The sequence below is a fragment of the Dermacentor variabilis genome, chromosome 2, assembly GCF_050947875.1.
Source record: "Dermacentor variabilis isolate Ectoservices chromosome 2, ASM5094787v1, whole genome shotgun sequence".
Taxonomy (NCBI): Eukaryota; Metazoa; Arthropoda; class Arachnida; order Ixodida; family Ixodidae; genus Dermacentor; species Dermacentor variabilis.
The window spans coordinates 153564261-153628385 of record NC_134569.1 but is presented as its reverse complement, the minus strand read 5'-3'; the positions used below and the strand labels follow the sequence as shown (position 1 = coordinate 153628385).

Here is a 64125-nt window from a genome sequence, read left to right as displayed (position 1 = left end):
GGAAACTTTCTCAGAGCATTTATATTTAAATATAACAAGCTGATGTCGGTTTTGGAGGTAGGCTGAGATCTAATTAGTTAACTATATGTTTTAAAGCGAGATCTCTAGTCTGAAAATTAACTTTTTGCGCGACACCTTATCGAATTCTTTAGAAAAATTCATAAAGATTGCATCTGTCTGAACTCATTGTTAATTGCCAATGTGAAACAGTGAACAGTCTCTACTGATTGTATACTCGTCGAATGGCCTTTTCTGAATCTGTGCTGACCCTCAGATAGGGCATTATGGGCAATTAAAAATTCAGAAATGTGATTATGAATTACATACTCGAGTAGTTTACAAACCGTTGATGTTAGTGATAGTGGCCGATAGTGATTGCATCTTTCTTCCCCTTGTTGTGTAGCAGCTTCACTCTGGCTGTCCTCCAGTCAATCGGCACTTGTCCTTCATTCGACGATTTGGAAAACAGAATGTGCAAGTATTTAGAAACCCATTCAGCATATTGTTTGAGAAAGGCAATGGGCATTTCATCAGCCCCACCGGATTTTTTCACATCGAGTTTTTAGAGCATATTGAAGATTTCCTGCTCACCTATGACAATGTCAGATATTGGTGGTAATGGTGACACAAAAGTTGGCAAGTTGCCATCGTCGTTAGTAAAAAAGGACTAATTTGGTTTATTAAATGCATTCGCGATCCTTGTGCCATCGGAAACCTGAACACCATCTATCATAAAAGCGTCTACATCGGTAGAAGTTGGGGAACGTGATCGGTAGAACATCATTGAGGCTAAGGAAAACGGCCGGATTATCAGGAATTCCTGGAGTCATTTGACACGTAATACTGTCAGTAACAGTTCCGGCTACGAAAGAAGGATCGAGAAGAGATTTACTATTTTCTTGAATTCTCGTGAAACCCTCAACAATTTGGGTGAGGTCAAACGTGAAAGCAATATCCAACATTGCCTCTCCTGCCTTACCATCGTGATTCTTTAGGGACATTGTTAACCAATGAACATTAGGCAAATTAAAATCTTCAGATAAGCTTATTCGATCATCAGGTTTAACTTGTTCACATAAATACTTCTTCAATCCATTCATAGTACTGACAGTAGAGTTAGGAGGCCTATACACGCCTTCTATAGTATACTTAACATTACAACTATAAGCTTTACAGAAGGTACACTCAGTGCCGGGTACATCAGGCATCAGGAACACATTAAGAGCACTGTTGTAGATTATACAGACCCCGCTACCGGGGTCTTTCCTCTAAGAACTGTATCCTGCAGGAACGAATTCACCGTTGTAGACCTCATAACTCAACCATGTCTCTGTCAATATGACAAATCAGAATCGTTAACAATAACGAGTCCCTCTAGGTCAGTTCCTTTGTTGACCACGCTCCGGCAGTTAATATTTAGAAGTTTCAGGGATTGATGCTTACTATTCACCTGTCAATTTTGTCGAGCACTTCTCAGCCTGTTCGTAATGTAGAAATGCATAGACGTGAAACTAGTAGTATATGATACGAATATACAAGCAAATCACACACAAAAACATGGTAAACATAGAAAGAAATGATGCTCAGTGCAGTGCCTTTATTGTTATATTTCTCTTATTAACCTTTTAAATCGTGTGACCAACCTCTCCTCAAGCCCTTTCTATCCATTTGTACCGCCTCCTCCTCCTCCTCCGCAGTCGCACGTAGGCGAGTCTACGTAGCCAAACAGCTTGCTCTCCAATAAATACTTTTTTATATCTCCCTTTATACTACGAAGACGCCGAATTTCATCCATATTTGCAACACACGCTGGGACATGTTACGAATTTTTATGTCATGCTCTGGCTTGTTTGTGTTTTCACGTGCCATTCGGATAAAGCACGGCTAGGACGCTTATCGTATATAGGTCTACGCTCAGCAATTCCAGGCATGACTTTAGACGCAATAATTACGCGGGAATATGCGCAGTACTTGCGTATAGTCAACTTCACGACGCAAGCGACCATGTGCATGATGTCACAACGTTGTTTTATTGTGATAGCAATTATACGGACACTCCAGCGCGCATTTCTGCCGTCGCCGTGAAGATCCGTATGAGTGAAAGTGTGTGCGGGTGAGCCGGCGAACGCGGTTCTCTCGCAAGTGCCCTCCTGTGCGGCTGCTACGGTGCCCCGATGTCCTCCTCGCCCGCCGCTCCGTACAGAGCGGAGACAACCACAGCATGCCACAGCGTCTTCTACGGCGTTGGCCACGCGAATCGCGGATGCCGTAGTAGACGCCTACGGCGGACGCCGTAGGGACGCGTTGCCGGTGCTCGTGCGTCTTGAAAGCGGTCTGCGACGCGGCGGAAGCGCGCGCCCGCGCGGGCCTCATCTTCAAAGCGCTCTGCGATGTTTGCAGAGAGCGCGTAGTGCGGGCAGCTTCGTGTGCGCTGTCATTTCGACGTTTTGTACGCCTTGAAGCGACAGATGCACGGAGCCCAATTGGCTAGCGACTGCTGCCGTGATTCCTAACTCCATCTTCACAGACAGTATGCGCTGTCATCGAGCGATGTGCGTTTATGTTTACCTGTACGCGCGTGTGCTGGTTAATTTACTTAAGGCACGCTGACAGGCTAGTTGGTTTGAATCCATGAGATAATGTGTAAGCGCGACTTAAGGACGTAGAAAGAAGCAGACACACAAGGAAAGCGCTGTATCCGTGTGTCTGTTTCTTTCTACGTCTCGTTGAGTCGCGCTTACATATTCTTTGATTGTTAAAATTAGTAAGCGAATGTTAGGAAGTTTACGCGGCCGATAAATGTGCTATCCTTACTTCGTACAGCTATGCACTAATTTGCTATCGCAGTTGGTGCTTCGCCTGTCGAGCGGAACTGCGAGTTTTTTTTTTCTTTCTTTCTTTAGGAAGTGAATGCAGCACTTGGTTTCGAGCGCTTGGCAAAGATGCGTAGTCCGGTATTTTACAATGTCCAAAGGGGGGGGGGGGGGAGGTTCGATAGGGTTTTCCAGGGAGCGGGAGGGAAGGTTTCTTGCGAAGAACGGTGAAGACGACGAGGCTTTACTAAAGGATAAACTGCATTTATTCACCGTCAACAAAGCCGGTGTAAGAGCTCTGAGAGGAGGATGGACTTGCACTCCTATATGTCCTTTACAATGGTGGTTAGCCGGAGAAGGAATCGGTAACTAGTTAAAGAGAAATGGAGCGTAAACTTTGCTCGTGACCTCGTAAACTTTGTTGAGCGTGTGTCCGTGGCTTGGAGGGAGGCTCGCCGTCGGCTCCCGCCTCGAGAGCATCGCGTTCGCCTACCTAGTTCTTGGACAGGTAAACCCACATCACTTGGTGGCTTCAGGGAAGAGACGATGAAACAGAAACGCGACGGATACACAGATGGCCCAGGAATAAAGTCGGGTTGCGTCACTCGTCCATCCGTACGATGTTCACCACTTGGGTCCGTGGCTCGGAGGACGGCTCGCCGTCGGCTCCCGCCTTGACGGCACCGTTGCCGCCGTCCGTATGCAGAACCTCGCTATAGAGCCGGTTGACCTTGTCGATTCGGTTATAGCACAGTTTGCAGCGACACGTCTTGCAGCTGACGCGGGCCGCGTAGCAAGAGCACCGCTGCCCCAGGCACACCGGCCGGAGCGGGTACATGCTCGCCGAGCCACACCGACAGCCTTGGCGTGCCGCAGACGTCACTGGCTGCTCGTAACGCCGCACAGCGATTGGCAACGGGAGCTCCTTCGCAGAAGGGTTGCTGCATTCCGACGTCGAACCCGAGGCGGGCCGCCTGATCACCAGCACTGCGAAAGAGTAGAGCAGCGTTAATAAACTGCCAAAGAAAAATCTAAAGTCGGAGGGTATAACCCTCCGAGGGCGCCTTCGACGGTGCAATCATTTCGCTCGAAGTTCGAACCGAACCTTTATCATCCACTGTGAACGATGGGCGCATCTTAACGGTAAGCAGAGTGCCTCGACAGTACCGTTTCTCGACGTTTAGGGGGTCGACGCGTTTGTCATTGCATGTGGTACAACTGCCGCATAGCCGAGCCCTCGCGGGTCATCGGAAGTGGTTGGAATTAGCTCCACTTTACCCCTCCAAGAGTGCAACTCTAGCTGGTATAGCAACTGCTTTCTTGCTCTCCGAATTTAATTTCTTGGCTAAAATATTTAGTAATATCGTGATTTCCCATACCATTTGCAAAGATGTTTAAGTTTCATCCCAAAACCAGTGAAACAAAGAGAAACGTCGAGCAGTATCTGGGCATAGCCTCCTATATAGGCTATGATCTGGGTCGCCATTGGGATACAAAGGGGCCCGCGAGGCTGCCTGGGGGGTGTCGCCACGCTCAACGGCGTCTCTGCTTGCTCCGCCGACAAAGAGTTACTGCGGTGGCTCCCTTTAGGGAACCCCTACAGTAACTCTAGCGGCAAAGTAGGCGGAGCACCGATCTTCGGACTACGGATGAAGTACGAAAGGAAAAATAATTGTATACAGAATGAACCACTACGTTATCCCCGGCCATGCAGTTTCTGACAGGAACTTCAGAAGTAAACTATTATCCCGCCCAAATACTACTACTACTACTACTACTAATAATAATAATAATATTATACTCATGATATAATAATAATATTATACTAGGCCTTCTGTATTTCGTGCATAGGCAGGCTGACAGCGTTACCCGACTGGGGGTTATCGGTTAACGTATGAATGGGACAAGGAAGTTTCTAATTTAATTTCTAATTAAACATCGCAGTTACGATTTAAAAGAGCACGCAGAACAGAACAATATTTAAAGGAAGGTGTTTGCAAAATGGGCATGGTGGCAGAAGCAATGCCTCCGAATTGTACTCCTGCATCTCAAGGGGGCAGGCAGTGCATGCTTTTAAGAAAAAGTAAACACATTTGCATCATCATCTTCTTCCACATCGACTGAGCTACAATGTAATGAAAGGCGCGCAAGCCTTTCAGGAATCTCAACAGAAGTGCTTCGATGGGGGCAAAATAAAACAAAAAAATTCGAAACAAGACAAAAAAAAAAAAACCGCCCGTGTACCGTGCAGTGGGTGCACGTTAAAGAACCCCAGGCCAAATTGATCATGAGTCCCTGACTACATTGCGCCTCATAATAATATCGTCTGCTCTGCATGATAGCGTCTGTACGAGTTTGATACGCTTGATATGTCAAAATGTAAGCAAAGAGTAGCAAAAATGGTTATGACACAAAGGGAGCAATGTAACACAAGCGTGCGACCAGCGGCGCCAGAGGTTTAGACGAAACGCACGACCAATCACTTGAAGCATCGCGCGCTATTCGCAGAGCACAGCCCTATACGCGAAGGCGCTGCGCATCTGAGTGTCGCATCGTGAGAGCAATTTACTAAGCCTCGTTCGAAACACACGTACAGCTTGTACTGCTTAATCGATACGCGCGACATGGCGTTTAATGCGCTCAAGCGAGACTACGCAAACGTACACCAAGGCGTGGACACAGTCAACGCGCCTGAAACGTCGCTCTCTTTTCCATAGGGAGCTCTCTGCCGAGTGTTGCGACCATGCGCCGCAGGACGGCGCGCGCCACCGTACCGGTCCCCATGACAACCACAGCCGCCGCCGCCGAAAGCTCACGACGCGCCAGCCGCTTGGCTGCCGACGTCGCTCCCGGTAGCGTGTTTCGATTTACGCCCAAGCCCAGCGCTCGATCGCTGCGCCGCCATGCGCCGCCCGCACGTACTACATCTCTAGGTACTTTTTCGCCGAAGCGCCATGATACGCGCCCTAGATGTATTGGGTTTTGCGTCCCTGGCTGTGCCAGGGCGCGCAGTGTGTTCGGGCCAGCCCGCATTCGCAGAGTTTAGGCGGCGTAGGTAAATTTTAATTCTGAATGCTTAAGCAATTGTATGCTTACCCAAAGAGAAAACCGTCCCTTCGTCCGTCCCGTGATAAGACGACCGCTTTCGATATAGCGCCCGCAGTAGCGAACGAATTTGCCTTTGCGCTGCCTTCCGCTTCAACGGAAATGAAGCGGCGAAAACACAGGGCTGGCGTTGCTCTCAGTTAACGCCTCATTCTGCAACTTTCGCAGATCGCTTTGAAGTTAAGCGGACCCGCGTCTCTTCAAGACTATGTAAGCGGCAAGAACACAGCGCGCGAAGCTATGAGCTGTTGGCACTGTTTTGTGGGTATCGCAGATCGCTTTCAAGCTGCGTCCCACGCGGCATTGACGTAAGCCGCCGCCTTAGTACATTCATGGCTCAATAATAAAGAATTTTAGGGCGTCCCGTATTCCGTCAAGCGCGGGCGGTTTGCCAGGTGAACGGGGGCGTAAACGTCAGCAGGCCAGATTGGTGGCGCCAGCTGTTGGCGCAAAGCTCAACCACACAAACACGGAGCCAATTGCTATATTCTGCTTATCTGCTGGTGTAAATTTTGCACAGCAGCGTAATCGTGTGGACAATTATGCCACTGCCAAAAATTTGCACCGGCACCGAAGCAGAATATAGTAGCTTACTGCAATTTTAGCTCTGTGTTTGTCTGGTTGAGCTCTACGTCACCAAGGCGGCTGCATCGCGCCGGCCGCTCACGTTGCTCCCGCCCATCCGGCAATCCGCCCAAACCACCCTGGTGTCACCAATCCAATGGTGTCACGCGGATGAATAATCCGCTAAAGAGCGATAACGGCTTATAAAATGATCGGAACGGTCATCAGCGCACCTCGGGCCTCCACCTGCAGTACTTTAATTGCTTGCGTCATCAATGCTCCTTGCGCCGCCGTCGGCACTAGTTCGTGTCGCCACTGAGCTGTCGTTAGTAATGGCCTAATCAAGTTACATAACATTGGTAATGACACCGGGCTGCGCGGAGGTGAGCTAGTGGCACAATGCTTACGCATAGTCTAACTCCCAGAGGAGTTTCTGCGAGATTTTTTGTTGTTGTTGTTGTTCCTGGTCGTTTAATGTGCGTCGTGCATGGCGCCAGCGCACTGCTATTGTTTCTGCTGGAAGAGCGATAGTGATATCAATAAGGAAGCTTGAGCGCAGCGATGATGTGACTCGTGGTGCGAGAAACCCTCCATGCCCCACGATTATTCCAGCTTTTGTAGATCGAAGCGCTTCGCACACCACAACCAACTTCTTATCACATCCCTTTATCCGCTTATCCAAACTGAGCGTCCGCACGCAACTCTTATTTCGAAGCAGCCTATAGGCGGCTTGTTTTGAAACACCTATTTTCTCTTAGCGACAGCTGGGTGAGCAGATTGTGCGCCCAGGCACAACATCTCCCTAGGCCCACCAAGTACCTACAAGGATCTAGGGCGCTCGCCGTGAAGCTTTGGGGAAGAAGTACCTAGAAACGTGGTACACGCGAGCAGCGCATGGCGGCGCAGCGATCGAGCGCTGGGCTTGGGCGTAAATAGAAACACGCCTCCCGGTAGCTGCGCCACCAGCGTGTTTACAAGGGCTGTGCGCGAGAGGCGCTCGCCACCGTACCAAAAGGAGGAGAGTACAGACGAGGGAAGGGCAGCGCGTTTGCGGCTCACGTTCCAGGCATGTATATTATAGGAGGCGTTGACACAGTAAATGAACACTGCGCACGAGACGCGACATAAACGCCGGCCACCATCACACGGCGCTAAAATAGCAAAGGAAGGTTAACGTCGACGCCACACATGCGCTACTCACCACTCAGGGAATGCAAAATGCAGCGAAATGCAAACGAAAGGAAAAAAAAAACGACAGCGTATATAAAAAAAAAGAAAGCACCCAATACACAGAGCCACAAACACATTCCGGTATTGAAAAGCTAACGCATTGCCATAACAGTAAGCACATGATGACAAGAAAAAAAGCTGTAGCGATTATAAAATGCAACATATGAACACGGGGGAAAGGGAGGAAAGGAGACGAACACACAGTGCATATCAAGAATAGCACGTAATAGGCACAGTCACAATCACATTCCGGTCTTGCAAACTAACGCACTACCGAAACACAACGAATCTGCAAGCGGATACACAGTCAGTCTCCGTTGGCTCTTGAGTCATTTCGCACGTCTTCGGTCTTCGTCGGCTAGACGAGCAAACGCAGCGTATACGCACACGCGAAAGCTGCGCACGAGCGGTAACTGCCGAAGTTCTTTGTTCGCCTCTTGGGCGCTCGTAATCTCGTCGTGTCCCCGTAATTCGTTCGCGTCATGGAGCGAAAGGCTTATTTCTCGACTCGTGCCCTCCGTGGGAGATCGTTAGGCCACCTTCCAGACTGACTTTCTTCAAATTAATCCGAGCACCTCAAACAACGGCCGCGGCGCGGCTCGTCATTGGCTCGAGTAGTCTGTCACGAGATTTTGAGAGAGGGTAACGATCTTCACTAATCCAACCGCTACTTTCTCTCTCGCAAAGCTACCATGGCAACGAAACTTCAAGAAAAAAAAGATAAATAAAAAGGAGATTTCGTCGGTTAGGTTTTTTTTCCCCCCCCGATGTTTTTCTTGCTCTCTCTCTTCGGCTACTGGAAATTGAAAAGCGACGCAGACCACTATAATCTTTGTGTTTTTGTTTGCCATTCAGTTTTCTTGAGACCTACCTGAGTGAGCCGAGCCGTTGATGCATGCTGGTATAACGGCTTTTTCAATGAATTCTGCTGAACGGACATTGAACAAAAGTGCTTTTGGGGTGTTGCATACGCGTGCGATGTTAATAAGTTACCAGTAGGCTTAGTTTTCGCCAGAAGCGCGCTCCTACGTTCTTTTTATTATTATTGTTACTTGCGTTATTCTTTTTTTTTTTTTCAATTGGCGTTGATACTTTTGAAAGCGGTAAAAGAGCGGATACGTGGGCAAGTTGGTATACAAACATTTCAGAACAAGCAGAATGATTACGCAACGGACGCATATATCTACAAGCAGCAGAGAGCGCCTTCCTCCATGAGAGCGCCCTTTTGAATTTCTTGCGGGCAAGCAAGCTTGTTGAGGCGCTTGGCGCGTTACAATTTGTGCACCTCGACAGGTTGAGCCGCTGCAATTCCTAGCGATTGTGCGTGTTCGCAGAGTGTTCTGCTCTTAGAAAAGTATATATCGCATTGATATCTAGGACACTGAAGAGATATTAAATGTAATAGACAAAGCCACACGAATGTCTGAATCTACAAGTACGAAGATCACGCAAATCCATGTACATGGTCCTGAATATTTGCTACGCACGTTCCAAAAAGCCGAGCTACGAGCCGAGTTTGAAGCTTTTAAGCGCATGGCAAACAACAGCACATTACAGCAACCCATACAAATTGCGGACCACACTTCCAAATCACCACCGCAGACATCACTACAACAAAGTACCGCCTCCAGCGCTCAAACGGTAACGCTGGAACAGTTAGCACAAAACATGCAACTAATGTTCGCAGAGCTACAGCTACACAAACTCAAGCGAATGGTAGAGGATGCGCAAACAAAAGCCGCAGCCATCCCCCGAAAGAGGGTCAGTCAAAGTCCGGGAGCTCCTACCGGGACACCGAAAGCTATAGAGCACAGTGATAGTGACAGTAATGCCCATGGATAATATGGCAAACAACACAAAGACCGGACACATAGAAGTCTGGCAATGAAATTGCTGCACGCTACGCACTAAATTGGCTAATTTCACGCACTACATAGAATCGGCGCCAATCCCTCCTGACGTTATCTGTATCTAGGAAATAGGAAAACAAAATCAAAAACTCAAAGGATACGAGCTTTATGTTCACCCAGATTACCCTCAAGTAGCCACCTTTGCCAAGAAGGATGTCGCGATTAGCGTAAATTATTTTTTGGGGGGAACCTATTCAGCACCACATAACCACGATTTGGCCGCAGACAAGGGGCAAACCTAAAACAATTATTGTCAACGTTTATAGTTCTCCCAGAGAAAAACAGGCGGATTTCGAAAACGTGGTGGCCACCGCGGTGCGACTCGCTCAAGGTAGGGACACATTAATATTGTTAGGCGACTTAAACACATAACACTCAAACTGGGGCTACAGTAGAGACAATCCTAAGGGCATCTTGTTAGCAGACGTTGTAGAGTGCTACGGACTTTTCCAGCTAACTCAACCGGATCTCCCAACGCGAATCGGTAACAGCGTGCCCAAGGACACTTCCCCCGACCTCACGTTCACCAACAACGAAAGTGAGACGCGATGGACGAACCTAGGTGAAAACCTAGGAAGCGATCACTACATCTTAAGCATATCGGTTAATGCAGCCAGGATTCGAAGAGCTATTGGCAAGAAAAGGCTATCCGACTGGACCAAATTTCGTGAAAAACAGAAAACAATCGGCAACATAACAGACGTAGAAGAATGGGCCGAGCAGATCAGAGTTATTCACTCTGGGGTCACAAAAACAATTGAAACGACAACGGAGGCTCCAGCCGTGGATCTTCACCTCTTGCATCTCTGGGAAGCCCGGAGAGGCCTCACAAAAAGATGGAAAAGGCAGAAGCTTAATCGCAAACTCAGGATACGGATAGCTCAGCTAGCGCAGGAAGCTAACGAATACACACAAAAGTTAAGTGACAGGAATTGGCGTCAGTTCAGCGACTCGCTTCGGGTCACGTTGACTACAAAGAAAACATGGCGCATTCTTCGAAGTATGATTGACCCGGGAGGAACAAAAACAGTCGCGAATCGCACACTCAAGCTGCTTGAAAACGAGTTTGAAGGTCGGGAAGCTGACATGATAGACAAAATTAAACAGATATACGTAGGAACTGTTCCTACTGGGCAATCCACCAAACCCGTTTACGAAGGTCAGGACCAACCGGAACTAGACGCCCTCATAACATTTGAAGAGGTTTATGCAGCGGCACACTCCTTCAGGAAAAACACGACCCCAGGGGTAGATCAGGTCACGAACGCAATGATTCTCAATCTAAGTGACGACACGCTAAAGAGCTTGACCAAATTCTTTAACGACCCGGTCTGGACAGAGGACAGCGTCCTTCCAAAAGAATGGAAGGAAGCAAAAATTATTTTCATTCCTAAACCAGGTAAGCCTCGTAACATAACCTTCGACCCATCTCCCTAACGTCGTGCGCGGGGAAACTCTTTGAAAAGGTTGTGCAGGTCCGGCTCTCGAACCACATAGAGCTAAACAACATGTTCCCCTCCAACATGTTCGGCTTCCGACCCCACGTGTCGGCGCAGGACGTTTTTCTACTACTAAAGCACGAAGTCCTGCACCCCAACAAAGGGTCGGACGATACATTTGTACTGGCATTGGACATCAAAAAGGCCTTCGACAACATCTCCCACCACACTATTCTGGAGGGACTGGAAGCGGTGAACTGCGGAATGCGAATTTATAACTACGTGCGCTCGTTCCTCAGCGACCGCACGGCCACAATCGGATTAGGCTCCACGAGGTCCGACACCTTCAACTGTCCCGACAGAGGTACCCCTCAGGGAGCTATACTCTCTCCACTGCTATTTAATGTAGGGATGAGAAAGCTAGCCCTGAAGCTAGATAAACACCCGAATCTCGGCTGTGCGATATATGCCGATGACCTCACGTTCTGGGCTCACCAAGGGTCCTACGGGGACAAGCAAGAAACTCTTCAAAAGGCCATAGACGCAGTCGTGGAATACGCGAGGGCGGCGGACATGGCATGCGCACCCGAAAAATCGGAATTCATTCGGGTGCGTGAGAAATACGCAAGAAAGAAGGACTGGGTGCCATTCACTCTGACTCGCGACGGGGCGCAAATTCTTGAAGTGGAGACAATCAGAATATTGGGGATGTGGATACAGCAGAACGCTGGAACATCCCACACCCTTCAAAAACTAAATGCGGTCATAGGAAACGTGGCCATAGAATGATACGGAGAGTGGCAAGAAGCAGGGACAGCCTAACTGAGGGAGAGACCACCAGCCTGGTTCACGCATTCGTAATTAGCCGAATCACATACGCCCTTCCGTATCAGGCCTTGACAAACCAAGAAAATATACAGGCAAACACAATAATAAGAAAAACCTTCCAAGCCGCCCTTGGTCTTCCCGAATGCGCTAGCACAGAGAGATTCGAGGGACTGGGTCAGCACAATACTTTTGACGAGTACGCAGTCGCGACGTTATACGCTCAGAAAGAACAACTTTGTTCTTCAACTCAGGGCAGGGAAGTATTGGCGAGGTTGGGCTTTCCCCTGATACCCCAGTATTGCGGAGAGGAAACGGCACAGGTAGACCGCAACGTTCGATCGCACATCGCGGTGGCCCCAATTCCCAAAAACATGCACTCCAAGTACCATCCCGGACTACGCAGAGCAAGGGTAAAGACTCTTCACAAACGTTTTGGCATGGGACCGGGGGTGTATTATACGGATGCCAGTCGAGCCAGCTCAAACACTTTCTCCATAGTCTCTACATGCAACAACAACATAACAACGGCATCCTTCAAAACCGCCTCGGCATGCGTGGCAGAGGCCGCAGCCATCGCCTTGGCCATTCAGGACGCCGAGCGCCAAACCAATTCGGCTGTCATGCTATCCGACTCACAAGCGGCTTGCCGCCTGTTTTTACATGTAATGGCACCCAAATCAATAATCAAAATTTTAGACACTCAACTAGAGGGGCACCACGCTATCGTATGGTGTCCTGCACACGAGCGACTGGAAGGAAACGCGAGGGCAGACCGTATTGCTCGACGATTAAACGTCCGAGCATGGCCTAGCGACACTCTTCCACCGAATTCTCGTGACATCCTCCTACAGCAAAGGCAGGAGCGGAGACGTTTTGGACATCCTCACTCCGATTTAAACAGTCAACAGGAGAGGGACTGGCGTCGTATTCAGACGAATACATACCCCAACCTTCACCACCTACACAGAATACACTCCACGAGGTTCACTGACGAGTGCCCGTGGTGCACAGACACACCCACACTAAAACACATCACATAGGAGTGCCCCAGGAGGCCTCCGCACATAGACAGCCCCATATTACACCAACATCAACTAATGAGGAATAGGCAGTGGGAGGCATGGCTTGCGGACGAGGGTCGTTAGAGCCAGTTGGCTCTTCTGGTACAGGCCCAGCGAGCCGCTCGTGCTAGTGGGGCCCTGGAATAGGGGCTCCAACCATCGTGCCTTATTTTATTTATATTGAATAAAGCTTTTTTCACTCTCTCTCTCTGTCTACCGCTGCACTGTTCTCGCTGAAATTTTGCAGAACGATGGCCTTTTGGCGTCGAGTTCGTTCAGTATAACACTTGGTACAGTTAATTGCCTGGTTTTAAAGAAAGAAAATGCAAATTTGCCTGCGCTCATGGGGATGCAAACTGCTTGCCGCGACGGCGCAAGCATAAACTTGTGTCTCCCTCAGCTGCAAAAAGCAGTGTTTCAGGGAGGGCTGCTGTGTGTTGCCTGCCCCTGGGATACAGTGGCTAGCATAGAGTTTCTAAATAAATACCCTAGAGAGAAATGTGGCGCTGGTGTCTACGAGGGTTCTCCTTAGCGTTGCCTCAACCTGCATGGGTATGATGCATAGAGTTTCTCACTATATTACCTATGAGAAATCTGGCGCTGCTGCGCTGTGGTTTGCATGGGAACGCTGGTATATTGTGACTTCGGATTGGCGTCGTTCTTGGAGAGCCAGGACACCTTGCAGAAGCGCCTGGCAAGCACTGTTCCGTCTGTCACAATGATTAATTTTCTACTGAAACAGCACGTAGAAAGCTATTTTAGCTTTATTATTACACAAAAGCATGTTTTGTTTAATTATGATAACTTGTTATTGCATGTACAATTATATGAAACGTAAAAAGTATCAGCGGGTCGCCAAAGTTGGAGGACAGACGACAAGATTTGCGCTCGCTTTAGAACAGTTTGTCATCTGTTCCTGCTTTTCTTCGCTTGGTTATGTATTGTAGGTGAGTAAACTTCACTGGAAGATGTAATATGCGTGAATGGAAACATTTTATGAAGATATTACTTTAAGAACGCGTTATTTGTGTTGCCATATCCACGTTTTAGACGAAGCCTCTTACAACACCAGCCAACACAAGCCTCGCAGACACATGTACCATCATTCAGAAGCACAAGTGATGCCTGAGGTCACTTTTAGTGCGCCTGGTATTCGAAAATTGTTAGAAAGTGTCAGACCGGCTAAAGCGTGTGGCCCAGATGATATTCCAGCAACGATAATAAGGAACTGTTCGGCAAAGTTATCTTTGTACTTTCACTGTTTATTTCGGAAGTGCTTAGTTGAGAAAGCACTACCTCGTGATTGGAAATTAGCACGTGTTACACCTGTTCATGAGAATGGACCAACAAATGACGTTGAGAACTACAAGCCGATGTCTTTAACTAGTATAACATGTAAAATATTTGAACATGTCCTTTATAGCTGTATAACGACACATTTCGTTAAACATAATATTCTGCATCCTAGTCAACACACATTTCGGCAAGGTATTTCTTGCTCAACGCAGCTTGTTGATTTCACGGATGATTTGGCTCTAGCAATAGGTAAGCGTAAAGTAGTTGACTATTTACTTGGAGTTCAAAAAATCATTCGATGTTGTTCCTCATGACCTTCTTGTTAGTAAATTACGGGGCTATAAACTGAATGAATCTGTTATTGCATGAACAGCCGAGTATCTCTCTCTCTAAGACAGCAGTCGTTCGTTCTCAACGGTTGTTCTTCCGGATATGTTCCCATAACCTCAGGAGTTCTCCAGAGCTCAGTTCTGGGCCTTCTTTTGTTTCTCTTGTATATAAATATTACTATTGCCCTCATATCATGGTTCAGAATGTTCGCGGATGACTGTGTAGTTTACAAGAGTATGGATAATGAACGTGATTCCGAATACCTGCATCATGATTTGAATGTAACAGCATCCTCGGTGTGCCCATTCAGAAATGTCGTTCATTATTAAAAAGTGTGTTCACGTCACCTTTGCAAGGAAACGTTCATACCTGTTGAATACGTATACCGCAAATAACGCTGCTTTAAACACGACCAGGGAATATAAATATCTAGGAGTTTATTTAACGAGTGATTTGAGGTGGACTAGGCACGTTCACCACACAAAAGTTAAGGCTGCACGTGTTTTGGCTTTTCTAAGACGAAATTTCAGGGAACTTCTATCTAACTTAACAGAACAACTGTATTTCACACATATGCGCTCATTGTTAGAGTATGCATATGTTTGCTGGGATCCGTATATGAAAGAGCTGGCCGATACGCTTGAAAAAAATACAGAATAGGGCAGTGCGATTCGTTTTAGGTAATTAGGATCGTCAACTTGGTATGAGAGAAAGCAAAAGTAAACTTAAATGGCAAGACTTGAAAGATCGTAGACGAAACCGCAGGTTGAAATTTTTTCATAATATCTACCATTCCAAAACTCGAATCGATAAGGAGAAGTACATCCAAGCGCCGTGCTACATATCCCACAGAAGGGACCACAGTCTCAAAGTAAACGAATTTTCCTTTAAAGGTGACGTCTTGCGCTATTCATTTTTTGTTAGTTCTATACGAGAGGGGAATGATCTTCCGCCTACATTTGGTATCCATTGTCCCTAAGGATGATTTTTGCCGCGCTTTGTGTAATTAGTTTCCTTGTTATTGGTCACAAATATTATGCTTATTTTTATGTATCCTCCTGCTGTAATGCCTGCAAAGGCGAAGCAGGTATCAAATAAATAAAATAAATAAATAAATAAAATTTCCATGACGGCCACAGCGCCCCTTAGGAAACTACCATAGACGGTGGCGCCAGATTTCCCTCTAGGTGTTATAGTGAGAAACTCTATGGAAGGATGGGAAGTACAGGCTTTGGATTGACTTCGATATTTAGGCTAGTGGCGTTTGCTTGCAGAACAATAAAGGAAGCTATACTAAAAGTTTTCGCATATAATATAATTTTATTTCTGCAGTATCCTATATAATGCCCTATACATTACATAAACTTTGTATGACTGAGATCGAAGCATGGTTTACCACTGGGGCCAACCAGAGTATGCATTATTCTGCAATTCTGTTCCCGTTTTAGCCTCACTGAATATTTATTATTTATTTTTACAACAGCAACAACAACCTTGCATGTACATATGCATGTACTGTTTAGTGCGCTGCGCATGCGATGTGATTTGAGCTTGTGCAGTAGACAACTTGGTGCAACAAGCCTCAAACCGCAAACTTATTTTTTTGACACCGAGAAATTGACCCCGCGAAGTGTTGATGGCGCTGCCGTGCCTCCAAAAGCCGCCAGTGCAGGACGTATGGGCTTCTATGGCCCAGCTTCGTTACCATGCGTACCTTGGCCACTATGCATGCTGCTGCCATTGCGGCAGCTTTATAGTCTTTGTAAGCATGTACGAAGTAAAAAAACTGAGGCATGGTGTACTGAGTAGAGGCCAGGAGAGGCCCTGCCTACTCCGCGCACTAGCAGGTACGTGAGGAGGAAGTCGCGTGGTATTTTGCGCTGTAGCTTCCGTCTGGCCATGACACAATGACGGTTTTGTTACGGCACTCTAAAAAAAGTTTACGCCCTTTGGGTTTTATTTTTCTCCTCAAACGATAATCGTCATCTGTCTTGCCCACATTTCCTTTCTTTAACGCCGCGAGCCCAGTACTTCCAGCCAGCGCCTCGATGACCTGCTGGACGGCCCAGAGTTCGCGTTTTGATTGTCGCTCCCTGCGGCTGCTTCGAGTCGCGCCGGGATCCTCCCAGACATGGCTTCTTCTTGGTACTTGGTGCAATTCCACAGCATGTGTACGAAGCCGGCCGTCTGCCTTCAGTAGAATCTGCACTTGCCTGTCGGGTGCGTCTCGGGATACATTCTGTGCATCAGCGGCGGGCTGGGGAGTGAGCCCGTCTGCAGCTGTCTGATTAATACAGCTTGCTCTCGAATCAGCCCCGAGCAAGAGGGTGGGAGAATCCTGCGAGCCAGGCCTTGGTTATCGCGTTGTACTCGGTCATTCTGTCCTCGGTGCTGAATCACAGCGGCCAGTCTACCGAGGCGCGGTCCGTTAGCGCGCGCGCCTCGGCGTGTGCAGTCTCGTTGTGGTTGGCGTTGCGGTCCGACGCCTCGCCCGCGTGCGCCGGGAACCACTTGATTCTCACTTGTCGTTTGCTGCCGTCGTCGATCTTGGATGCCTGCAGTATGCGCACCGCTTCCTTCGCTATCCTGCCTTTGGCGTAATTTCGCCCCGCCTGCCCCGAGTCGCACAGCACCGCGTGGCAGTCGCGGTCGGCGATGGCCACCTCCTCCGCTTGCTCTGCCTTGGTGCATCTCTCGTGCTGGCTGTCGTGCGAATGGTGCCGGTCGCGTCGACGAAGACCGTCGTGAAGCCGTGTAGCTTGGCGTCCACGCAGCCGCGTCCACATAGCGTGCGTGTCCGTCGGCCGCGTGCTGGTCTATCAACGCCTTGGCTCTCGCCGCTCTCCTCCCTTTGTTATATCCCGGGTGCATGTTCCTCGGTATCGAGTCCACTCTGATGTTGCGCCTGATCTCATCGGGGAAGGGGAGCTGCATCTGCTCCCTGCCTTGGAATCGCATTCCCAGGTCGTCCAGGATTTTCCGGCCGGCCTCGGTCGTAGCAGTCTTTCGAGTTGAGCGGCGCGTTGGGCCTCCACTATCTCCTCTAGCGTGATGTGCAACCCCAGCTGCAGGAGGCAGTTGGTGCTCGTTGTTTCGAACAGCCCCAGTGCCGTCTTGTAGGCTCTGCAGATGAGTATATCTACGTTGTTTCTCTCGCTCTTCACGTCTGCTAGGCCGCCACGTACGCTGCGTGGCATATGACGAACGAGTGGATCAGTCTGATCATGCTCTCTTCCCTCATTCCGCTTTTCTTGGTCGTGACTCGCTTGAGTAGTCTCGTGGCGTTCGCCGCTTTCGCCATGAGCCGGGTGACGGTCTCGCCGTTTCTGCCGTGCGTCTCGATCGTCATTCCCAACACTCTGATGTTGTTGACTCTTGGGATCGCGTTTCCTTTTCTGCTCTTGACTTTGATTGCCTCGTACTCCCTCGGGTTGCTCTTGGGTTTGCGGTGCTTGACGGGCGGGTGTACAAGAAGCTCCGACTTGCCCGGCGAGCATCTGAGCCCTCTTCCGTCGAGTTAGGTCTTTGATCGCGTCGACGGCCGCTTGCAGAGTGGACTCGATGTGGCCATCGCTGCCCCCTTCCACCCACAGCGTTATGTCGTCCGCGTATATCGTGTATCGGACTTCCGTGATGTTCTTGAGTCTTTCGGACACTCCTATCAGCACCAGGTTGAAAAGCATCGGCGAGATGACCGATCCTTGAGGTGCGCCTGTGCTTCCCAGCTTCTCCTGCGCTTGGAAGTCCCCCGCTCTGATCTAGGCCGTTCTGGCCGTGAGAAAGTCTTTGATGTAATTGTATTATCTCTCTCCCATGTTAAGTTTCGAGACTTGGGATAGGATCGCCGAGTGCTTCACCTTTTCGAAGGCATTCTGCAGATCGAGTCCCAGTAGACGATTTCAGTTTAGCGTTTGCAACCGAACGTAAAAGCATTACGCGCGTAAAGAAATAGCGTCGTCCCCATTGCGCATGCTCGGAACGTTATTTGGCTTTCTGCGGTTTACGCGCGCTAAGATAACGTACGTTATTTGGCGAGTTTAACGTCCGTAATGCTTACGGAAGCTAAGAAATAGTGTTGTGGAACATGGGGAGGGGGGGGGGCGGCACCCATGGCTCCCGCTTCAGCGTGAATTCTCGTGATGGCTGCGCTCTCACTCACGTTGATCGCCAGTAACTGTGTAATTAGCTTTCCCTTTCTCCAAACTAACCTGGAAGTTAGTTATGAGCGCACAGTACGTTCATTTTCTGAGATCGTTCGGCGATTCTGGCGGCCGTACGCCTAACGAGACGCGCCCGCATAGCACCAGCAGGATGGTTGCTAATGGACCGTCTTGGCTTGGCTACGTTTGGCACGAGGCACGAGACGACGCCCTGTTTTATAACGTTTTCTTCACGTTTGTGTTTCCGTAAGGTAAACTAAAGGACTTGAAAGGACACGCACCGTAACGTCACACAAAGGTGCTTACGTTACGTAAGGCGACAAACGCTATTCTAAAGCTGTCTAGTATCGCTCAGTTGTCGCTGGTGATGCCGTTGGTGATCTGGTGCTTGAGTTGTATCATTGCGTCTTGGGAACTGAGGTGCTGCCTGAAGCCGATGCTAGCTTCCGGGTAGAGGTCTTCTTTCTCGAGGTATTCTCATCACCTGTTGTGCAGGACGTGCTCCTACACCTTGCCCACGCAGGGCGTGATCAATATGGGCCGGATGTTGTCCGTGTCGGTTGGCTTGCGGGGCTTGGGGATCAGGATGGTCTTGGCCTTCTTCCACTGCTTCGGCAACGTTCCCGTTTTCCAGCATTTGTTGTAGTAGCTCGTGAGGCTGTCAATGGATTTTTCGTCGAGGTTCTCGAGTGCATTGTTGGTGATGCGGTCCGGCCCGGCCGCCAACCGGATGTTGAGGTCCTGCAGCGCTGTGCGAATCTCTTCTACATTTATGTCTGTCGATGGGCAGCCCCCCGCACGGCCCGTGGCGTTCCGTGGGCGTAGTCGGCAGGTATCTGTCGCCGATGCGCTTCGTCACCTTATCGGCTCCGTGTTTCGTGACTTCCCGATGGATGAGTTTCGCCAGTCGGTCCCTTTGGTGTGACTTATTTCGTCGAGCAGACGCTTAAAGGAGTACTGACACAAAAAAAATCCACGTGGTTTTTTTCTGCTTTAGTAAGTAGTAAATGACCCAGTAATCACGGCACGAAACCTCATTTAGTTAGGAGCGCGACAGGTAATTATTTGCAGTCTTTTTCGTAGCGACCAGTCGAAGTTTCGGTTCCAGAGAGCGACGAGGCGGGAGAAACGGGAATGTAAACAAAGTGGTCACGTGTTCAAAAAAAGCCGTGACGTATGCTCTGACGCGCAGCCAGCGTGCGCGAAGCTGAACATTGTCGAGCGACTGCCGCATCGGTCGGACGACCGCAGCCAATGGCAGCGCCTGTAGCGTGAACGTCATGGTGACGTGGTAGACCCGGCGCCGGCGAGCGGGCGCCTCGCCGCTCCGATCATGTCCGTTTTTTTTTTCTTTCCCTGGTCGAAACGCGGGCCTCTTTCGCCGCTGACGGCGGCACATAAATGGGCTACAATTTGTTTCTGACACGAAATAACTTATAGAATAAAGTGACCTTGAAAGAGTGCGAGTTATAAAACGTTGTGCGAAATAGTAAACCGTTGGCGTGATTTCTATTCGGACGCGGTAAGCGCAAACGCGCCAGCAATCGTCTGTATACGAAGCGGCTCGCCTAACTGGCCTGTTTACTCATCGCTACTAACGGCACCGGGAAAACTAACCGTATTTTCACTTAAGAGAAACATAAATGTTCAGGCATTGATTGTGCTGACGAATTTAGGCGCTTTATTACGAGCTGCGGACGCATCGCAAGGACCCTCGGCCCCGCGGATAGACGGCCGGCGAGCTAGGCCTACATCGTCTCCCCAGCGATCGCAAGCTCGCTTGGCATGCTCGTTCGCTTCTGTCGGCGCCAATTAAATCAAATGTGCTGCAATTTAAGCGTGACATAACTGTGTACACGTTATGTCACGCTTCAGGCGCTTCGTTATACGAGCTGCAAGCGATCGTGTCACAAGCGCAACCGGTGTCGGATTCGATGGCCCACCGAGATATGCCATGGCGGCTCTTGGCCATCGGCGGCTGTCAACGGATCCGATACTGCTAACGCGGCCTTGCGGAAACACGTCTACAGTGCTCGCCAGTGGCGCAGCAACAGGGGGTCCGGGGGGCCGTGGGCCCCGGGTGCAAGGGGCCAGAGGTGGGGGGGGGGGTTGCCATACGCCTGAAGACACCCCTCTTTCTGCCGGCTTGAGTGAGCGCAAATGGCAAAGAATGCCCCGGTATCCAGTATCCCGAGCTCATGTACCCGACGCGTTGCGCCGAAGAATTGTCGGCTGCAGCTCTATCAACACCCCACGAAATACTTGCACGAATGTGTGGGCTAAAAAATTTAATTCGCAATATGGTGGCTAAACTATTCGCCTTAGCGGAACGTTTCATGTGGGGTGCGCTCATGCCGTGCGTTCATGCTGGGAGCAGGAATCGCTAAACATACAGTGAGGCGTTGTAAGGCGTTGAGGCTCTTGGGCCCCTCTTCCGTTCAGAACGCACAGCGATGACGAACAAAGACAGCAGCAAGAGGGCCTTCAACGAGTGCGCCCGGCTCTCGCGTTTACGGCGAAGCGTTCTATGAAAGCGACGTTGCATAAGTGCGGTCGTCAAAAGTCGCGAATGGGATTATCTGGATCGTCTTCAGACTCAGTGCGGCGGAAGAGTTTGACGGCGTATGACTCGACCGACTGTATATTGGCCTCGAGCTCCACCACTGGAAATGCTGGCGCCACCGTCGGCGTGACGTGCTAGGAGGGATCACGTGGACATAGCGGCCGCGTCGGCTGCTTCGGGCGCGCCGAAGCGAGCTGAAAATGAGTTTAAATTCCCTCGTACGCTGCGGTCCTCATTTAGTGGCGAGATTTTACCGCTTCGAGTGTCTCCTTTACAACGCTTGAAAGCACCACAATAGGTAGTGACTGCCTTTGAAGGCGCGCAACATGGTAGGCTACTGCTCGGTGCCGCATTGCCGGACGTACGCAACGAAGCCCGGTGTCAGCCTGATTCACACGTAGCCGCAGGACAACAAGCTACGTGAAGCTTGGCGCACGAAACATAAAACCGGCAAACAATCATCGGCTACAAATCGGGTATGCAGCAAGTACAGACGCGAGGAAGATTTCTGCTACGGCGCCGGGTTTGCGATATTCGGAAAACGCGCACTGAGACGCTCGCCCGAGTCCGCTGCCCGACTAATGTGATGACGGTTTAGTCTATGAACTTGTCGATGCTATAGATACTGGCAAGTTCACTGAAGTGGAAAGGGAGTGGTAAGAAGCACATTTTTAAAGAAAGCATGGCGTATGGTCATGTTTGTGTTATGAATTAATGCACCGGATTACAAAATAGAAGCAGCGGGAAATGGCCCGCTGAGAACATCGATAAACATACAATGCGACGCAACTCGAGAAATAATATTGAAACGTCCAAGAATTTAGACGAAAAAAGACGATTGAATCGTCGCGACGGCACATCACAGTCCCCGTAGGCGTCGAAATCTCTACAATGAAATTATTTTTGAACAGGTCTGATAGCGCCCACGCAAAGATGATTGCTTGTATACTGTCAAATGCTCATATTCTGCGGCCTAAAGCTCATGGCACGGTGCGAAAACGCGCACGCGGCGAAAGCGAAACAGTTCGCGGACAAGCATGCATGCAGACGCGCAGTCGGTCGCTGCGAACCTGTGCGATCGCTGCATTGAGGCTTCATTCTATTACGCTCCATTTAGTTATACAAACACTATAAGAACATATTTCACATAGTTTGCTCTCAGCGTTTGCCTACCTTTCACTTAAGAAGCCGGTTCGGGGGACTCCATCGCGGTGACCACGCGCGCGCAGTGGCGTTCACTGTACGTATTCGGTAAAGAGATAGCGTCTGTAAACGATTCTGTGCTTTCAGTTTGACCAAGATTAATATTTAGACAGTAAAAAACTTCTCTCGTTTCGAAAGTATTTACAGAAATGTCCGGGAGAGCTCCCGCGTGGTGTCTTCAGTGAGCGCTGACAGCAAAACCTATGAGGGTCGCGCCGCGTGATCCCTCATACTACGCCAGCGAGGCGCTTCCGATAGATGGCGACTCCGTAACTCCTCGCCGCCAATAGTCGCGGGCGCCGCGATGTTCAGCTCGCTTTTACTTCCCCTCTCCCACTCACTCCGAGAAGCCGCTGCGAAGCCTGCCGTTATGTTTCACGCTTTCCTTACCCTCGAAAGTTTAAGAAAACTGTTGTTATTGTGTGACTTCACGTCGCAAGTACAGTGTCTGTGTCAGCTGCGCAGAATTAAAAAAAAAACGTGAATTGTGTAAGGATATCTCCCGATATTCTATGAAGTTATGTGTCTTTGTGATTACTAGGAATTCGGTAGCGTGAGAAATATGGCAGATAAGTCATAACCATATCCTTAATAATCCCTCAATTAGTACTTATAGAGGAAGCACTTCAATTTCATAATTGAGGACTCAAAGTCATATTATTAATTCAACAAAAGCTTCCTAAACAAAATCGTTTTTGGTGCTACAACCTACAGTACTTTGGCACTGCGGGCGGCGCCCAGTATGGCAGTAGCGAAAGAAATATGAAATACTGGACCAGTGAGGTTGATCCCTCAACCCTCTCCATTGCGAGTGCAGACCAACAGGTTTCGCTGGCACGGCTTCATCGCGTTTTTTTTTTTTTTTTTTTTTATGGTGACGCCAAGAATCGACGCGAAGCGTGCTCTATTCTGTTCCCAATCTTTTGGTGGTACCGCAGCTCGGATAATCCCGTTTGTACGTCTAGCAGCAAATAAAAACAGGGCTTTATTGATCAGAATGAAGAGAACTCGTAATTGTAATAACATTGGCGCCCGCGCAGCAGGGAGGCAGATGGTGTTTTCCGTTTTTCTAATATGGTGGGGAGATCAGCGTCACTCAGACACAATTTAATTTTCGTTTTCGTTCAGGGCTGCCCATAGCCAAAATACTGCGGGCCGTAGTACCTACGACGATTTTTGTGAAGTTGTTATTGGGCAAGATATGAATGTCGGCCTTCAATGTTGCAAATGAAATGTTGCCGCTAAAATTGGTAGTTAAAACTTTATAATTTTTTTTTTACTTGTGACGTGACCCGTATTTGCAACGATGCCGCATTTGTATTGGTTGCCAAGCCTTACAGTCTGACAGAAGATGTGCACATGCGCTTATCACAAGTTATCAGTGCAGCACCCTGTGTTATTCGGCGCAGAAAAAACAGCGTGTACTGGCCTCGAGCTGCACCACTGGAAAAGCTGGCGCCACCGTCGGCGTGACGTGCTATTAGAGATCAAGTGGACATAGCGGCCGCGTCGGCTGCTTCGGGAGCGCCGAAGCGAGCGGAAAACGAGTTTGAGTCCTCATTTAGTGGTGAGATTTTCCCGCTTCGAGTGTCTCCTTTACAACAATTGAAAGCACTACAATAGAAAGTGGCTGCCTTTGGAGGCGCGCGACATGGTAGGTGCCGCAGTGCCGGACGTACGCAACGGAGCCCGTTGTCAGCCTTATTCATACGTAGCCGCAGGACAACAAGCTGCGTGAAGCTTGGCTCGCGAAACATAAAACCGGCAAACAGTCATCGGCTACAACTCGAGTAAGCAGCAAGCACTGACGCGAGGAAGATTTCTGCTACGGCGCCGGGTCTGCGATGTTCGAAAAACGCGCAATGAGACGCTCGCCCGAGTCCGCTGCCCAACTAATGTCATGACGGTTTGGTCTATGAACTTGTCGATGCTATAGATACTGGCAAGTTCACTGGAGGGGAAAGGGAGCGGTAAGAAGCACATTAAAAAAAATCATGGCATATGGTCATGTTTGTCTTATGAATTAATGCACTGGATTACAAGAAAAGAAGCAGCGGGAAATCGCACGCTGAGAACATTGATAAACATATAGTGCGACGCAACTCGAGAAATAATATTGAAACGTCCAAGAATTTAGAAAACAAAGAAGATTGAATCGTCGCGACGGCACATCACAGTCCCCGTAGGCGTCGAAGTCTCTACAATGAAATTATTTTTGAACAGCTCTGATAGCGCCCACGCAACAATGGTTGCTTGCATACTGTGAAATGTTCATATTCTGCGGCCTAAAGTTCATGGCAAGGTGCGAAAGCGCGCACGTGGCGAAAGCGAAACTGCGCGGACAAGCATGCAGACGCGCAGTCGGTCGCCGCGAAGCTGTGCGATCGCTGCATTGAGGCTTCATTCTATTATGATCCATTTAGTTATACAAAAACTACAAGAACATATTTCGCATAGTTCGCTCTCAGCGTTTGCCTACCTTTCACGCAAGAAGCCGGTTCGGGAGACTGCATCGCGGCGACCGCGCGCAGTGGCGTTCACTGTACGTATTCGGTAAAGAGATAGCGTCTGTAAACGATTCTGTGCTTTCAGTTTGCCCAAGATTATTATTTAGACAGTAAAAAACTTCTCTCGTTTCGAAAGTACTTACAGAAATGTCCAGGAGAGCTCCCGCGTGGTGTTTTCAGTGAGCGCTGACAGCAAAACCTACGAGGAGCGCGCCGCGTGATCCCTCATACTATGCCAGCTAGGCGCTTCCGATAGATGGCGACATCGTAACTCCTCGCCGCCGATACCTGCTTCATTCGCGATCTCTGGGAAAGAAAGTGAAGGAGAGGGGGACCCGGGGGGCGTACGCGGTATCCAAGGCGGCTGTACTGGTGCTGAAACCCGGAAATTGTCGATATCCTCGCCTTCCTCGACTACACCCGGGGGCGGGGTGGGGGGGTGACAGAAGACCTATGGGCCCCGGGTGCCAGATGACCTAGCTACGCCACTGGTGCTCGCATAGACGTGTTTATATTGGCATCGTTTTTTTTTCAAACAAGAGAGCTGTGCAAATACGGTTGCTTTCACTTTCTGCTCGAAGTTACGCGCATTCCGAACTTCCACGCAGGGGCGCCGCTTCTGGGCGGAGCTACCCGCCGCTCGCTCATTCGTACCATGTGTCCCGAATCGCCGCATGCGGCAAGTCGCACACGATGCGCCGTACGACAGATCGCACGGAAAATCGCACCATGTGTCTGGCCAATCGCACCAGACGTGGCCAATCACTTAGCGAGTCAGATATTGCGGCAGTCGATGGCGAGGACGAACCTCAACAAAACCCTCGCATCGGCCACGATCAATGGTAAGACACAACAAATCGGCGTTGAACGTTGTGGCAGCGCAGTCAAGCTGATAGTGTGGGAAATATCCCGATGGACACGACCAAAAATGCAGTTGCAGCGACACTGAGAGCGTCAAGTACAACAGCTAGAACAAGCAACAGCAGAGGAGAAGAGCACATGTAAGCCGCATGGCAGCCAACGAAAATTCGTGACGTAGCCACATGACGTAGCGTTTTCTTGGCTATTCACAATCCCGGTTGATGTCAATGTCGCGAGGTGCTCTGTTTTGCGGTTGGCTGCGCGCACGTACTCTAAATTGATTTTAAATATGTTCTAAGCGATATTCGCCGCTGATATTTTATAGGCGGTGTGTGTGTGACCAACTAAATCGATCTCACAAGTTATCTCGACTTCAAATTTTTGTGTAAGTACTCCTTCAAGCAAGTTCCATGTTTTCCCGTTGTGCATCTGGCCGTCGGCGGCGTTGCATATCTCGTTCCACTGTTGCGCGCATAGCGTGCGACAGTGTTCCCCGATTGCACTGTTGAGTTCTGCGACTTTTTTTCGTAGCCTACAAATGAGGCGTTGCTTTATCCATCTGTTGAGAATGGACTGCTTAGGCTCAATGAGGTGGGCCAGTCGGCTGTCCATTCTGTTAGTTTCAAGGTCTGTTTCTCTGGCCTTGGTTGAGTTTCGAACGTCTTGGATGATCTTGTTGGCCCACGTTTCAACGTTGTCGATTTCGGTCTCTTCTTCCTCCTCCTGATTTCTGTTATCTCTGAAAGCCGTCCAATCGATCCACGTATGTTTCCTGACGTTAGTATTGCTCTGCTCCGGCATGACGATTTTCACGATCATGTGATCGCTGCCAAGGTCCATCCCCGTGTTCCTCCATGTGATCGTGATCGGTTCGTTGTTCTTGACGGACGTGAAGTCGGTGGTGGTATCTCGGTACACGGAGTTGCCAATTCTCTTTGGGTGAGCCGGGTCGGTTAAGAGGGTCGAGTTCCACCGCGTCTTGGGACAGGTTTCTGATTTTCGCACTGCCCTTGACCTAGCCTCAGGCCGGATCCATCGCATTAGAGTCGCCGCACGAGATCAGCGTGCTCTGGCCGGCCGTCGTGCTTGCCTTGTGAAGAATGGCTTCGAATTTCTGCAGTCTCCGCGATGGATTACTGTAGGTGCTGAAAATGAATATGCTGTTTTTTCTTTGCTTGGTCGGTATGAGTTCGGTCAACGTGTATTCGATCCTGACGTTGCTTAGCCGGTGTTCGACGAAAGTCCCTTCCTGACCAGGGTGCACAGGCCTCTGCCGTCGAGTGGGCCAGCGTGCACCCTGTAGCCGGGGAGGGACGGCTTGTCCGTTAGCGTTTCTTGTAGTAGGAGCACGTCGGGCATGCGCGCGGCGTGTTCGATGTGCTGCTGGACAACCGCCCTCTTCTTGACGAAGCCGCGGCAGTTCCACTGCCACACTGTTATGCCTGTGGAGTTGGAGGTCATGATTGTCCTATTCGCAGTTCTCCGGGTTGCTGCACTTGGTTGACTTGCTAATGTGGAGGCGCTAACGTTGTGTGGCTTAGTACTAGCTGCACGCTCCTCTCGAGATTGTCGAGTCTGTGGACGTTCTCCGTTTGGAAGGCTTCGATGGCTTCCTTCATCGACTTGATCATATCCTCGAGGCTGTTGAGTTTGGCCTCGACATTGTTGTTGCTGCCGCCGGTGCTGCAGCTGCAGAAGTAGCGGGCGACCGGCCTCACACTCTAACTTGCGGAGTGCATGAACTCCTTTCAACGCTAGAGCACAATACTGGGACGAAATGGACTTAGGCAACGGTATCGCGGTGGTACACACCGCGATTGGATCCGTCGGTCGGACCACTACGGCGCTCACGTCCGTGCGGCCCGGTGTGGTTGTACGCTGACGGCAAGAAATGTAAAGAGAGAAGAATCTGCTCCGACAAGATGGCAGAGTAACAACTTCCGGCGTCACCGAGCTTCACAAAGGTCGACGTCAAGGCCTATCCTTTTGCCTTCCTCCATGGCGCAGCCGAAAAAGTGCGCATCGATTTAAAACTACCGGCAATCAAACCTCGACCAATACGCTGTCTCTGGGAGGTCACGTGCTGGGCAGATACCGCGAGGGAGAAAGAGAGAGTGGCTTCACGGTGTGCTCTCTTTCCATGGCTAGGCTAGAACTAGCCACCCTACCAAGGCTGGCTGCGTGACGTAGTGCTCTCTCCTACAGTTTATTTCCTTCCTCCACTGATATTGCTCTCTGGAATAACGTCACGGTAATGAGTATGGCACCCTGTTAGGCACTTCGAGACAACTTTGGTACAAAACTAACATATCTCACAAGTGTCCCACAACCTCGTACTTGCGAAATGTTATTTCTTTACGCGCGGGAACTGCGTGGTAGTGTTTGTAAACTCCGAAAGTATGTGTCAGCACTCCCCCAAGAAAACGAATGAGGAAGCTCCGATGAAAATGCGAACAGGTAACTAATATAAAATGCAATTAAGACACAGACACTCAATTCGGTAAAATTTTATTCTCTGTTTTTAACAGAAATTTATGTTCAGGTCGTCACTGAGAACCTGTGCGTAGTTGCACTCCAACTTGAAAGTTGGTTTGGCATCGATCAAAAAAGAAAAAAGAAAGAAAGAAAAATAAACACTCCTACAATCGCAAGTCATTTAAATATCAGATGAAGCATTCTCTCCGCCACAAGATAAAACTAGCAGGTCCCCGAAAGAGATTGTAATGATTGCGGAAAAAAAACACAAAAATCGTGAAAAAGAAGATGAAGATCTCATGCCAGTCTGCCCAGAAAGGAAGAGCTCACTACAAAGAGAAAAAAATTGTGGAAGTTTCACTATCCGTCGGGCAACAACTTCGAGAAATGACCGCGCTCTGCAACGGATTGCGTTTATTTCACGGCCAAAATGGCCGTTCATCTTTTGGATGAAGTGAATTTTGGATTGCCTTGATTTCCATAAACATACTATTTATGGGGGATTTAAGGAAAAAGTTGCACACAGCAAATTAAGAAACCTTGTCTAGTCGTGTGTTCCCTTGTCTTAACAAACAATAATTAACAAGTAGACGAATGAATATTTGTTCGATGTGAACTAGTTAAGAGTAACAGGAAGAAAGAAAGCAAATCGTTGTAAATCGAGCGTAGCCAAATATTTTACTATGATCCAACAAAACGGGCACGTTTCACTACGCCAGCGTCACAAATCGACTACAGGTTAATCGCAACATTCATTTTTTTTTTTTTTTTGCGCCTCCAGTTTCTGACAAATGCTTTCACGGCAAGTGCAGCTGTAAGAGAACGCCGATTTCGTCATATCTTCGCTTTTTTCGAAACAAGATCACCATGGAACAGCTCTGCATCGTTTGTACGCGAGAATTTGTACACTATCAAATTAAGTAAAAATCAGAATAAAATTTATATGATGCAGTGATCCTCGCAACGCCCCCTCGGCTTTACCTGAGCGTATACGTGTCGAGAAAACAAGATTTTCCCATTCATTCCCAAGATAATAGTCACAGTGCAGTTTTCACACACTTGTACCGAAGTTGACTTGCAACGAATCGCGACTACGCAGTCAAGAATTACTTTTCAAATACTAACTCGATCTGCACGTTGCTTAGACTACATGGCTAGCGCATTCAACAAATAACAGCACTACCGAACAAACAAAAAGCTGCGAGAAAAACCAACAAATGCAAGAACAATTTAGTCAGAGGCGCGGGCATTTTCTCGATGCGTAAGCCCGAATCCCAACTAGAAAGAGCTCTCACTTTTCAGGAGTCGGCAATGCACACACCTCTACATTTAAGTACGCCGAGACCACATTGAGTCGCGCTTTTCGCGCGGTCTGGCGAGCGAGCATAGAAAAAGGGTAGGTGCGACAGTGCGCCCTACGGGAAAGTTCGTGCACATAACCCAGGACCACTACCATATCATAGTGAACACCGTACCGCATATGAACGAGACACAGAAATCAAAGCACACGAGGCGAACGCTGAGGTTATTCATTGTCTGCCGTTGCGATCGTGTTCTATGCCTGTTCGGAATCCAACGATTACGCCGCAATAAAGACCCCTCGGTCGGTTCCGCGACACTGGGAAGCTCTGCGCGGGCATTTGATACCAACAGCCTTCTCGCAGCGTTGCGCGATTACGTTTAACGTTCTTGAAATACCAAAGGAGTGTGTAAGGCGCTCGCCCGCGGTTTGACCACAACGCCGTAACATTAGTTAATTGGTTCGGCTGGAAAGACATCGCATACTTTGGCGGTGGCTCTCGGAGCTCCCAGATTCAACTGGCCATTGCATCGGTGCGCCACCCGTTTCGTAGTCGACATGCATTCAGGGTTCGAGAATTGTTTTTTGCACCGATTGCAAGCGCTAGAAGCATAGGTTGACGCTGTGAGTGATTCTGAAAGTGCAGCATGGCAAATGCTCTCTTCGGAACGCACACACTAGCCAGTCAAAGTTGGGATCATCACCGTAGGACCCTTTTTCGAGAAAGCACTTCATGCTGGCCACAAGACAGACACGAGCTAGAGACGCGAACCCTTTCCTTGCGACATGGCATTTTCTTTTTTCTTTTTTTTTTGCATGGCTGCAGATACCGTGCATTTTCGCAGTTAGGCTCACGAGTATGTACATAAATGGTTGGTCAGTCAAGAATGCACTAGTCATCGGCCGTGAGCTACTGGAAGATCAATAGATATCCTGCGTTCAGAACTCTCTAAACGTATGGAGCTTTGGGCAAGTACTGTTATGCACACAGTACCCGACGTACTTTTGAAAAGCATTGTGTGTCAAGCATGTATTCAATATTCAAAAGCCTATGAGAGCCACAGGCGGGCACACCTCTACTGAAATGCTTCCATGCGCATACTATTAATTCCACTGAACTCCTGCCCTATTCCTAAGGAATCAATAATGATTCCTTATATATCCTGCACTATTTCAGCAAGACTACTGCAGATAAACTACGAAACCAGGGGAACACCGATGAAATGCTTCAACAGGTGTGACTGTTTGTATTCAATTGTTAGAGAAAAATTAATGAGCTGTACATGTGAATACTAGCACACCTAGCTGCTCTGCACTACTTAAACTAAATCTGCTGTTTGAGCTTATCTTTTAAGAAAAGCAATGCGCACAAAACCAAACAGCCAGGACACACATATTTTCTGATTATTTGTGAAGGTAGCAGAGCTAAATTATTGAACATGTAATAACAGCAACGGTCAGAAACGAATAACCACGGCGTCGGTCAGAAAATGGCAGAGAGAAATAAAAAGCAGTTTCTAAGAAGGAACAGAAATCAGAAGAGATCTCAATACTGTACAAATACAAAAGGCAGTCGGTATCCAAGAAGCAGAACCATTCTGCATTCCACCACAGGCTGCTCACAAGAATCCAGCAGCTCAGTGAGAAATAAACCAAAAACTGAAAACTCTCTCGTGACAAATTAAAAAAAAAATGAAGACAGCCTTGTACTGCCACAATCAGAGGCATTATTTTGGCCCATAGCGTGCGACCTTTATTGAACTTTACTCTTATTTATCTCTGTAAAAATATGCCGCTGGTATATTCACCGTAGTTACAGGCAAAATTTGCATATATGAAATATGTATATATTTACAAGATATTTACACATGCGAGGGAGCAATAACTGTACAGGGAGCTGTGAACTTCCGAGCAAGCGGCTCACACGAAGAAAATCAAGATTTGAAGTCTGCATAACTTGCATCTCACTCGGCACATTTCATTTCGTACCTGTGTTTGTTTGTGCAACCAGCGGCTAATTCACTCAAACCTTCTCTCCTAAACAAGTTATTGTTGATACATCACAATGCATGCAGGTTGCAATGCAGGTGCAAGATGGGGCAAAAGTGATACCAGAAATGGTGCTTTGACCTGAGGATGTTGGCTAAGAACAGCAGCATCTGCAGAGGGCATAAGCAAACACTCTGAGTAGTTCACGAAATTCCGCATCTTCTTAATGAGCACAACTTTCACACCATCCAGCTGGAACTTGCTACATGCTCCATTTCTGTGAGAGATCATTAAGTTATCCTAGTGTGAATAAGACATTTATAGTACGGGTTACCTTTTCGCTCTTACACTGCCAGTACCCCTGCATTTGCAAACAATCCACGCTCAATTCATGAGCTTTTTCCTTCTATTAGCACATCCATTTGTGTAAGTTGCTGGGTCTCTTTAATTAAGTCGCTACAGCATTTTCTGATATGTCTCAGTGCACAATGAAAACATATGTTATGTCCACCAAGAAAGTGCAATACAGAAAGTAACAAACAAAACATTATCTGTTAAACTTGAACATTCCTATTAAAAAAATCTTTGTTCTTGGTAAGGCAATAAGCATCATTTGGAATAACTACACACATGATTTGAGGAATTGCAAAGCAAAGCACTGCCACCTTGTTGACATGACAGCCAGGATGACTTGCATAAATATTGAAGCAATGTCAATTATCTATCAGATCCACCATTGAGTACAGATGCCTTCGGCCAATGCAAATACAGTAATTTTGAAATGCTGGCACATACATCATAATTGTGTAATAACTTCTGGTGTCTAACTTTCTTACACATTCTAAATAGAAAGCTATACTTAAAGAGCTGATCATGCAAAATGAAAATAAGGACTTGGTATAAATTCTCACCAAGGGCCATAGTACTCTTATAAAAGGACATTTGTGTTATTGTTCGTCGAATAGGAACCTCGGTAAAATGCACTGAAAAGAGATGGAAGCAACACTAAAAATGCAAAAGAATTACATTTTCTATTGTATTGTTTGTTAGAATTGAGCAAAAGCAATCATTAAATGTATAATTTACTTTGACTTTGTTGCTTTTTTTAATAACACCCTGTGCAAAAACAAGGCAAAATAAAGCAAAAAGAAAACAACCTCCTTCTGACAGCACTATCCTAATGGTGATGCAACAATGCCAGAGTTTCAGTCAATGTATATTTGCCAATAGAACATTAATACCAAAGGAAAATTGCATGTTGCATGTATAGAACACAAGTGTAAACATAAATTTTAACAGTGGTACAACCAAGGTTCTTAAAAGGAAATGTAGTGATGTTTACTAGATTAATTTAGTACGTCAACCCTATATGAAATATGTTGAGAAAACGTCTTCCAACTTAGTGCTACACTGAACATCTTACAAAATTATTCAGAACTCAACAAACTTGTTCAAACAGTAAGATGTGTCAGGGCTGGCCCATCATTCGACATAGTGGCATATCTTCTCTTGGCAGTGCAAAACTTTGAGCAATATGATGAATGCCCACTTGATTGAGATATTAAAAGCATGCAGAGAGTAAACATAAGCCTTAATGCTTATTTGGTAGTGTGTTTACAGTGCAATGATAAAATTCATAGGATGTGCTGCAAGTGATTGTTGATCTCACGGTCTAAGGCAGTGATCAATAGTCAGCACTGCTTGCTTCAAGGTGCTGCCCTCCACAAAACGTGACAGACTAAAGCATATAAAAATAACTTCAGGTAGAGTGCAAAAGGGCATGCAGGTTCGCAAACGGGGTCAAAGATACAGTGCTGTGTCTTCGTCTCCTTCCATCATCCTGTGCACTCTTCTGCACTTGACCTTAGGTTATGCAGTACCAACTAACCTACCAGTCTGTTCTTTAGAACTCCATATAAAATTGTTTTATGGATGTTAAATGATTATCAAACTTTCGGCCCATCTTGCACCTCAAGTAAGGCATACCAACATCTGAACACAATAGAACAGGCACCACGAGAAAACAAGGAGCTGTACAAAGTAACACAGGAACATCAAGCTGTACTTCTCATTTGTGGGTTCAGTTTAAAACCTGCTGCCACACAGTTCATGATCTAAGCACAACACTGACAGTGTCTAGATGTTGGCTCGAGCCCATACTTGTTCTTTTTTTTTTGCTAGGCATGCTTTTTTCCTGGGCCTTTACAAAACTTTGCAACACAGAATACTGACACAAGCTTATTAACAGCCTGGAGTATACAAACCAAGAGCAGTCTCTCAACTTTACACTCACTTTGGCACAAAATATTCCGTTTTGTGAAGTGGCCTGAAAAATGGAATTATTGCTTTGATAAGCAGGCATCTGGGCTGTAATTTGACTGCAGACTAGCAGCTTACTGCAACAAGCATAGTTATGAAATCTGAGCTTAATCCAGAGTCAGCACAAGGAGGCCGTCAGGAGTACCAGGCTTAGTGAAACCATGATGCAAGGCACATGACATAAGTGTGAAAGATGAGGCACCACAAATACAGACTACCATGCTGCACGCTATTCTACAAAAAATACAAGCTTTAGCTACCAGGCATTTCTTTCATTTCCTTTCAATTTTTAGTTACGAAAACTTAAATTAAAATGTGAAAGTAGTTACTGTGTGTAACAAAATGTGGTTATAGTTACTGCCTGCATATTAGTGTTACGAGTCTGAAATTGTCATAAACTGTGAGTGATTTAGAAAATATATCTGTACAGAAAATCAAAAGATATAGCAAGGCGTTCGGGAAACCTATAACTTCAAGGAATGGCTTTTTGCTACGAAGGGATCTTGGCACTGCTACACATTAAATGACTTTTAGTGCACTGTGTTATGTGCGTGTGTCTCACAACAGCAAATTTCATGTATGGGTGCCTGCAAAGGCAATAAGAAATGTCACACTGCACTTTCTACATTTGCAGCCGGCAATCATGGTGCCTTATTCCTTAACCTCTATGTCAGTGTGTCAAAACTACCTTCAAGCACGTGACAGCCCTTAAATGCCTGCCAGCCCAAAGCTTGAAACCAAGACTGTCGACCGGCGTCCTAAAGAACGCTCTCGAGACCTGCAAGACTTGACGGCGCTTACAAAGCGGCCAAAGGAGAAAACCGCCCGCGGTGTTCAGCCAGTAGGTCGCTGCCATGCTAGAGTCCACTGGGTCCACCACTAATGAATACCACAGCACATACCCCTTCTCCAGGAAGGCCCTTCGTCACACTGTCCTCGCACAGGTATAGACCCACAATGCTGATGGCTTCAATGAAGGATGTGATGAAACAGAAACACGATCATACACAGATGGCCCTTGCACACACCAGCGTTGCGTCACTCGTCCACCTGCACGATGTGCACCACATGTGTCCGTGGCTCGGAGGACGGCTTGCTGCCGTCGATTGCCGCCTTCACGGCATCGTGACCGCCGCCCACTTGCAGAGCCTCGCCCCAGAGCTGGGTGATCTTGTCGACCGGGTTGCGGCATCCTTTGCAGCGACACGTCTTGCAGCTAGCACCGGCCACGTAGCAAGGGCACCGTTGGCCGCAGCACGTCAGCTTGCCCGGATTCAGGCTCGCCGCGCCACACCGACAGCCCCGGCGTGCCGACGTCGTCGCTGGCCGCTGGTAATGCAGCACAGCGGTTGGCGTCGGGGGCACCGCCGCCGAAGGGCTGCCGCACTCCGACGCCGACGTCGAATCCGAACCGGATCGGCTGATCTCCAGTACTGCGAAAGAACGAGTACGACAACATACGTTAAGGGCCAATTGCAACGAAACCGAACATGTTCTAAATTTGCTTTAGATAAGTATTTGCTGTTGAAGCAATCTTGATAAAGCTACAAGGCTGGTAATTCACGCAAGTTTCTTAAGTAAGCCCTTAAATAGCAGCTACTGATAACGATCGATTTGTAATGAGATCCCTTGTGAAACAGGGCGGCGACAAATAGCCACTTAGCCTGTTCGAGGTAATCAGGTTCTGCTATCTATTTCAGTCTAGCATTGCCTATTTCCACTTACATTATTTCTATTCTTTAATACATCTAAAATACATCCTAAAGCATGGGCCTAAGCCTGTGAGGACCCCAGCTCCATCTCTTCCCTGCTTTTTTTTTTCCAACAATACAAAACGTCTTCTCTTGCATGCTGATTCGACCGCTGACCAATTAAGGCTCCCACCATCAACTATAATAAAGAACGCATAAACCGAGACACATATTCTCGATTGTTCAAATCACCTGGTTGACTGATGCAAGTTTTCGCTTTGCATGATACGTGATGCGTTAAGATCGTCTGCACAAGCACCGCTCCTCCACGGAACGGCGGTAGGAAAGCAGAGAGCTGTCAGATAGCTGTAAACGCAGACGTGAAATTTAAGACGCACGCAGACGTGAAAGTTCTACGTGCGCTACGAACCGCATGCGTGGGACGCTTACTAGAGGGTTTTAGGTTAAGGGCAGGCAAGTGTGGGGCCCGCCAGCGCTTGGGGCTACGGTACTGCGCATGCGTAGTAGCGCACCCCAACGATTGCGTCCCCTTAATCTAAAACTATATATCATAATTAAGCGTAGGCAACAGATTATGACAGGAGGCCTCGCAACCCTCTGTCTGCAGACATGAATGCTACTGCAGCCAAGTTCGTTGAAGACGATTCAAAAGTTTTAGAATAGCGTTTGTAGCCTTACGTACGTTAAACCCAAGTACCTTTCCGGGACATTACGGTGCGCGTCTCTTCCAAGCTTTTTGGTCTAACGTGCGGGAATGCAAACGTAAGAAGGACGATAGAACACACAGCGCCGTCTGGCACATTTTGGCCAACGCATTCAAGCCAAGGCAATACATTTAGCAACCATACTGTTGCTGCCATGCGGACGCATCTCGTTTAGGCACACGAACGCCGGAATAGCCAAACAATCTCAGAAATTGACCGCGCTATGCACTCGTAACTACAGTTTCAGGTGAATTTAGAGGAGGCGAAAGCCCATTTCGATAATTACTGGCGATCAACGAGAGCGTAGCCATGACGAGCCTTCACGCTGAAGCGGGAGCAATGGGTGTCGAAATGTTGGACAACGCTATTTCTTAAAGTGCGTAAACATTAGACAGCTTTAGTTTAGGGTGTGTAGCGGAATAGCAGGATCGAAATGCGCTATTTCTCAGAATGAACGTTACCCTCATTGAGTGGTTTGCGTAGTTTGTATAAAACACGGCGGCGGTACCGGCTGCCCGCTTCGAACTGCACTTGGCGTTGTTTTTGTAGAATTAACTTCGTTCGTAGCAAATGACTGTGCAAACGGCTTTTCCTTAGTCTCAGGCTGCTTCGACGACATCGTATTATAGATAACCTTGAGTTTTCGTGATTGCTTCTCGTTTCGAACGCGTCCAAGCCTAACGAGAGAAACCTCCTGAAATGGATGGAGGGATGCTATCAGCGTCCCCTCTGGAACGGGGCGGTGGGTTGCGCCACCGAGCTCTTGTCATCATATTGCCCAATGGCCTACATATGTTAAAAAAAGAAAATAATAATAAAAAACCGCAAAGAATTCCCATCACCACGCTTTCTGAACGCTTATTGGGAACTTTGTTCTTTACGCCTCCGTTGTTTGTCGTTTGCCTATTTTCTTCCACCAATCTTCCAATCGCCTCTTACTAATCTCTATTGCGGACATGTCTACTTTGCCCGTTCTCGATGAAACCAAGGGCTTCAACGAAACCAGAGGTGCCTAAAACAACCGCTGAGTAGATATTTTCCCATTCTAACAAAACGTGCTCCTTCATTTCTCTAGCTTAACCGTAGCAAGCACATGCTTCTTCTTTGTTGTATCTCGCTTTATAAGTGCGTGTTCTAAGGTATCCTGATCTCGCTTCGAACAATAATGAGACTCTCCAGGCCCCGCACACTCGCAAGTTCAACAAATGGCCACAGAGGGCGAAAAAATCGACCGCGCGGCGCTGCTAAAGAAAGAGGCATAGTACACCAATTAAAAAGGTTCCCCGTTGCGCGCATTATCTCTTACTAGAGGCGCTGTAGTAAGCGCAATTTTAACCTACAAACTTTCTTTTACAATAACCGAAGCGTTTCTATTACATGATAAAGAGTACAAAGTTATCATTCCTAATTTACATTGAACTCTTTATTACAAACTTTGTTGTTTTTTGCCATTTTAAACGCAAAATAGCGCTCAGCATCATCGACCTCCCACGTGACATCTGGCCTGGATTTAAAATTTTTACCGGTATGTTCGCGTTCACGGCAGGTACGGATTCTTTGGTTCGTACATCGGTTGGTTATTTTGAGCTAAAACCTGTCTATTGCGCTTCGATATCTGGCGTTATTTAACTTGGGGTGTAAGCCGGAAAGCTAGGTTTCAGTCGTGAGCCGTGTGGAACACGTCTGCATCGAAATGGGAGCCGGGTCCTGCTGCGACTGGGGACAGCAATACCGGTGAGTCGTTAAATATCGCTGCTTCAATCGCTATGTAATTTATTCGTCTCGTTAATTTACAGGCGCAGGCAAGTTAACGAACTGGATGCTGCATTACATATGGACAGTCAGGACCCTCCGTTGCTGTTTCCGAAATAAACTTTCAGTTGCGAGGCCATCAGTATACACACATTCACGAAAGAGAAAGCGATATCGGAACGCGTGTCACATTTTTCATCTCGTTGTAGCCGTAGCCATGGGTGACTGAGTAGCCTTATCGATATATATTTTTTTTTCGAGGCCGCCGGCAACTTCTCTTGTTCACAGAACCGAATAACCCTTTGATAAACTGAAGCTAATGTACTCAATTTAGTGTATTAAACAGTTGCACGCATGATAATTCATCCATATTTCGTACCTGTTGGTTCCAAATGTTTTTGCTGTTCAGTTTGGGTTACCTCAGAGCATTTTTGCAGTAGTGAAGCGGTGCATCACGTTCATGCACAAAAAGAATGCATCATTTCTAATAGCTTCATGTCTTTCATCTATTTGCTTGTGAAACCAGCAGTGTGATCTCTTCTAGTGTATAAACGTGCGCACAAAGGTTCTCATTTATGATCTTAATAATACTTAAGCTGTTGATATGCATTGTAGTTATGCAGACATCAATTTTACGGAAAGTAACAATATTTATTTACCATGCTGCTTAAGCACCCTAGAACAAACAGTGCACATTTGCATGTGTTCTGTATTCACAAACGATTACAATGTAGATGTCGCACCTTTTCGCATTTTATATTGCAAAATTGTGCTTATTCAATTTCTGATGCAGTCAAAATTTCTGTTCCAGACGTGCAGTAATGAGGACAGCACCAGTATAAAGCTACACACTCCATGCACTAAACAGAAGCTGCTGCCTGCTACAACAAGGTAATTGCGTTGACTTTGGCTGCTACTACAAGGTAAACAACACCTGGTACAGAAATAAATATGCTTGATATATGTTGTATTGGCTTGCTAGTATTGAGATACATGTCATTTGTTTGTAGCAGATGATCTGAACGTTTGTTCATGTTTACATTTCAGCATAATTGGTTCAAACATAAAAGAAAACACTACATGAGTTTGGATAATCTCTGCTGTGTCTCATGTGCCACTGTTCTGCCCCAACAGAGTCTGTGCCAAGTACATCTCGGTCATCATGGGAGCTCCCATCTACACTAACAGGAAGGGGCTGGATCCGAATTCGTAAGACCACGAACAAAAGAGCCATTCTAGTATAATTTGGATGAGATATCAAGTCTACGGATGACTGTTTCAAGAGTGAAAAGAGCCTCCGCCATCATTCCACCAGCACAGATATTGGCCAAGTCATCCAGGTACCTCAACAACAAAAATTCTGTGTCTTCCGATGTACCTGCAACCTCTGAACAAGCACAGATGATGCTGGCCAAGAGTGTTCCGTCAGCTTGCCCTTCCTTAGTGAGCTTCGTGGCCTTGCCAATTCGTGCCAAGTATAATTTTGTTTCAATGAATGCAAGCTTTTTCATTCCACATTGTTGTTAGAGATCATTCCTCTTTCTCATCCAAACATTGAAGGTCAACTGATTCTTTGCTCATATTTAATACCAGTCACTGTCTAGAGGCAAACATATCTGTAGCAGTATTTTCTAGTGTATGTTGCCATGTGCAATTCCTCTCCTGAAATAACTGATGCGGCATTTGCGTGTGTCTTGCATTAACATTTACACTGTGTGCTATGTAGCATTTAACTTTTCTTAAAGTTTTTGGCTTTCAGTGCTTGCAAGGTAGAGTGGCTTCTTTCTTGAATGCAAGCTTTCTCATTCCCATATTGAATTCCTAGTCTCATTTCAGGATTGTTATTCTTGCTCGACAGCCTGTGTTTTTGTGCAAGCTACATTGAAGTGATTGATTGCAGAATCTGGTTTCGCCGCTGTCCAACTTGGTACTAGTCACCATGTTACATTTCTCATATGTGGGAGCCTGGTCAGTTGCATTGGGAAACAGTCTCTCAAGGCAAGCACCTGCTCCTACAGTCCGCACAGTGACATAGGCTGTGAATTTACACACACCGTGGTTGGTGCTCCCCGTTCCGCCCTTTCCTGCTGCTGCCGTGTGCAAATTTTGCTTGTGACCTTCCATAATTTGGCATCAACAGAGACCTCATACATGATTACATGGTTCGAAGTTTATGAAGTTGATATCCACATGTGTGGAAAGGCCTGCAAAATGGTGATGTCCACAAACCGACCATGCCCATATTTAGAGAATGTGGGGTACCAAGTGTGAGTTACACATCAGTGGCATGCGAAAGAACAAAAAGAAACATGCAGGTTGGAAAGGCAGTAACGCTAAAATGCGGGGCACTCCATGTCACTGTGTTGGCTGCGGCAGCAGATGCTTGCATCACCTGATTGCTGCGCAACGCAAGTTGCTTATCTTCAATGGCGACTGTCGGTGCAAACACGTGGGACGCAATGTCCAATCTGCTTGCGCTGCTGGTTGTTGCTTGTTACCAGACTACCATGTGTGACGAAGGCAAGCACCATGCCTACAGTCGGACGGTTAAATGTCCCGCAAGCCACCCGTACGGGTGTATGCTCGCTGTTGTCATGTGAATCATAGCCAATGTATAAGTTGAGCATTATGTTAGAGTATGCTGAAGTGATTTGATTGCAGAGTCTTGTTTCAGTGTTGTCCCACTTAATCATAGTTGCAGTGTTACATTTCTCGGATGTGGCGGCCTGGTCAGTTGCATTAGCCAACGGCCTCTCGAGGTAAGCACCTGCTCCTGCAGTCCGCACAGCGACACAAACTCCCTGTTTACATGTATTGCGATTGGTGCTCTCTGTTTGTCCTTTCCTGCTGCAGCCGTGGGTAAAGTGTGCTTGTGGCCTTCTTTGGCTGCGATTTGGCGTGTACGGAGACTATCATAGATGATTACGTGGTTTGAACTGTATGATATCCACATGAGTGGAAAGGCCTGCAAAATGGTTATTCCCACAAAACCGACCATGTCCATATTGAGAGCAGGTGGGGCACCAAGTGTGAGCGACACGTTAGCGGTCACCGAAAGAACAAAAAGAAACGTGCATGTAGGAAAGGAGGTAACGCTAGAATGCCGGGTAATTCATGTCGCTGTGTTGCCTATGGCAGCAGGTGGCTGCGTCACCCGATTTATTCGCAGTGCAAGTTACGGCGACTGTCAATGCATACAGGTGGGGCACTGTCCAATCTGCTTGCGCTGCTGGTTGTCACTCATTACTAGACCACCATGAGCGACGTAGGCAAGCACTGTGCCTGAAGTTGGATAGCTGAATGTGCTGTAAACGACCTGTAGTGCGTGAATGCCCAATGTTGTCATGTGGATCTTAGCCAATGTACAGTGTATTGTCTGAACCTTATGCGGTGATTGAATGCAGAGTCTAATTTGATAATGGTCGCCGTGTTATGTTTCTTCGATGTGGCGCCCTGGTCAGCTGCATGGGCAACAGTTTCCCGAGTTAACCGTCCGCTCCTGCAGTCCGCACAGCGACAAAGGATCCCAATTTACATGCACCGTAATTGGTGCTCTCCCCATTCGACCTTTGCTGCTACAGCCGCGGGCAAATTATGCTTCTGGGCCTTCATCGACCGTGATGTGGCCCATATTGAGAATGTGGGGCACCAAGTTTGAGTTACACATTAGCGGCCCCCGAAAGAGCAAAAAGAAACGTGCAGGTTGAAAATGAGGTAACGCTAAAATGCCGACTAGTCCATATCGCTGTGTTGGTTGCGGCAGCAGATGCCTTGCGTCACCCGATTGCTTCGCAATGCAAGTTACGGCGACTGTCGATGCAAACAGGTGGTGCACTGCCCAATTTGCTTGCGCTACTAATTGTCGCGCGTTACCATATCGCCATGTGCGACGACGAAAGTGAGCAGTTTACGAGCTCGTGTTAACGGCTTCAGCGTATCTCGAAATGCAAATTTTATTTCTGCTGTCGTACGAGACGATGCACTGCTTTTCTTCTGCCAATAAAGTCGCACGTCCTGTTCACTCACTTGTGGCTTGTTTGTATGGGCGTCAGTAGAGGCTCTTTAGTCTCCTGGCAATTAAAACGCGGCAGCTGAGGAATGCCGCAACGCCAGCAAGGCCAGCACGGCGCGCACCCAGCGTACGCCACCGGAATAAAGCGACCATATTGGATATTGCAAAAAAAAAAAGACATTTCCGCTTTCTGTTTAAGCAGCGCCATCTGTCGGGCCCCGGGCTAAGTTCCATGCGCTGCCGCTTCTTATTTTCGAACCACTGTGGAAGGTACAGTTTCCCTTCTCTAAAGTTGTTTCTTTATTCTATGGACTCTCTTTGAGTTACCATAATTTGTTTCTTTCGTGATATCGTTTTTTCCCCTCTTAAGGCTAAACCCCATTAGCGCGATTTTGTGCGCGACAGCGACGAGCGACGGGTTTGCGCGACGGATCAGGCCGTCGCTTGAACAGATCGCTCGGTCTAGAACAGATCGCTCGGAATCTAGAATTCGTCGCTCGTCGCCCGGAAGTGCTATGAGCGACTAGCCAATAGCGCAAAGCCGGAACTGGATGTACGTAACTCCAGTACTTCCGATTGTCGCACGGAACGAGCAAACGATTGAATTTTTATAGGTGCAAGGATAAGAACCTACTGCAAGACTTTCAGAAATATTTTATGCTGCTTTTTTACAGTAAAATACATCAACTTAAGTTAATAAAGCACGCGTCACGCTAGTTTCGGCGCCTATATTGCTGCCCTCATACCGGCAACACTGGGGAGACGTCGCTCGAAGTCATCGCTCGCATGGGGTGCAACTTGTAGGCGACGAGCGAACGCGACAGCCATCTCCATCGCGTCGCCTGTCGCTGTCGCGTGCAAGATCGCTTGCATGGGGTTTATACTTTAAGTATAGTCGGATACAACTTTAGAAAAAAGGGGGCGTTTACTCCTCCGAGGCGGATGCACACGGGCATCCACCAATGGGCGCGCACTCTGGACCGACGTCATGCGCCGGACGGCCGGGGATCCTGGCAGCCTACGTAGCTTAGCCTCCCAAACCGCTCATCCCTTCGATTAATATAAAGTTGTTACTCATTCGCTCTAATTTGTACCAACCTTAATCTATCTTAATCCCCTTTATTCCTGCTCAATCCACTTTAATTAATTTTAGTCCGCCTTAAGTCACCTTACTCCAACTTGTTCTAACTTTGATTACCCGTAATTAATATTAAACGTTGTTATACCATTTACCATCTTCCGTATTACTACTCACATCACACAGGACGCTGATGACGTCGCAATGATTTTTGGTACCGTGCACTCGCCGCGGACGACGCCGGCTTTTCTGCGATCATGGGACACACAAAGCTTTCGCATTAAAAAATACCGGCAGGAACCACCTCAGGTTGACTGTCGACGTCAATGCGATTAGTATTGAACCACTGCAGCGACACACCGCATATTACACCGCCGCAATAAGCGCGTCACTTACGAGGCGCGTCCTGCAACCGAGCTCCTCTCTCGCGCTTCCCTCTGGACACCTGCGGCACCTAGCGGCGCCACCGCGCAGTAAGCGCGTGGCGCGCATCTTCCAAGCTACATTGCCTGAATGCAGTATGTCAAGCGGGTTCGGTTCCGCCCAGCACCGGGTAAATTTTAAACGATTTTTGCTTGTCCTACAAAAAGCAGCACATTACGCAACGGCACATGCCCAGCCGCCCACGTTCTCAGCACAGCAGCCTGAAGCTTTACCCCATAAGACCACGGACCACCCAGTGACCCAAGTTGAAACAAAAGAGATTGGATACGGACGGACAAACGTTCGAAAAACATGGTGAAGTTCTCAAGGAATGCTATTCGCATTAAAATGAACTCCAAGCTTCGATCTCGAACTCAGTCGCGTCCTAACGTCACAGCGTGAAGCCACGAATTTCAGTTCTTTTTCTTTGTATACAAGCTAGTTTGGCGCGGGGAAAAAAATGTCCCGGAAACTTCTAGGTTGAGCCTCTGGTTTCCTTGGAATGGAATGCAGTCTTTCGAAGGCGTCACAGCAAACTGGGGAGGGCACCTCGGAGCGGCCAAGCCAACAGCCTCTCGCTTTTTGTAAAAAAAGAAAAGCTAAACTGTTTAGTGTAACTATAGAAGCACTTGGGAACGTAACATTCATGTTTCACGGTGCCCTGAAAAAACTATCATTATTCGAGTTTAGAGGAAATGGAAGGCACGTTGGATGTGAGGTGCCGTAAAGCTTACGAATAAGAATTTCTGGACCCTCGTAACAATTGCTGCACGACTGGCCAATAGAGGCACTTTTCGTGCATTCGCGGGCTTCTGTTACGCTCGGAAAAAAAAAAAAAACTTTTATTTAGCACGCATTGTGCAACAGAAAAGTGCATAGGGAGTTGTTCATGTTGCTCTGCAGTTTTCTCATTGACACTTTTTTACCCAATTATAATATTTGACAAAATGATTGATTAAATTAACACTAATTATGTATTTAGCCGAAGTGGAAAAACAATTTTGAGCATCTCCAAGCGACGGCAAACGTTACCTTGGTTCTGTCTAGCTAGGTGGCATTTGCATATTTTCAAATCTCGGGTGCATGATAGTTGGGTCCACCTCGTACAGTTAAAAGTCAATCTGACGAAACCCGATTTTACGACGTTCCCGATCTAACGAAGAGAAGACACTTCCATTCCCCGGCAGGTACCCACAGGGTTCAACGTTGTCGTCAACCCGAATTAACGAAACTAACTTGTCCCAATTCGATTTAGCGAAGTTTTTCCTGAGATAAATGAGGAAAAAAAAGACGGTGATTTCTTTGTAATTTTGACACAGACGGATTTTTCGTCGAGCATGCGCTCGAAATCTATCGCGTTAAACCATCTAGGCGCCATGGCCACAGCCCTAGCTTTACTTCGACGCGGCTGCACGCCGCACCGATGCGCGCAACAGCGGACTCATCACCGCCTCGGTATAGGGTTGCTCGGTGGTTGCTTTCGTTAGTGCGTGGTTTATGCGACAGATGGCTGGATTAGCGGCAAAAAGAATGCCGCGGTAGCTTTTGCGTATCGTTACGTTAAAATTTTAGATTTGAAAAAGAAAAAAACGAAAATTCATTTCTCGATTTTACAAACTTCCCAATTCAACAAAATAGTTTGAGAGCGGTCATCACTTCGTTTCAACTGTATATGTCAAAGTCAAATGGCGGCTTTCTGGCGGGTGTTTTGACACGTTGTAAGGCACGTTCAATTGCCGTGGCAACGCGGATCTCGGCTTGCTGGGATATTTCTGTGCTACCGTTCTAGGCAAATTACACACAAATCTAGGCTTGTCTGGCAAATGCAAAACCTGCGGTTAGCGCTGAAAGCGCCTTCCTTTTCAATGCTGCGGGTGGCGGTCGCTGTGTTGAATCAAGGACATGCAGCGCTCACGATATCCTGCAGCGTGCAGTCGCTGCAGTGTACTCCCTGTGCACAGCTGTGTAGTACGAGACAAGCGTAATACAGCGCTGGGACTAATGACGTTTCTGCTGCCAAAAATGTCGCTGCACCTGTTTTCAATGAAAACCCCATCCGCGTCTCATGCCGTTGCCACAGCTGCAGCAGACGACTCGCATTGTCAGGCGCAAGGGGGCCATTGACCTAAAGAGACGTTTACATTTACTGCATCTGCGTGCTTAATTTTACGGTTATGCAAATCACTATGCGTGTGTTTGCTATAAAAAGAATAAGCTCAATGAAGCGACACGTTTCTAGCATCCCCGATGACGTTACGCGGGGGAGCCAATCAGATCGCTCGCCCGAGTGGCGTCACTCAGCAACGCTACGCAGAGTGGAAAGGGGGCGGCTGATCGAAAACTCAAGGGAGCGGCGCCGCTGTGACTTACAGCCTGAATTACAGCCTTTGTGAAAATTCCTTAACATGAGCTCGAACGGGTTATATACGAGCCACCTCTCGCTAAGTGGCGCTTTGCTAAGTTGTGAAAGCGTAATTCACCAATACAGTCCAACTAGCCTTCATTTGTTCCCCCCGCCCACTTCATGGAAATCTGAAGTTCGAGATCGAATTCGCGAGCTGGTACACAAAACGTCTCTTCTATTGGTTCACGTGCCAGTGGAGGACTTCCCTATATGTAATGTTGCATACAATGCCACCAAAATCTCATTAACAAAATTAAAAGGACGCAATTAGCAGGACTGTGAACGACGCAAAAGCCTGCGCTGTCTAAACGGGCCTGCACAGAATGCGCTATATAGGGCGACGCGCGCGCATTCTTGCGCGCTTTAACCTTGAACAAACGACTCCAGCAATAACCTCTGAAGTCTATGAAAGGTTTTCCCGACTGTGAGCAAGCATATTGCGTGAATTGTACACGTGCTTTCTGTGACTTTGTCCTTCCTGCCGCACCGCGGCGCAGTGCCCGATCGTAGTTTTCACGTAGCAGACGACAAGGCACGGCGCAGCAGGGTATTCGCCTGCTGCTGCGGTCGGCCGCCTCCTTGTGATCCACGCGTTCACTACCGCCGCGTAAAATTTTTCGATGTTCAAGATCTTAACAGCCGGTGATAGCTGCGCGGAAGAGACAAGAAAACTGCGCAGTGTTCGTAAAGTTTCCGCCTCCGACGAGCACGAAGCGTATACAGGCTGGCCGCGTCTGTTCGGAGATTTTGTATGCAGCGGTTCGAAGCAGCCGAAAGATTGTCCCAAGTGTGAAAAGGTTGTGAAGATGAGTCTCTTAATGCGCCCGACATGTTTAACCTAGGGCCACTACTTAAACGCAGTAGAAGTAATTTCCTTGCCTCACGGAGCAGCCAGTTTGGCGGCGGAAGGACCGCACCGGAAGGTACAGGAGGAGGCAAACTAAGAGTTATTCGCAGGACGAGTGGTAACGTTTAAGGCACACCCCATGCGACATCTCTGAAATAATTTTGCAAACGCAAGCGCTAGGACAGTAACGATCACGTGCGTCGTTTACTAGCACGGCGTTACGGGCATGCCACTACACAATCAGGCTGAAGGAAGAACGAGAACATCCATCGACACAAGGAAGTTCAGTCGCATACGTTGTAGCCGTAGCACTTCGTACGTAACACAATCAGAGATGTTCGTTACACGGAGCACACAGAAATCGCGTCCCAAATGCGAACGCGTTCACTTTTGGTTTTATCTCACTTTCAAGAGACAACAAAACGTTCAAGTTCACGACAGCTACTTAAAGTTTGTACACCTGAAACGCTGTGGCTCACACGCCTCGCTCGCTCGTCGAGCTCGCGCTCAGCGCTGTTTGCATTTGGCACAGTTCTCCGCAACACAAGAGCACACAGAAACGGAATCCGGACAGGCGTAGAAAACACAGCGGTTGTGTCTACGGGCATATGCTGCTTCCTGCCGATCGCCGTATCAGTGGGATCGCTGTATACGTATAGCCAAGGTACTCACGTTGAACGATCACCGCTTCGATGCGCATAAAAATTACGCGACAATATTCAACATGGACGAACTTTGCCCGTAAGCATTGAGCGGGCACGTGAGCATGTGTTGTGTTAGTAAAATTACTTCAGTGCTATCGCCTAAAGCGTGGACAGCGGCCAGTATAATCGCTGTCTAAGTAATAAATCCAACTCGGAACCAAACGTTTCGTCCTCTTTCTTGCGTCTGCTTTGGGTAGCGCTTTCCTTGAACTATGTGCCAACCAAGTGCAACAAGAGCTGCTGGTTGTCCTTTTTGCACAGGCGGAGAACAGGCGGCTCGGTGGGGCAGTGAAACGGCTTTTACCTTGTGTTACGCCAATTACGCCATGAGGCCTCAATCCTCCGAGAGCGCAATAAATAATTAATTGCGTTACCCTTTAACGCGAGAAGTTAAAAACGCGCGCCAGAAATGCGATGCGGCTTCGGACGTGAAAAAGCGCGACCCATCACGACACCGAAAACTTTTCGTCGAGGTCTCGCGGTACCAGATACCAAAGCACCTCCATCCATGCGCCACCGATGGCGGCGAAGAAACGTGCATGGAGGTACTTTATCAGATGCCACTGACGCGTCCACACATACACTGCCGAAAAACTGCGTCTATTCGGCTACACGGTCATTGTATGGCCTTCAACAACCCAACTCCTAGACCTGCCTAGGAGCTTTCGAACCCCCGCCCCTTCCCTCCCCCCCTCCCCCCCCCCACTCCGACACCACCGCTTTCGCTGACGTGATGATTCTCCTTTTTGTGCGCGCTCGAAGTTGCACAGCGCTTGAAACGCGTTGTGAACGGATCGCACGAAAAGGTGCTGTAATTAATAATTTGTGTTGCTCTCGAGGCCTTGAGGTTTCGTACGGTAATTATGGGGTGGATAGTTCCTTAAAAAAAGGAAAATAAGAAAAAGAAGTGGGACACGCAATTTTCGTGGCCAGTACGTTCCCCCAAAGCGACAAAACTTTCTGCACTTCAGACAATCTTTCGGCTGCTTCGAACAAGAGCAAACAAAACCACTGGAAAGAGGCGGCTAGCGTCGACGCCTTCTGCTCGTTCGGCGGCTGAAATTTAACGTACACAGCGTACTTTTTGATGGGATCTTGATACCCATTGAAAAGCACGGCGACCGCGTCTCCGCACCGATTTCGTTTGGCTTTAAATCTCGTACGTTCGCAGCATCGCCTGCCCACTCTTCGTTACACCGCGCTTCGGCGGGAGCACGCCGCGGGGCCGGCTCTGCCATACTTGAGGAACAATGTAAAATGCAAACCATCAAAAAATCCAGGCTATGATCACTCACAGACCAACGCGTGCGCTTAGAAAAGAAAAAAAAAAAAAAAGAAAAGAAGAAGCGAGTGAGAGAGAGAGAGAGAGAAAACCGAACATAGCTGGAGCTCTATGGTACAGAAGGCAGTTGATCGTCGTGGTGGGTCGGCAATCCAAACCGCCAGCTCGTACTCCGCAACAGAACGATACGTCGATAAGTTGACTAAAGCTACAAAGTGTCCCTGCATGCATCCAGTTCAAACTCTTTTTCTTTTTGTAAATTATCGTAATTTCTAGCTTTGGACGGAAAGATAACATCGTTTTTGCATATGTAGTGATAAAGCAAAGAGGAAACAGCAGTGAAGCCTTGGCGTTGGCCTTGGCCGGTTTAAACATTCGCACATCTTTATTATCGCAACCATTCGTTGGATGCTTCGAACCTAAAGATCCGATGGGCGGTATAAATATAGGCCCCTAATTTCACCTCGACGCCGCTACACAGATTAACAAAGTTCAAACTGGCCGCCGCAAGAGATAGTGTCGCCATCTGGTGTCAACTCCACCAAACGTACGAGTGAGGGGCGGTAACGCGCGCCGCCGCGTGAAAGGTCGCGAAAGCTTCGGCACTCAAACCAGCCAGCCCTGGAAACAGGGGTAGCTGTACTATTCAAACTATTCGTCCCTCAATTTCACCAAATAGCGAGTGCGTCCAAAAGCGGCACAAACCGTTCGGCGAATCACAGAATCTCGTTTGCACGCAGAGTTTTCACCAAGCACTCGCGAAAGAATGCGGGATCGTGGCAGTGTTTGGTATGTCAGTCAGAACGGGGAAAACCGTTACACATATACGAGTGTCTGAACGCATTGTCACAAATTAACGGCTCGGCAACAGTTCAGTGTGACGGCTGCACTGTCACTTAATGTACATGCGAAGCCGTCCTCGAAATATTAGCAAGCATCCTACCAGCAAAAGAGTGCGCGGTGACAATCGCGAAACCGCGGTATGCGCCCCGAAAGTACACAGGGGCACCAACGGCACAGCCCCCTCCAATCAGGCATTTTCAGGCAACCAAAGAGAATAAACGTGCTGTTTTTCAAACCACAGTACCTACCTGCGGGCACCTTTATGAGCTTGTAGGGCGCAGAAATGGCACGGTCGTGCGCTAGTGCCAATGCATCTCCATTGAGCAGCACAGCGCGACGCGTCCTGTCACCATTCACACTTTTCGTCACCGCGGCCGCGGCTACGGCCGAAGTCCGATTCACAACACGCGATGGTTGAGTAGGTACGGTTGTGGATGCTGCTGCTACACACGATGAGGATAACGATGGAGAAAATGATGACGAAGCTGCCAAGGAAGGCACTGCGGACGACGTCGACGGTAAGCTAGTCGAAGTTGGCTCTGCGTGCCGATAGTTATCGGCCAGGTGCGACCCTTCGACGACAAGGTCCCTGAAAGTAATATTTGTACCACCATTCAGACTACCCCACTTCCTCTGAAAGCTGGGCGCACTCAGGTAGCGGCAGATCTTTTTGTAGCACTGTAGCACAATGCGAAGCTGCAGGTTCTCGGTGAAACCGGACGTGTTGTTGTTGCAGTCGACGCAGGGTGCGCTTAGCCGCATTGTCTGACCTATGCACCCCTTGCAAACCGCGTGCCGACACTTGGACGAAGACGAAGACATCGGGACGACCAGGAGATTGGAACACACACTGCACGCAAGTGCCTGCCTAAGCAGAGACAGCAGGCGATATATGTCAGCCCAGGCACTGTGGTCTTCGAGGTCCGATCCGAACACTTTTCGGCACGTTTCTAGGTAGAGGTTCAAAGCGTTCATGATTCACAATGCGGGCTTGCTTTGGAGGTCTCCCTCGCGCCCGCAATACATTAAAAACCGACTTTTCATGCGCATTTAGCGCTCGTTCCGACCCATGTTTTGTTTATGGGCTGCCGATGTCGCTGCCGCTTCGGCTGACGGTTTCGTTCCGAGGCATGGCGGGTCAGCTGTTAGCGGCGGACTGGCGCCGAATTTGACAGCATTTGTAGTCAATTGGCACTAAGAACAGCCATAAACAAAACTATTTTCATATTTCAGCATCTTTCAAAACCGCTTTCAAAGAAGGGAGCCACGGTTTTGCTCCATAAAACTTCGTTTAAACCAAGCAGAGACGGGCACACAGCCTCGCGTTCCCCACATTTTGCGGCTCAACTCGGGTCTAGCTTTTCTTATTTTGACTAAAAGAAGCAATAAACTAATAGGCATGCTTTTAAACACTATATTACAGGCGCGATAGTGTCAAGAATGTTTTTGTAAGGTTTAGCCTGCAATTCCTGCGCATATATTTATGGATGAATCATGATTGTAACACTGTTGATGAAATTATTGTTTTTGTTGCTTTTGTTTTTCCTGTATATTTTGCTGTTTCGTGCATTTCGCTTAGCTTACAAGTAGGATATCGCCAGTTTCGTCTTCGGCTCATTGCCCTGACATAACCGAACTAATATTGCGACATGTAATGAGCTTTGACTGGCGTATTTTATTTCATCAATGAACTCTGTCCTCTTGTGTCAACCTTCGACAAGCCAGTTCATGTTCTCTGTTTCGCTTTGAAATCACTATGCGTGAGAGCTTATATGCGGCATAGCTTCAGTGTTGGAGTAGTTGACGTTGGAGCCATATCCCTGCCCGAATTTTGTAGGAGCCGGCTTCAAGAAGCAGCTCATTGAAAAAAATAATATATCAGCAACCCGATGATAGCACGGGGCTACTCACAAAAAAGAAAAGGTCGACAGCTAAAAAAAAAAAAAAACATAACTCGTCCTATTGGGGATTGAACCCGGGACTAATGCCTTACCTTTACTTTCGCTTTACTTTATTTTTTCTTTATTCTCTTTACTGAATTCATAAAGTAACACATTAAAAATACATACCAAACCCAGCAACGCCGAGTTGACCAACAATCGAAACTCCAGCATGTACATTAGCACTTCTAAACTACAAAGCCAGTCTGGTTCCAGTTTTTATAGTTTATACACTTGAACCATTCCATTTACAGTTTCGCGAAAGTGATTCCTTATTGGCTTCACGTGCACTTATGCATGACGATCGGCCATTCTTGACAACCAAATACTATGTAGAATCAGAGGCATTATCATGTCAAACGGCGTGACCCCCTTTACCTACCTCCAACCCAGCCTGTGAGGATTATGAATAAAGGAATAAAAAAAAGAAACTTGCAGCTGTAGTCAGTAGTTGTAGTACTAGTAGTAGTAGTAGTAGCAGCAGCAGCAGCAGCAGCAGCAGCAGCAGCAGCAGCAGCAGCAGCAGCAGTAGTAGTAGTAGTAGTAGTAGCAGCAGCAGCAGCAGCAGCAGTAGTAGTAGTAGTAGTAGTAGTAGTAGTAGTAGTAGTAGTAGTAGTAGTAGTAGTAGTAGTAATAATAACGTGCTATGGGAGGTAATAAAATAAAAATAATTAATCTAGAAGAGAGAAAAATTACAATAAAGGGGTAAAAGAGCAAAGAAAATGAAAGGACATGGATTAACTCTTTCGGAGCCTTGTGCAAGCAAGCAAAAGCTCCAGAACTCCAAGAGGCTGGTTCACTTGTTCATGAATTCAAATTTGACAACTGACATGAAACACGGTGTAGGATATCACAAGTTATTGCTCGTCCATGATGAAAAATTTCGTCACTGCCACAACAGAATAAACGAGCAGAAATGGAATTGACTAGGGTGGGCATGCCGGCTTGGCATTCAACTTTAATACATGCATAATTTAGGGGTTTGAAGGTAATGTTGCATGTTTATAGGCCTGCAGAACAGCGAATAAAGTAGTTTGTCGCAGCAATAATTATAAGGTACGGGTTAGAATACATTCATTAATTTACAAAGGGCTACCTTGGCCACTTGTTTCTCTTCCTCCTGTCCTTCTTGTTTCTCCAGTCCTCTTCTTCGCTGGAACACCACATGAATTGCCATAAAATGTATACTGCTACTACTACTACTACTACTACTACTGCTACTACTACTACTAGTTAAAAAGTTGCCACAATTTGATCTGCACCACTCTGTCACAGCGCTGATAAGAAGCTACCTACACGACCGGTACTGCTACGTTAGCGTAAATGGTCAGTCAGAACTTGACGTGGTTACAAGTTAAGTTCCTCAGGGATCTGTCCTGGGCCCTCTTCTTTTCTCGCTGTGTATTAACGACGTTTTGGAAGTCATTCAAATTTCCTCAATTTTGGTACATGCTGATGACGCGAAACTTTTCAAAGAGGTAAAAAGTGTTAATGATCGCGCCGCTCTTCAGAAGGACATTGCAAATTTCGCGTTATGGCACGCTGGAAACAAGCTGGTCATAAATGCATCAAAAAGGAAAGTTGTAAGGTTTACGCGGAAGACCAGCGCTACTTTATTTCCAGCGTTAAAGATGCTCTTCTGCCAAGAGCTCAGGGAACAAAGGACCTTGGAATATCTCTTCTCTAAGTTTCTCGCCCCACACTCAACAGACGAGGCAGCGTACACTTCTAACGCTCGGCACAGTATGTTGGGTGACTAGAGAATTTATACAACCTGGACGTTTGTAACTTTATGTAAGAGCGTATGCCTTCCAGTTCTTGAGTACGCCTCCGTCGTTTGGGGCGGCACTTGTAGGTCAAATCGTGAACTTCTCGAAAGTGTGCAAAAAACGTTCACATCTACGTTTAAACATCCATTCTGTCAAAAGCCTTCCGTCTCCATAGAGCTACCACATACGCTCACGTTACCCGCCCTCACCTGTAGACGCAACAAATCGGATGTTCTTCTTCTTCACAAATTAGTACATGGAAAAACCTGCTGCTCGCACTTGCTTTCTATAGAGCGCTTTTACATTCCGCAGAAAGGCACAAGGAAACAGCGCGCCTTTGAGCCTTCAGATCTTTATGACCCTCTCTTGAGTGCAGGCGACATATAGCGCCCATTCAGAGTGCCTGGATATCTTCATGCCTAATTTTAATATTTTCCTGAAAGTAGTTGCAGAGGTAACTGCAATTTGCAGATAACTGAACAAAAGCTCTCATATTTGCTGTGTGTTCCGTCACTCTGTAATCCTTTCTTCTGTTTCTTCATTTTGCTTTGTATTCTCTTCGTGTACACATTTTATGCTCTCTTAAAATTATTATTCTTTTTTATGCATGCGCGCCCGTGTATGTGCGTATGCGTGTGTGAGCTTTCATTGTTCTCCCTGTGCATTGTTTTGCCGAGTGCGCCAGCACCAAGACCCTCGAGGTTGTTCCTGGGCACATTAATAAACACTTTTGATTGACTGACTGATTGATTGGTTATTATTAATATTATTTATGGAACCATGCCCGCTCTTTAATATCCTAAAAAGAGCATTGAAGATGTAAGAATACGTCTTGATGAAAATGGATAAAAAAGACAATCTTGTTCCGAACGTTGCTGATGCCTTTGTGGAGGATCACTGCCCTGTGTTTGATGTAAAAAATGTTTATACCTCAAGTAACCTTCATTCTCTATCTGTTACTTCGTGTGCATTATCAGTCAACGAAGACCTTGCTTTCAATGAAGATATTGTATGAAGCCCCTCAGACCTTCCCTTTCTTGTGGCCCTGATGGTATTCCTCCTGCACTGCTTACGACGAACGGAAGCATACTTGTCCCTGTTGTCACACGCATGTTCAATGGTTCAATAAAGTTTAGTGCGTTTCCTAGCTCTTGGAAGGTAGCACGAGTATTACCCGTGCATAAATCGGCTGCTATAGAAGTGCAGAAAATACATAGAGGCCCACATGAATCATCTGTATCGCATTTGCTGCTTTTTGTTAGTGCCAAGAACATTTTAATAGGTGAACGACATGGTTTTGTATCATGGCGCTCCACCAATTACACGTTGTTTATTTCGACTTAAGTAAAGCAAACATTTGATGTAGTTTACCACAAGCTCCTCCTTACAAAGCTCACGCAGATGGACATACCTTCTTCCATTACGGCCCTGGTATCTACTTACCTAAGCAATAGATCCTACTTCGTTTGCATGATTAAACAGAGCTCTGTTAGCTATGAGGTCACCAGCGTATTTCCTCAAGTATCCTTTCTTGGCCGTTCTTTTCTTACTAACTGTAACTGACATTTCGTCCGCGATTCAACACTCTTATATGCAGACGACTTCAAGCTATTTAAAGCTGTCGATAGTGTTCGCGACTGCACTGACTTCTAAAAGACTTTTTTTTTTTTGCCCTCAAACTATCGCACAGAGACTTATCCCCCTCCACCTAATTACTCTTAGATGTTTCCAAACCTTGCCCAGGGTCATTGACATGAGGGTCAATGACATGTCATTGACATTGACAAGCTGCAGCTTAGCAGCTTTTTGAGCTTGTCCTAGCATTCTTCTGTTTGTACAAAAGAAATGCTGAAATAAATTGACTTGACTTGACTTGACTTGGATCTTGGTATGTACTTCGACAAAACGATATGCTTCTCTTCATACGCTGGATACCTGAAACAACATGCCCTCCCTTCGCGCTCTTGGTACAGTTTGTCGAATATCGCATGGTTTCCACTCCCCTGTCGCCCTCCTGAAATTGTATTCGACTGTGTGCCTTCCCCTACTAGAATATACCTTTGTATTGTCAGAGCGGAACGTGGAAATCTAATTCTGACCTCGATGAACGCGTCCAGAATAAATTTATATCTATTTCCAAGTAGCGCTTTTGCTGTTTGCCGTTCTGGCGACCATCGTCGAGCCGTCTCAGATGTATTGAACTCGCACCTGTAATATCAAAACGTATTAAATTAAACATTTTGTTCATTTGAAAGGTGGTTCATAGTACTATACATTTTCTAAAGCTTCTTAATCTTGTACAATTTTCCTTGCCGCAAAAGTACACCAGGCAACGTTCCACATTTTCTGCCCGGCCTTGTTGCATTAAAGACTGTCCTATGACTCGACTCAAATGAACATGTAATAAGGATTCTGCCTGTATTCACATATTTTAGAGTTCATTTCCTATGTTTTGTAAATGTGTAGATAATAATGTTGTATGTTTAGCTCCCGTTTACACCCGCCTCCTCGTTTTATGTTTGCCTATTTGTTTTCGCTTCCCCATGTCATTGTTTTGTCTACCACGTTTGGCTTATCTGTACATTTTGTCTAATGTTTCGTAGGTGTTACTGGGCACTATATTGTACTTTTCACCGACCGACCGACCGACCGACTGACCGACTGACTGACTGACTGAGGACGTACACGGGACATCACAACTCCTCCGTTTCAGCCATCTATTGATCTTGCAACACTCGTGCAATCAACTTGATCGTGCATTTGGTTCTTACTGTTCTTACTGTTCTTACATTTGTTATAGCAACCTTGTCGCCTACGGTCATGCCTGTGCAGAGGCGCTTGTTCACTTACCCACAATTTTTTGCATTTCTTGCTCCCCAGCTGCGTCCTGAATTGTGTCTGCGAGTTTCAATTAACGCCGCATACTTACGCGTGACGGCCACTGCGGCAGTACCAAACTGTGAGGGTCCGTGATGAGGCCCAGAGATTCGGCTGTTCTCGTCACTATGAACACAACCTTGTTGAGTGGCCGTGCGCATTCCATCTTGCTCCAGTGCTCTCTCTCCCTCTTTCCGCGGCAGCAACGAGTTCCATCGATTTGTGGTTCAAGTGGCGGACACAATGCTCCCGCGTGCTAATGTGGGTAGCGGCAAAAATAGCAACAACAAGAAGTAATTCACGCCGTAAAGACACGACGCGTGCCTTAACACAGTCCATAAAAGGCTGATCCACAAATTCAGTTTACGAACTATTTCATTGTCGTTGGTTTTGCGTCACGAGCTACTGCGGTATATGTATAAAAAAAAAAAGAAGTCGACCAGCTTATACGCAAACGAAATTTCCGGATATTGTGAAGCTTTTTTCCCCCTTCTTTTTATTTTCTCCTGCGGGGTGAATGTCATGGTTAAAGATAGCAATATTCATACGGCGGCGGCTTATTGTTTGAAGTCACGTGGCCTAGTGCCGACTGCATCCACTGCTTGCACTCAGGGGACGGAGGCAGTCGCGAAAACTATCTCTGCTGCCGCTCTGCCAACGATTCATCGGGAACAAAGGGGTCATAAACTAGCCTATCTGTCGTTCAAGCAGTGTCTATTTCCCTCCCTCGATAGGTAATTCGCGTATTGTGGCGTAGGTGTGCACACAGGGTGGTGTTCAGTAAAGCCCCTTAGTGTTCAGGAGGTCTACCTGAGACGCAAGAAAGCACAACGTCTACATCGTTGTCGCCCTCGTCTCCTCCTTAAGAGTGTTCTCACGTAGGCGTGGGTAATCGAGCTATAACAATACGGCTACTGCCCTTTTCATACCTGCTCCTTCCTCTTCTCTATCTATTTCTGTGGGTACTCTTGGGGTAACTATTATGACGGACCACCGTATAGTCTGTTCTCCGGTACGCTGACATCTCGTATGGTGGGGCCTAGTCGTCGATATAGCCGCAGTCATGCTGCGTAGCTTAGCCGCGCAAGTATGTCGCAGCGTGAGTAGTCTTACGGCCGCTTAACCGTAGTACATCTACCCGCGGTATAATAACGTTTCTACAAATGCCACAACATTGCTACAATGCGATTTCTGAAGCACTGATGCCAGTGTCGCTCTTCTCTCTCTCTCTCTCTCTCTCTCTCTCTCTCTCTGTGTGCGTGTGCGTGCGTGCGTGCGTGCGTGCGTGCGTGCGTGCGTGCGTGCGTGCGTGGGTGTATATGCACGCCCGTATTCAGAAAGTTCACTCGAAATGCGGTAAAGCCCAAAGGACAAACCGGAGAACACCCCTGCACTGCACGAATCACGGCGACATTGATGCCGTATTGGCCTTTCAGGAGGAAGCTTTACACTTCGATCTAAACACGTGGTAACCGAGGAATCGTTTCCTCGGCAACCACTGCATCGATTTTAACGAGGCTTGTTGCATTTAAAATTTGAAAAAGTTAAAGTCTGCGTACATTGAGCAGGTTCTTGATTGAAGCTCATCAAATAATTTGTGGAAACTTTTGAAACTCGCAACGGAACGAAAACCCAGGAAAATCTGGATAATCAAGTTTAAAACTATAATATTCAGCAATAAAGATGTCACATTTCTGTAAACTACTCGTATCAGAACATTAAGTCAGACAAAGCTGATGTACTCTACACCGCTCTGAAGTGTACCACTGATTTGTGAGTAGGACCTTTGCAAAGTTATTGCAAACATTATAAGATTTTCACATAAGCTATAAAATTATACATCACGTAGACAGCAGTGAAGGTGCACGAGGTCGTATTTCACTTCTGGCAAAATCGCTCTGTCGAAATTAAGCAAACCAATATCTAAGTAATCGGATTATTGTTGGGGATGAAGTGCTTCGCGTTCACCTGAAAGTAGACCTAGTAAAGAAATAATAAAAGCCACAGTTCGCCATGCGTAGCACCTAGCTGTGTCAAATATTTCTATGTGATCAATGTCCATCTTGAACATTCTTCATTAGGTCAAATATAAATTATTCACTTATTAGGTAATTAGTTTAGAAACCTTGTACTTGCCCTTTTATGTCACAAGCGAACACTAACCGATTAATGATAAGATTATATCCAGTAAGATCATACTGTGTTTTTAGACAAGGGTGTTAGAGCGGCATTAAAATATTTTTCTTAATTGTTATTTGAGTTTCAGTGAAAGATACCTTATGGAGGAAATTCTCTCTCAGCTTGCTTGCGGGAAGTATTAAGATACTGTGACAGAAAAATATATCAATTTATCAAGTCACTTTCAGAAATAATAAAGTACAACGTGGTGCGCATAAGAAGCAATGGCGAGTGCCCCGGCCTCTTTCAAATGAAGCGATTCAACATTATCTCACAAATTCATTACACCATCGTATTATTTGATGCATAGCGCAGATAGATAGCGCAGTCGACAAGATGCATGCTTCATTAATCTTTCAACTAAAAATAAGAAGTAAACGCTGAATGAGTAAGAACTCGTTCACTCGTGTAAGAGACGATGCACCTGTATTTAACGCTAAGCTCGGACGGAACCCTGATATCTGTTGTCTGCCTTGTGAAGGACTAACGCAAGCATTGTCCCCGTTATCTTATCTGAAACCACCCGGGTATCAAATGTGTAGCGTGCACTTTCTGTATCCTATCACTTGGCTTAAGTGTCAAGCTGGACCCATTCAGCCGGGGACAGAATCGATATCCCGCCCTTAATATTTATCGAAGAGCTGTATCTGCGCAGAAAAGATGTGTGTGTGTGTGTGTGTGTGTGTGTGTGTGTGTGTGTGTGTGTTTGTGTGAGAGAGAGAGAGAGAGAGAGAGAGAGAGAGAGAGAGAGAGAGAGAGCTGCGTAGGTGCATTACTCTACCCGGACAGTGAACTACTTCGGATAGGCCAATGCAATCCCCGCCCCCCCCTTTGCTCCAGGGTCTTCTTACCGGGTGATATAGAACTTTCCACCTCGTCATTTACCATTGGGGCGGTCATGTCAGAATACGCACAGGCAAGTCACTGAACCCGATATGTTTAAGTTGCGACCAGACAGAGCCAGCCACACTTCGTCACATATTTTATGTTTAGTTATTAAGGCGAAAGCCTGAAGTTGCTTATACCCCCGATGGCCTTGAAAAAAACAAACGCGTCGTTCGGTCGAACGATACAAAAACTATCATTATGAGCAATGGCTCATACTCCTTAAGCAAGCAAAAAATGCAATGGCTGCTCCTTCTCGTACTGCAGAGCCTATGCAAGCACTCAGAAAAGGGAAGTGTACAGCGCATACATCCATTGGAATCACGCAGACAACGCACCGAAACCTAGCGCTTAGTCGAGTTGCACAATTTTTTTTAAGATAAGCACGTGACTTTCTTGATCGCTAATAATTTCTTGATCGCTTGACCTCCCTAAGCAAGCAAAAAATGCAATGACTCATCCCTCTTGTAATGTAGAGGCTACAAGCACTCAGCAAAGTGAAGCGAACGGTGCATGCGTTCAATGAAATCACCTATACAACACACAGAACCGCATACGTTTCAATCCCCTGCCAAGAGCATAGAATTTAAAGTCGAAGACAAACGTCGCTGGCGCGAGTCTGACCCCGCTATACGAGAGCGCGAAGTAGCAGTTAAGCGTCGAAAACGAGCCGTAGAAGCCGAACTGCGAAAGCAGCAACGCGACGATGCGAGACGGCGCATTACCAAGTGTGCAGCAGGCTTTCGCGTTCACGTGTTACAGGAGTGTAACATGCTGCCGAACTTCATAATTTTCATTTATTATAGTTGTTAAAGCAGATTGTTTTACGTCGTCAAAAATTTGCTGCACGGGACTGTGAAGAGCTGTCTCCCGCATAAAGGTCTAAAGGAAGAGCAGTCCATGAGTCGAGTTGGAGAAGGCTGGGTTGGCAAGCTGTCTCGCCCTTACCAGGGCTATCCACGAATGTACGACCCGAGAATGTACGTCTCCAACGCTCACCGCGACTGGGACGCCACGCTGGCCTACGTGACATTCGCGTATAACTCGTCCTCACATGACACCGCAGGATATTCGCCCTTTTATCTTTCGTATCGTCGCGACCCCATTTTGCCGTTTGACGCCATCCTCCATTCTCTGCCATATGTTGCAACTGAGTCCGTTCGTGCAGTCATCGATCGCGCTCACATGGCGCGCCAAGTCACCCGATCTCGTTTATTGGACTCGCAGCATCTGCAAAAAGAGCGTTATGACCGGTGCCATCGCGATGTTAAGTGCGTTCCAAGTGCTTGGGTGCTCCTTTGGTCACCATGTCGTCGGGTCGGCCTCTCCCAGAAGCTTCTCTCTCGCTGCACAGCGCCTTATGAAGTCCTACGTCGAGTTAACGATGTCAATTACGAAATTTCGCAGTTACAATTTGATCCATCCTCAAGTCCGACGCCTGTTGGCATCATGCACGTTTTTCGGCTGAAGCCATACTTCGCTCGCAATTCTTCACCTACCATGCGCCGGGACGGCGCTTCAGCACCCGGGGGTCCTTCTACGGAAGGATAAAAGAAGAGAAAGGAAGAAGAAGGGGTCGCGAGACGCTGGCTGCTGCGCGTTGTTGCTGGTCAGGCATATTTTTAACTACACTGACTGCTTGTGTATATATTGTAAATACAGTCTTTGTATATTCCCAACATCCCCGTAACAATATAGAAGGTAGTATTAGTAGTAGTAGTTGTAGTGGTAGTAGTAGTAGTAGCAGGAACAACGACGTTTCTATTTATGCACGAATCACATCCCGGCATATAAATGAGTATGGTAAACTATACCACACTTCTTCACGCCAGGAGCGTGTGATAAAAGGAAGAATTTATCCATTTTTTAAACTGATTTTCTTCTTGAATGCTGATGAAGGCATCCAAGAAGAAAATGTCATGAAAGTAGTGGTGATTGCCTGCCAAGTACTTTAAAAATACATGCTGAAACTCCTCTGGGAGTTGTCTAAGTACGCGTAAGCATTGTGCCACTTGCTCATCTCCATGCAGCCCGGTGTCATTATCAATGTTATGAAACTTGACCCAACCGGTATAAACCCTTAACATCTCTTATCGATTGTTGCCAACCTTATTGGACTTGATCCGAGCATTATGAACACTTATCGAGTGGTGCCAACCTTATCGCAATCGATCCAGTCCTTATCAGTCTTGTCTGGCATGATCTGATTCTTATCAACTCCTAACGGGCCTTATACACCTTATCGAACTTGATCCGACCCTTATCCACCCTTATCGGGGCTTATTAATCTTATCGGAATTGCTCCGACCATTATAAGCACTTTTCACCCGTTGGCACCTTATTCATTCGCATTGAACCATTACCAATCGTGATAAGACACATCTAAAACCTCAACCCTCCTTATCATCCTTGTGAACTCATTGACCGCCAACGTTCTTCTTTTTGAATTTATTATGTTTTATATATTATTTTTTTATATCGATTGGTCTTGCGCGACAGATGGTCGGACGGCTTTTCTCGTTGGGTAGGCATACAAATGCTTACACCATTTAAATGTTTGCTGTGCCAGCCGACTCAGCATCCTGATGGCAAAAGAACCAACCACTGGTCGTTCAGTTCGGTTCAGGCTGCTTCGATGCCTCGAAGTGTATGACACCAAAACAAATCCTGCGCAAAGTCATCTCTTCTTTCCTGCTTGTGTCAATAGAATATGGTGGTTTCTACCGACAGAAATGCATGGAGGAAGGAAATAAACTAGGAGGGAGCTTTGTGTAAACTAGGAGGGAGCCTGAGCCATCTTTTGTAAGCCCACTGTACGCGCAACCACCCCTTAGCCTTTATTCTCTCAAAACGCCGGTCATGTTCATGTGACCATGTGCTCTGTGGGCTCGACCCAGTGTACTTGGTTCCCGGTACAGGCTTTAATCGACGCGCAGTTGTGTGGAGGTGCTTTGCCAACCACTCTGTGCAGCTTTTCTCCCGATAGGCTCGTGCAGCTTCAATTGTTTATTGCGACCTTATTGTCTTCTTTGCAATGCATGAGTGTGGCCGCGGAACGTTGCGGTCGCACCTGTTGTCTTTTCGAAAGAGCTCGGTGGCGGCAGAAGTAACTAAAGCTGACCACGACGTGACCATATGTTGGGCCGACCTTTCCTGACTTCAAGTATGTTACATAACGCTCCTTCCTAGTTCCTTAATTCCCCCATGATAGAAGGCGCGGTCATTCGTTGCCAGTTATGGGAGAAAACGGGGCAGCCTCGGGATCTGGTGACTGTGGGGTTGCTTTGAAAGTATAGGTAGGGAGTCTCACTTACCGGTTGAAGTTAAAACAATCCGGGAGTTCGAACGTCACAAGAGATAAAAGGGAACATTGAGCGACGGAATAGGGGCCCAGAGCGCAAGCGACACTTGACAAGCAAATGGTCCATTTCCATTTTTCGATTTATTTACCCTAAAGGCACAGCTTGGGCATTACATAGGGGGGGAGAACAATTGATATACAATATACAATGATATACAATATACATTGTAAGTAGAATATCTTTATATGAAGTAGTACATGCTATATAACCTTTACATAACTTCTAATTTGACAACATCATACGCCAGTAATTCTTACATTATAAAAACAATAATCTGACATCTGAAGAAATGCAGGAACAAATGTTAATGTTATTAATTCACGAATGTTTCATTAAGTGCTTGTTTGAATATAATATGGTCAGTTATTTTAGCTATATTACTTGGGAGATGATTCCATTCCGATATGGCTAAGTGCAGACATGAAAACTACAATAGTTTAGTACGTGCAAATGGTTGTTCGACCTTAAATTCGTGATCAATTTGTGAGAATTTTCTTTTGGCTGGTAAGATGTGTACCTGAGAGAATATATTTGGGTTATGAAAAAGCTGATGAAAGAAAGTTAGCCGAGATATTTTTCTTCTAGTCTGCAATGGGATGAGTCCTAGGTCATGTTTTATTTTGGTGATACTTGAATGTTGTTAATAGTTACCTGTAATAAATCGCGCTGCCTTGTTCTGAAAAGATTCTAATTTGTTAATAAGATGCGTTTGGTGCGGGTTCCATATAAATGAGGCATACTCAAGCTTTGAACGAAGTACGGTGGTATATGCAAGAAGCTTAGTATCACTATTAGTCTGACGAAGCGTTCGTCGAATGAAGCCAAGAGATTTGCATGCATCGGAAACAATACAACCCACATGATTATGCCAAGACAAAGTCGGAGAAAGATGAACACCTAGATATTTAAATGATTCTGCAGTTTCTAGAGTCTCACCATTAAGAAAATATGTGTGTTTCGTAATTTCACTGCAAGTAGTAAATCTCATAAGTTTAGTTTTCGAGGTATTTACGCTCATTTGCCAGTCTGAGCACCATCTTTCAATCCTGTTCAAGTCATTCTGCAATTTATCACAGTCACCCTTAATGGCCGATACAGAATGCAATCGTCGGCATATAACCGGATTTCTGAGTCTATGCCCCGATAAATATCATTTATATAAATTAAAGATAGAGTGGGTCCCATAACGGAACCTTGAGGCACACCGGACTGAACAGGTTGAAATGACGAACGGACATTATTGATTACGACAGCTTGTCGTCTGTTACTTAAATATTCTTTAACCCAGTTTATTACTTTTTCGTCAACATTAATCAGCTTCATTTTATATATGAGGCGGTTATGAGCCACACGGTCAAAGGCTTTAGCAAAATCTATAAATATGGCGTCAGTTTGTGAAA

The 64125-nt window shown here is 47.0% G+C and overlaps 1 protein-coding gene and 1 pseudogene across 1 annotated transcript; both read right to left on the bottom strand.

The window, feature by feature from the left end:
- Positions 1-3414: 3414 nt before the first annotated feature.
- Positions 3415-27331, bottom strand: LOC142570507 (uncharacterized; annotated as a pseudogene).
- Positions 27332-28361: 1030 nt separating this feature from the next.
- msl-2 (male-specific lethal 2) lies at positions 28362-50799 on the bottom strand. The gene is made up of 2 exons (XM_075682308.1): positions 49963-50799; positions 28362-35386 (listed from the first exon to the last, which is right to left on the bottom strand). The coding sequence occupies exons 1-2, from the start codon at positions 50687-50689 to the stop codon at positions 34992-34994; spliced, it is 1122 nt and encodes a 373-aa protein (XP_075538423.1). The 5' UTR covers positions 50690-50799; the 3' UTR covers positions 28362-34991.
- Between the last annotated feature and the right edge of the window lie 13326 nt (positions 50800-64125).

Bases quoted from the DNA above. Each gene is read 5' to 3' on its own strand.
- msl-2 (XM_075682308.1), bottom strand. From the start codon at position 50,689: ATGAACGCTTTGAACCTCTACCTAGAAACGTGCCGAAAAGTGTTCGGA. The intron at 35,387-49,962 runs GTAGGTACTGTG...GTTCTTTCGCAG, and splicing joins GCTCATAAAGGTGCCCGCAG to TACTGGAGATCAGCCGATCC.